This window comes from Trichosurus vulpecula, chromosome 1, assembly GCF_011100635.1.
Source record: "Trichosurus vulpecula isolate mTriVul1 chromosome 1, mTriVul1.pri, whole genome shotgun sequence".
NCBI lineage: Eukaryota > Metazoa > Chordata > Mammalia > Diprotodontia > Phalangeridae > Trichosurus > Trichosurus vulpecula.
Genome location: NC_050573.1, coordinates 467,803,441 through 467,863,954, shown reverse-complemented (window position 1 = coordinate 467,863,954; position 60,514 = coordinate 467,803,441). Strand labels below are relative to the sequence as shown.

General features: G+C 38.8%; 1 protein-coding gene across 1 annotated transcript; it reads left to right on the top strand.

Annotated features, from left to right (window-relative positions):
- Positions 1-22,583: 22,583 nt before the first annotated feature.
- Positions 22,584-58,815, top strand: LOC118839958 (carnitine O-palmitoyltransferase 2, mitochondrial-like). Its single transcript, XM_036747476.1, has 5 exons — positions 22,584-22,810; positions 23,936-24,016; positions 25,666-25,772; positions 39,428-40,729; positions 58,481-58,815. Exons 1-5 carry the CDS (start codon positions 22,584-22,586, stop codon positions 58,813-58,815), a joined length of 2,052 nt encoding a protein of 683 aa, XP_036603371.1.
- Positions 58,816-60,514: the final 1,699 nt, after the last annotated feature.

The following is a 60,514-nucleotide window of genomic DNA, read 5'->3' as shown; positions in this document are numbered from 1 at the left end:
AAAGTATTCTATACAATAGAAATATACAAAATTCTTGTTTATTAAAACCGTCTTAAAACTTACATGATCTTTGTTTTATTGAGTTCCTTTACTCCTAGGGAGAATCAATAAATTGTAAGGCGGACTTCTCACTTCATGTAACTAGAGTGAGAAAAACAAAATTTTGAAAAAAAATTGAATAAATGTACTTTAATAATATTTAACAACTAACTAACCTTAATTACTGAATGGGGTATTGCCTCCGTCAAAGTGAGACCTAGGAGAGACCTTAGCTTAAAAAGCCAAGGTCTCCCACTGCATCTGGGGCCATCTCTAGTCATCCTGATCTGTATTTTGCCACTGGACCCAGAAGGCTCCAGAGGAGAAAGTGAGGCTAGTGATTCTGCACAGCCTCTCTCACTTAAATCCAGTTCAATTGCAAGTCATGACATCACTTTCCTGATATCAGAGTCCTCGAGAATGAAGGACAACTAACAACTTGTTAATAGTAGGAAGATCTTCTTCCTCTTCTTCTCCTTCTCCTTCTTCCTCTTTCTCCTCCTCCTCTTCTCCTTCTTCTCCTCTTCCTCTTCTCCTTCTTCTTCTCCTCCTCCTTCTTCTATTTACCTTTGCAGGTGCTCGCCCAAAGGAATGTAATTTGATTGCTAAAGCCTGTTTAAAGGCTAGATTTCTTTTTTAAGGACCATGCCTTAAACCCATTCACTCTGGCTCTCGCTGATTGGCCAACAATAGGTCCCAGACCAAGCCCCACTTAGTGGTCATGGCTGGAAACTGAAGGTCTTCCCCTCCCAGACTGATTTTTTTTTTGACTAGGTAAAAGAGGCCATTCTTTGCCTCATTTCTTACCTGGGAAAGACCTTAGCTTAAAAAACGTCTCCCACTGCATCTGGGGCCATCTCCAGTCATCCTGATCTATATCTGGCCACTGGACCCAGATGGCTCTGGGGGAGAAAGTGAGGCTGGTGACCTTGCACAGCCTTTCCTCACAAATCCAATTTACTTGTAAATCATGGCATCACCTCCCTGATGTCATGGTCCTCTTTGAGAACAAAGGACAAACAACAACTATTATGAAACCTTGTTTCATCATTTTTGTTCTATTGGAATATTGTAAAGTATGTATTTGTAGTTAGTATCTAACATTATTACCCCACACTATGCTGATTCTCTTCCCACCTCTCTGACTTCAATGATTTCTCTTCCTTTTCTTATCCCTAAACTGTGGGCATTCTCCCAGACTCAGTCCTCTGTTTTTGGCTCGTTTCTTTGGATGTTCACTCTCCCTTATCTTTACATTTATGTTGCTGGTTTGAAAATATGTCTCCTGTCCCACCAAAACCAAAATCTGACAACAATCCAACCCCTCCAGCCAATTTACTTATTTCTTTCAATAGCACATTCTCTCAATTATTGAGGCCAGAAATTCTTGGATGATCCTTGGCTCTTTTCTTTCCTTCCTCTATATCAAATTTTTTTGTGCACTTAGAAAGTATACATCAAGTTCTTGTATATTTTTAAAAATTCAAAATAACTCTATCTGTATCTTTCCATCTCTACCCCATTCCTGATCTGATATTCATATCTTGACTACATATTTATTCATTCAACAACATGTATAGTTAAGTGCCTATTATTATTGTGTGCACACAAAATTCTATGATTTTGGTTTCTTTTTTCAAAAGCTTTCAAGAGGAACTGTTTTTGCCTCTGGTCTTTCTTTATGTCAATTCATCCTGCACATTGATTCATGATTAATCTTTCTAAAATACCATGTTTCATCACCACTTTCATCTTGTTATGAATCAACTATAATGGCTACCCACTGTAACTGATTCAAATCAAAACTCCTCATCCTGTCAAAGTCTTACTTTGCATCATTATTTCTCATTATTCTGTAGCATAAATCATCCTGCCAATAAAGCTGGTGCCCACATGGCCTATGAAATCACTACATGCCCATTCTAGCCTTCCTGAATCTGTTCATGCCAGGCCTGTACAACCTGCAGCCTGCCAAAGGATTTCTTCTACATACAAAGGATGTTCTCCTCTACGTTTTCCAAGGGCTGCCTGAAATCCAGCTGGCCACAGGTTGTACAGGCCTCGTTTATCCTGTCCTCCTCTTGTTGCCCCAATACACATCCTATACTTGAAACTGTAGAATCTAAAGAGATGGAAGGGACCTCAGAGCATCCAGTTCAGTCTATGCCTCCCAAAAAGAGCTTCCTCTATAACTCAGCCAATAAGTGATTAGAAGACTTTCTAGCAAGAGGGAAACCACTAATTCATGATGTAATCTATGCCACTTGAGGATGATTTTAGTTGTTAGGAAAATTTTCCTGTTGTCAGGCTTCTGCACCTTCCACCCATTAATTATAATTCCATTGGCTCCCTCTGGGGCCATACAGAACAAGTCTTTCCTCTTCTATAAAACAGCCTTTCAGGTACTTGAAGACAGCTATCAAATCTTTATTTCTAGTGAGACTGAAAAACAACTTTTCCTTGCAAGAATCACTTCTTTTTTCACTTTATTATTAATAAGCTTAAGTCCTACTTTTTAATGAAGTTTTATTTGAATAATCCCAGTCCACAATTTGACTTGATGACAATCTATTCTGTACTAATTTAACATTTAATTATAGATTGTTGTCTATTGCTCTCCAGTTATTTCACACATTTAAGTCTTATCTCTCCAATGGGATTATAAATTTGTGGGCAGGACCAATATTTCCCATTTTCCTATTCCTATTTCTTTTTGTTCACAGTGCTCGATGCATAGGTGTTCAATAAATATTTACTGAATCTTTTGACTGAGGAGGAAGCTTTTTTCCGCTGACTACTAATTCCATTTATAGTCACACCAGGACGTCACATGATATCATCTTTCATCTTAGAAAACAATTAAAATGCTTCACTCATTAGTGAGCCTGTATTTGTGAATTTCAATTCTGCAGGTGTAAATAAAACATTAACTACAACAATGGTACCCATTAGTTTATAGGAATTACAAATTTGACAGAGCAAATGCACCCATATAAAGAGAAAAGTCTATGTAAAGAGAAAGTTTATTTTGTATGAATCATATGAATATATTTGCATCAAAGATTATTTTTTTAAAAACTTAAGACTTAAAACAATTCATAAACTATATCATAGGTTGCCTTACCTTTCTAAATCCTATTACAAATATGCCTTGGAAATTATTTTGCCATTCATTGATTTGGACTAGAATGGGATTTCATCTGCAGTACTGCAATAAGCACCCAAATTAACTCTGAAAACATTTTGAATTTTTTTTTACTTCTGTTGTTGGGATAACACTTCAAAATTTGCTTTTTAAAAATTAAGGGAAGCTACTGTTTTTTTTTAAAAACTTCTAATAGAAAGGTTCACCTATGTAAAATTTGCATCCTGTTGTAACAATTATTTGAAAGTCATCCATCTTTCACATTTGAGTCTGCTATCCAGTGGATTTGTCTATGATAAACAGAACTGTACTTTTAATGCCACTTCCCTTTGACTTTGCTCAACTGAGAACCTTGTTTCATACTTCGCTGAAAAAATGGGGGCTATTCATCCAGAGCTCTGTTTTTTCCCTCCTCATCTCACATCACTCAATTGTCTCCTCCTCCTTCACCCCTGCCTGTTTCACTCAAAGAAGTGGCTCTTCTCTGGAAAAGAAAATCCTTCTACATTCACAAGTGATCCATTGCATCCTATCTGGAGCCGTGCAGAGTAAGTCTGTTTCCTCTACTTGAAGAAAACTATGAAGTCTTTATTTCTAGTGAGACTAAAAACCAACCCCTCTTCCTCCGCTCCCCACCCCCACCATGAACTACCTTGTCAAGGCAAATTCCTCTACTTCCATCCAATTCCATTCCATCTTCTCTAGCAGATTGCCTTCTCTCTCATCCCCACTCTCTCACTAATCTTCAATCTCTCCCTGTCTACTGGCTGCTTCCCTACTGCCTACAGACATACCTATGTCTTCCCTATCCTTTAAAAATCCTCACTTGATCCAACCATGCCCTCTAGCTATCTGTCCAATACCTCTCCTCCCTTTAGTGGCTAAACTGCTTAAGAAGACTAACTACAAAAACCTGGAAAGACTTACATGAACTGATGCAAAGTGAAGTGAGCAAAACCAGGAGAACACTGTACATAGTAACAGCCATCTCATACAATGAAGACTTGTGAATGACTTAGATAATCTTAGCAAAACAATGATCCAAGACAATCCCAAAGTACTAATGATGAAGCATACTATCTGCCTCCAGAAAAAAGAACTGATATTGTCTGAATAAAGACTGAAGCATGCTATTTTCACTTTCTTTCTTTCATTGTTTTTTTATTCAAGTCTTCTTGTACAAAAAATGACTGAAATGGAAATGTGCTACATGATAGCACATGTAAGACCTATATTTTATTGGTTACAGTCTCAGGGAGGGGGGAGAAGAGGAAGGAAAGGAGAGATAGAATTTGGAACTCAAAATTAAAAAAAAAAGTTTTTAAATTGTTTTAACATGTAATTGGGGAAAAAATAAAATATTATATATATATATATACATATATATATAAAGAAGACTATCTACAATCTGTACATCTACTTCCTCTCTTCCTACTACTCTTTTAAGCCCTCTGCAGTCTGGCTTCCAAAATCAGGATTCATCTGAAACTGCTTTCTCTAAAGTTACCAATGATCTATTAATTGCTAAATTTAGTGGCTTTTTCTCAATCCCCATTCTTCTTGAGCTCTGCAGCCTTTAACATGGTCAATCACTCTCTAATCCTAGATACTCTCTCTTCAGATTTTTGTGACCCCACTCTCTTTCGTTTTTCTCCTTTTAACTGTGTGACTGATCCTTCTCTTCACCTAAGTAATGCCCAATAACTGTGGTAATCCAATACAGTTTTGTCTTGGATCCTCTTCTCCTTCTATAACATTTGGTGATCTCATCAACTCCCATGGACTCAATGATCAATTCCTTGTGTATGATTCTAAAATGCAATCCATATCTAAAATCTCTACTCAACTTTAATCACCCACTGCTTATAGGACATCTCAAACTGAATATCCCATAAACATCTCAAGCTCAACATGTTAAAAGCAGAACTCATTATCTTTTCTCCAAAACTTCCCCTCTCCCAAACTTTCCTATTACTATCTAGGATACTACCTTTCTCCCAATTGCCAAGGCTCACAATCTAGGCATTGTTTTCAACTTCTCACTTTCAGTCAAACCAGATAGCCAATTTGTCATCGATTATTGTCATTTCTAACTTCACAACATCTCTCCCTGCCCTCCATACCCTCTACAACCTAGCTATACTGGCCTTCTTCTTGTGCCCTGGACATGACCATGTCCTTCTTCTGTCTGTGACTTTTCACTGACTGTTCCCAATGAACACTTCTCCCTCCTCACTCCTGAATTCCTTTAAGATTCAGCTTAAATTCTGTAAGAGGATTCATCCCTTGCCTTCTTCCCCTCCCCACCTTGCCACCAGCAGTGCCCTCCCTCCAAGATTACCTTCCATCTACTCTGTATATATCTTTTTTGTGCATAGTGATTTGCATGTTGTCCTCCCTATTAGAATACAAGCTCCTCTAGTATAAGGATATTGTTTTTCCCTGTTTGTATCTCCAGCACCAGGAACATTGTTAAGCACTTAATAAATCTCTGTTGGCAATTATGTGGCGATTATTCAGTAGTTTATATGTCATTATTGCTACTTTAAAAATTTATAGCGAGATGGTAAGGGGTGGGAGTCAGACAACAGGGCAAAAAGAAATTACAGGTGGCCCTTTGCTGGCACTAGATGCTGCTAGCACTGATTAGCAACTCCATTGCCCATAAGCAGTTCTCGGTTGCAACTCCAGGGCAGAGGGGAGAGTTTGTGGCTGGTCACAAGGGAGAGGGGGACCCTGATCACAGTTCCAAGGAAGAGAGGAGCACTAGCACTTGTAGCTCCAGGAGAGCAGGTGACCTGGTCATAGTTTCAGGGCCTTGAGGAATACTAGTGCTTGTGGCTGCAGGAGACCAGGAGCCCTTCCTGGGTAAAGACCAGAGCACAGACAAGGACAGTAATGACCATACCTCTCCCAGGATCACACCACCTTGGAAGCACCAAAAACTTCCCAAAAACTAGCTCTGAGAACAGCATCAGGAAAAAGCCTGAAGCTTGGGACAGTGTCTACTCACCCCAAGGAGAGCAGAGACCCACTTTAGCATAAAGTTCAAAGTCAAAATATCACCTGGAAAAATGAGCAAAACAGAAGCAAAACCAGAAATTGAACATTAAAAAGCTATGATGGTAGCAGGGAAGACTAAGACATAAACTCAAAAAGTGACAATAATGGGAAAACCCAAAAAACCTTAAAGAAAAACACTAATTGCATACAAGTCCAACAAGAATTCCCAGAAGCATTAAAGAGAAAGGGTGGTAGAGGAAAAATTGAGAAAAGAAATGAAAGTGATGTAAGAAAAGTATGAAAAGAGAAATAAGTTTCGCAAAAGAGACACAAAAAATACTGAAAAAATTAACATCTTAAAAAACATAATTGGCAATGCTACAAGAAGCACAAAAATTCACTGAAGAAAAGAACTCCTTAAAAAAAAAGCAGAACTGGCCAAATGGGGTGGGGGGGGGGGAAGGTACTTTTGTACTGAGGATCACTGAGGAAAATAATTCCTTAAAAATTAGAATTGGGCAACTGGAATCTAAGGACTTCACAAGACATCAAGAAACAATCAAGAAAAGTCAAAAGAATGAAAAAAATAGAAGAAAATGTTGAATATCTCATAGGAAAAATAACTGACCTGGAAATTGAGGAGAGATAATTTAAAGAGATTGAGGAGAGATAATTTAAGAATTATTGAACTACCTGAAAACCACAATCAAAAAAAGGGCCAAGACATCAAATTTCAAGAAATTATGAAGGAAAATTGCCCCGATATCTTAGATCCAGAGTGTAAAAAGAAATTGTCAAATCCCCAAATCACCTCCTGAAAGAGTTCCCAAAATGAAAACTCCCAGGAATATTGTAGCCAAATTCCAGAGCTTCCAGGTCAAGGAGAAAATATTGGAAGCAGCCAGAAAGAAGCAATTAAAATATGGAGCCACAATGATCACTCATGGAGTCATGAGCACACAAGATTTAGTGACTTCCACATTAAAAAAATGGAGGGCTTAGAATGTAATATTCTGGAAGGCAAAGGAGCTAGGATTATAACCAAGAATCGCCTACCCAATAAAACAGTATAATCTCTCAAAAGATAAAATAAATATTTAATGAAAGAGAACTTTCAAGCATTCCTGATGAAAAGACCAGAGCTGAATAGAAAATGTGACATTCAAACAAAAGACTTAAGAGAAGCAAAATAAAGTGAACTTGAAAGAAAAATCACAAGGGATTAAAATGTCTAAACTGTTTAGATTCCTATATGGGAAGGTGATACTTGTAACTTCTAAAAACTTTATTATTTATTAGGGGTCTACACAGACAGTGAGTATACGTCAATTATGTTGGGATGATCTCCAAACCAAAAAAAAAATAAAAAGAAAGAATGAGAAAGAAAATTCAGTGAGAGAAGGGGGAAGGGAGAGGTAGAATAGGGGAAATAATCTCACATAAAAGATATGCATAAGGAAAAGCTTTTACAATGCAAAAGAAAAAGGGGGGCAATGCTTGAACCTCACTCTCATTGGAATTGCCTCAAAGAGGGAAGAACATACACACTCAATTGGGTATAGAAATCTATTGACTCAATATGGAAAAAAAGAGGAGAAGTGGATAAGAAATATGGGGTATGACAAAAGGGAAGGTGAATTAAGGGAGGCAGTGATCAGAAGTAAAACACTTTTTGGGAGAGACAGGATAAAAAGAGTAAAAAAAAGAAGAGTAAACATAAGACAATAGGATGGAGGGAAATTCACATTTAGTAATCATAACTGTAAATGTGAATACAATGAGCTCATCCATAAAATAAAAGCAGATAGCAAAATGCATCAGAAACCAAAATCCAACAATATCTTGTTTATAAGAGGCACACTTGAAATGGAAACACATACACAGTTAAAATAAAGGGTTGGAGCAGAATCTGTTAGGCTTCAGCTGGAGTGAAAAAGGCAGAGGTAGTAATCATGATCTCAGACAAAGCAAAAGCAAAAGTAGACCTAATTAAGAGAGATAATCAGGGAAACTACATTTTGCTAAAAGGTACCATAGACAATGAATTAACAAAGTTTTTTACAGAAAGCTTCTCTGATAAAGGCCTCATTTCTCAAATGCATAGGAAAATGGGTCAAATTTATAAAAATAAGAGCTATTCCTCAATTGATAAATGGTCAAAGGATATAAACAGGCAGTTTTCAGAAGAAGAAATCAAAGCTATCTATAGTCATGTGAAAAAATACTCAAAATCACTATTGACTAGAAAAATGGAAATTAAAAGAACTCTGAGGTACCACTTCACACCTATCAGAAACAACAAATGCTGGAGGGGATAAAAAATCGGTACACTAATTAACTGCTGGTGGAGTAGTGAAAATTCTGAAGAATAATCTGGAACTATGCCAAAAGGGCTCTACATGCCATCTGACCCAGCAATACCACTACTAGGTCTTGTCCCAAAGAGATGAAAGGAAAATGATCTATATGTATAAAAATATTTATAGCAGCTCTTTTTGTTGTGATAAAGAATTGGAAATTGAGGGGATACTCATCAATTGGGAATGGCTGAACAAACTGTAGCATATGATTGTGATGAATACTACTGTGCTATATGAAATGACAAGGGGAGTGGTTTCAGAAAAAATGTGAGCAGACCTATACGAAACAATGTAAAGTGAAGTGAGAAGAATGGGGAGGTCATTGTGCACAGTAACCGCAATGTTGTAATGATGATCAACTGTGAAAGACTTGGCTACTCTGATAACACAAGGATCCAAGACAATTTCAAAGGACTTATGATGAATAAATTCTATTCACCTCCAGAAAGAGAACTGAAGAACTCTGAACACAAATTGAGGAATAACTTTCTAGCTTTCTTTTTTTTGTTGTTGTTGCTTTTGGGGGGGGGGGGTCTGATTAATATGGAAATGTTTTGCATGATTTCACATGTATAATATCACTTTATTTGTCTTCTCAGGGGATGGGGGAGGAGCAAGAGGGAGGGAGAGAATGCAGGACACAAAATTTAAAAAGAAAAGAATGTTAAAAATAAATAATAAATTTACCGAAAAATAAATGAAACAAAATAAAAGTCATCTTGAGCTATTCCTAGTCACCCTAGGCCCTGTGCTTTAGAGTTTAGAGATTGCTCTAAATTGGAGGCCACATAGCCAAGGGGGTATGTCTAGCTGATGTTAAAAATACCTTAGACAGTCTGCCCATAATTGCCACCCCTCTTTTCAACATAAGATTTAGTATTTAAAAGACTCTTGGGCATAGTCTAGTTCAGGGGTTCTTAAACATTTTATGTATGTTGTGGACACCTTTGTTAATCTGGTGAGGCCTATGGACCTCTTCCTTAGAATAATGATTTTTTAAAAAATAATTAATAACTGAAGAAACTGCTAAACTTTAAAGTAAAAATAAAGATACACTTCTTCCATCCAATTCAATGACCTCCAGAAATTTATGTATGGATCCTAAATTCTGAACACTTGATCTAATTAAACTTTATAGTTTTACAAAAAAGAAAAGTGAGCCCCAAAGAAGTTAAATGATTTTCCCACTATCATCGAAGTAGATAGAAGTTGAGCCAAGATTGGTGCCCAAATCATCTGACTCTCAATGCAGTGTTTTGTTTATTTATTTATTTTTATAAAGCATACTTCTCTCTCTCACCAAGGCAGAGAGTTTGAATTGCCCTTCCCCCCTTGCATAGCCCCACTTTGGCTTCCTTTTTGTGACTCTTCCTCTCTAAGGCTGCCCTTGACTTCTTGCTATGATTTTATATTTACAAATCTGTATTAAAAATTGGGGGATGTAAGGTAGTGAGCACAGTCCTTAGGGATGCTCCTAAACCCCTCACTTAGGTAAAGGAAGCACTGAGGTATGTTTTCTTCCTTAGATGTTTAAGAAGATTTTAGTAGCAGTCAAAGGAATCCAATTTCTTAAAATTCCTAAGAGAATTTTAATTGAGGAATGAGAGATTCTAAGAGAAATTCTTAATTTCCTAAGAGAAAGAAATAATATAAATACAAAGGTAATGACAATAATAACTTATATTTGTGTAACAACAATCTGTTAGCCGCTTCTGTGGCTGTGTAAGATCAACAACCACTAGCACATAGAGGGCTGCCAACATAGGTTCTTTTGATCTGCTTTACTAGGGAAAGCAATGTTAAGGGGTTAACGGTCTTACTTTAATCAAATATACAAATATCATTCACTTAGTTCAGGAGGAAAAGCAGGCAACCTGAATGTCAGGGCAAATACAAACAAATGACAAACATCAACAGACCGACCTTGTCTGATTCAAATTTTAATTCATAGTTATTAGGAAAGCATCAACATCTGGGTTTACAAGCTGGGAGGCTCTTAATGGCTGCCCCGAGTCTCTTCAGGTCACACACCACTCTTCCAGTGAGTGAGAGCCCCAAGGGAAAATGCCAGCCTCTGGGTTTATATATTCTGTTCATGGTCAAAGGTCGTCACAACATGCAACTCACTCACATGACCTAAAAGCATCACAAACACTTGACTCAAACCCACAGGGCCTAAAAGCCTCAGGTGTCAAAAACATGTGACTCAAACCCATGCAAACCAGGCTTTCCCTTGAGGCAAGGAGGTCATCAAAGACTCCTGATCCAATCAAAGAAACAAAGGCCACTCTCTTCAAGGGCACTTGATTAAATAAGTGCTAAAAGAGAAAACAGTAAAAGAAAATCCCACAGTAATTACTGATACATCTTACTGACTATGCCATTTTGCAACAACAATTTGGCTAGCAGCTGTTGTGGGGGGTAAGACCCAACAAGACTAGCAACAAGAGCTGCCAGCACAGTTTCTTTTGATCTGCTTTACTAAGGAAAGCAACTTTAAGGGGTTAACAATCTCAGTTTAATTAAACATATACATATGTGTGTATATATATATATATATATATATATATATATATATATATATATATATATATATATGTTAATCACTTAGTTCAGGGGGAAAAGATCAGCCCCTTGAACTTTAAGGCAAATACAAACAGAAATTACAAACAGCAACAGACAGACCTTGTTTGATCAAATCACACTACATAGTTACCAGAGAAGAGCCAATGGGTCTGGGTTAGCAAAGCTGAGGGGCAGTTATAGCTTTCCCAGAGTCTCAACACTCCTTCCATGAGTGTGCCCCAAAAGTCAAACGCAAACCTTGGATCTTATATAATCAAGTGCCTTGGGGCACTTGATTACCTCAGTGCTGAGAAGCACTCAAACAAAGAACAGTGAAAAATCCCATTTTGCTGGCCATTACATTTGAAAGGCAAGCCTCATCAAAGGTACTTAATTACCTCAGCATTTCAAAGGAGAAGACAACAAAAAGTCCTGCCCTGATTACCATTACATTGTCTTAGGGCTGAGAAACACTCCAAGACAATAAGATACCATTTTGCCTGCTCCATTCAAACAAAGGCCAGAATCATTAAAGGCACTTAAGAGAAGAACAGCAAAATGACACTGCCCTGATTACCATTACAATTTGCATAAAATTTAAGGTTCATAAAGGAACAAGGGTAAGCCAGTTACTCTGTAGAGAAGATCCAGGAAGCGGAGAAGTCTTACACCAAAACTATAAAGACTAAGCCTTATTCAAGGTCTTCAATGAATTTATGAAAATGATTTTTACATCACAGAGAAGAGCAGATATGATTGAGGAAATAGCCCTGAGCAGTGTAGATTTTTTTTCTTCTTCTTGGCCTATATGTTTTTCTTGTCTCTCAAAGTATTAATTTCATTCTATGCATAGACATGTCTCTGATTAACACAGAAGCTCCTCAAATCCAGGGATTAGGTTTATTCCTATCCCTTTTTGGTTTAATTCATACTGAAGGAACCAACCAGATTCCATATATCTGTTCTGGCTTGTATAGTAGGGGCTGGAATTCACTTTAGAAAGCACCTAAAGCTTTATAGTTGGAAAGAATCAATAGGTAAGATGCAGGCAAATTATGGCAAACATGATTTTAATAGATGAAGAGATCAGAGCAATAATAGTTTCATTAGAAGACTGAGAGAAATTTCTCTTTAGTGTTAATTTTGTATTCAGTTAAGAGATGAATAGGTATGCTGAAGATTAGGAGTAAGACAGTGATATGTTAATAAACTGAGTTTGCATAGTAAAAAAAAATTATAGTATCCATGATTATTTTTCTTTTCCAATAAGTTTATTACAATATGAGGTGAAATACAAAAAATTCAAACTATATAAATGATATGTGTATGGTACATACTTTATATGCACATGTGAGGATACATGTGTATATGTGAACTTACATAAGTAAAATAGCTCATAGTTTTAAAATCTTAAATCACATACATTCCTTACAATAAATTGTGTACCCTGTGGGGAAGGTAATTTAAGCATCTTATGGGAGAGGTAACTTAAAGAGTATTATTCCCAGTTTTCAGATGAGGAAATTGAGACTCAGAGACAGTAGGTTATACTTTCCTAGGGTCAAATATCTATTAAGTGTTAGAGTCAAGACTTAAACCCAGTTTTGATACCAAGACAACTGATCTTTCCAGGATTTTTGTGATTGTCCAGTCATTTTTCAGTTGTGTTCCACTCTTCTTGACCCCACTTGGGGTTTTCTTGGCAAAGACAGTCAAAGTCCAGTACGACAAATAAATTTGCTTTTCATTTTGCTTATATGAGGAAAAGTTAAAAGTTTTTTTATTAACATTTTACTGTCATGCAGTTAAGCTGAAGAAAGATAAAAATGAAAAAATCCAGGTCTCCTATTCTCCCTATTTCCTTCCTTCCTCCCTCCTCTTAAAATCATAAAACCTTAAGATTGGAAGAGATCTTAAAGCATTATCAAGTCCAAGTCCTACCTAAAGAGTGAAACCCCTTTACAACTCCAAAAAATGATCATCCAATTTTCACTTGAAGAATGAGTAACAGAGTGTATAGTTAATGTACTGTTAATACAATGGGAAGATCTTTCCCATCCATTAATAAGCCCACATGATCTGTCTGAGTCACATGAATCTGAGTCACTTGAGTCTGAATCACATGGAGCCTGTGATGGGAGGAGCTTGCTGAATGGGTGGAGCAGGAAGGGGTGGGGCAGGAAGTGAGACAGAGCAGTCAGAGCTGGGAAAGAGAGGGCAGGCAGAGGAACTGGTGTGAGTGAGAGAGGGAGTGGTTTTGCCTAAGGGAGCTGGTTGGTGGAAAGGCCTGACTGAGAGAAGGCTTGGGGATGTCGATGCTCCCTGCATTGGTAATGTATATAGGCTTCTTGGTTACTATGATGAATTTCTTTGTTTCTGTGATGGATTTGGCTTTCCGGTGTTTGAATAAATGTTTTGGTTTCATCTTCCATGGAGAGAGTCTGTTATATTTTGCGATTCAGAACTAAGCCGACATATTCATAGCAGCCACAGTTGCTGCGGGTATTGTGTTGGCGCTACACAGGGAACTCACAAGACAGTTCCTTCAAATTGTGGCTTCTCTGTAGCTTCCACCCATTGGCCCTAATTCTGCCCTTTGGGGCCAAGGAGAACGAGCTGAATCCCTTTAAGACCACTCTAAAAGACATGCAGACAGAGATCAGCTTGTCACTCCCTCAGCCTTGCTTTCTCCAGACTAAAACATCCCTAATTGTGGTTGTTGTTGTCCTTCTCGTCCTCATCCTTTCCTTCCTTCTCCTCTTTATCTTCCTTCTTCTCCTTCTTTTTACCAATTTCCACAAGATCTGGCTGCTCATCACCATGGCTGCTCTCATCTGAACCTCCTCCAACTTTTCACTGTGTCTTTCGTAAAATGAGGAACAGAACCGAACAGTTCTCTAGAAGTGGCTGGACCAGGGCAGAGACCTCTGGACATTCTGAGCTAAGTAATAATAACGAGGTTCTTTTGGTAGCAGGATCCTCTATGGAGGAAGAAGCTGCTTATGCCTTGAAGGATCATGTGGATACACAGGGAGCCCTGGAAAAGAGATCATTCAATTGGGTCAAAGGAAGAAGAGAAAAGGAGTGGTGGTTGATGATTTCCTGTTAAGAAGTCCCAAGGCAGCTATTTATTGACCCTAAATTCACAGTAAAGAGGTCTGCTATCCTGGGGCACATGTAGAAGCCATGATGAATAACCTACCAAGATTTGTCAAAGCTCATAACTACTCCTCATTTCTGATGATTGATTTTAGAACAAACAGTACTGCTGAAGAAAATAGGAAGGCAATACTAGGAATTATGATATCTTAGGCAAGAAATTAAAAGCCTCAGGGGGCACCGATGATGTTTCCATTAGTGCTATAGTTGAAGGCAGATACTTTGGAAGAGAAAAATGGATCTGGAAAGTGAGTGACTTGTTAAGAAGTTGGTATCCGATAATGAAAATATACCTTACTTCTCTTAGCTGAGAGGTCACGGCCAACTGTCATGGAATGAATCCTATGTTGTTAGACATGATCAATATGGTAGATAGTTTAGCTTAACTACACTTCTTTGCTACAAGGAAGGGTTCTGGGATGGAAGGTGCTTAGAAGTGATGGTCACATTTTTGAAAAAACATAATTTTTTAAAAAGGATGATGGTTGAGAATAACCTTTTTATTCTGGACTTACTGTTAAAAATATAGGAATGACAGGCACATGGCAGGAATATACTGAACTTAACAAGGGCTGATAAAAAAGACATATGAAATATAGATATATTTGTCTGGAGTCTTGTAAATTTAATCAAGAATCACACCAACTACAAGAGGAAGGAAAGAGAAAAAAACTTCCTCCCTCTCCTTTTCTCTCCCAATTATCTCCTTCCCCCACTCTCCTCTCCCTACATCCATATATATGTATATTCCGAGATAACTCTCATAGAAAGCAATAAAACCTATGTTCTGAATGCACTAAACAAAAGATGGGCTTAAAACTAAGATTTACTTGAGATCCTAAGACAAGGAGGTATATTTGATCACACAGACATCATTGATATTTGGTAGGAGAGAACTAAATGGGTAGATTCCTTATTAAAAAGGAAAAAATAAAGGGGAGGAATTCATTAACTACTAAGACAATTTACTCATAAGAAGAATTTTTGGAATTAGAAGAGAAAGCATTGCAGAGCTCAAGTGAGGAAGAAATAAAATAATCGTGCCATGGGATTGTACTACAGATGATTTAGATAGGAGGAAACAGAATTTGGGAAACAGGTCAGAAACCTGCCATGATGATATAAAATAGTAGTAATGAAGGCAGACAAGCTGATATATTACTTCTATGGCATGCCAAGGAGTCCAGAAGTTCCCAATGAAAAAAAGATTTGTCTGAAAAAATTCCCAGAAGTGACCACATCTATGTTCCAGCATACAGGTCTCCAGTACTCTCTATCTCCATGGTCTGGCTCAACTCAATGCGTATCATGAAACATGCTGTGCTATTGCTGCTGTTTAGTCAATTTTTTGTTTTGTCCGACTCTTCACGACCCCTTTTAGGGTTTTCTTGGCAAAGATACTGGCGTAGTTTGCCATTTGCTTGTCCAGCTCATTTTATAGATGAAGAAACTGAGGCAAACAGGGTTAAATGATTTGCCTAGGGTCACACAACTAGTCAGCATCTAAGGCCAGATTTGAAATCGGGAAGAGGAGTCTTCCTGACTTTGGGCCCCACACTCTATTCACTGTGCCACCAAACTGTACAGTTTGTTCTAGCCAGGGCATATGAGGGAATGAAAAGTTAATTCCATTACCCCTTGATACACTGTCAGACAAAGGAGTTCATATTTGATCCACTAGACTGGAGCCTGGAGACACTTTCACTCTTCCCTTCCTCCCTCCTCTCCTTCCAACTATCTTCCTTCTCCTGCTTCCTCCAACTATCTCTCCTTGACTGCTATTTCAGAAAAACCCCAGCTGTGACTCAGTTCACTTCCGACTCAGACTCTCAATTCCTTTCTTCTCCTCATCCTTTCCTCCTTTTCTCCTTCCTCATCTTTTCTTCCTCTTTTCCCCTCCTCACTCTTTTCTCCCCTCTTCCCACCTCAGAAGTTCTGGAACTTTGAACCAAGACTAAATCAACTCTGCCACTGTTCCTGCACTGACCATCCCAATAATTTTTTAAACCTGAAAGCCCTCCTTGGTCAGTCCCTTGGGCTTGTAGTCTCTCCCATGAGAATATAAGCTCCCTAAGGGCAGGGACTGCCTTGGCTTCTAGTATCAGTATCCCCACCTCTTAGCCCAATGTTTAACAAATTTAAAATCATTCATTCATAAGGAGCTACTAAGTCTGTTGAGTAGGAGTAGTGGAAAGATCAGACCCAGGCTTTTAGGAAATCACTTTGGCAGCTGTAGATGATGGATGGGAGTGAGGAAAGGCTTGAGGCCAGGACCATAGAGGAGGCTAAGGCAGTACCCCCAGGGAGAAGTGATGAGGGCTTGAAGTAGAGTAGTGGCTATTTGGGTAGAGGGAAGAGGAGGTATAAAAGAAGTATTAGGTAGAGAAAAAGCACCAGATTTGGCACCTGATTAGATATGGGAGTGGGGGGAAGGAAGGATGAAAGTGAGACATTGAAGTTGTGAATCTGTGTGTCTAGAAAAATGGTGATGTTTTTGACAGTAATAGGAAAGTTCAAAGGTTTGAGGGGAAATACAATGAATTCAGCTTTAGAAATGTTGAGCTAGAGATGCCTCTGGGATATTCCGCATGAAATGCCAAACTTTTAAGAGAGAGTCTAGGACTGGATATAATATATCTGATGTAGAGCTAAGAGTCATCTGCAAAGAGATGATAACTGAACTTGTGGGAGATGATGAGGTCACCGCGACAGAGTGTGTGTAGAGAAAAAGAGAGAAGAGGATCCAAGAACCTTGAGATACACCAGTCTAGTAGGTGTGACATGGAAGATGAACCAGCAAAGGAGAGGAAGAAGGAACAGGTGTACAGATAAGAGAACGAAGAGAAAGAAGTGTCCTAAAAGCACAGAGAGCAGAGAAGACAGGAAGGGGTAGTCAACAGTGGCAAATGCAGGGGTGAGGAAACTTTGGCCTTGGGGATTTGTTTTATAAAATTTGGATTCAGTCAAAAGGCTGCACTTAAGGATCTAGAAGGCCACATGTGGCCTCAATGCTGCAGGTTCCCCACCCCTGGTCAAATGCAAGAAAGAGGTCAAAGAGGCTGAGGACTGAGCAAAGACTATTAATATGGCAATCAGAAGATTATTGATAACTCTGGAGAGAGGAATGCCAGTTGGATGGTAAGGTCAGAAGCCAGACTACAGAGAGTACAGAAGAGAGTGAGAGGAGCCAACCCAGTATATATGGCTTTTGCAAGGAGTTTGGAAGAGAAAGGGAGGAGAGACAGAAAGATGATAGTAGTGGGGGCAGCTGGGTGGTGCAGTGGATAGAGTGTCGGGCCTTAAGTCAGAAGGACTCATCTTCCTGAGTTCAAATGTGGCCTCAGACACAGACTAGCCGTGTGACCCTGGGCAAGTCACTTCACCTGTTTGCCTCAGCTTCCTTATCTGCAAAGTGAGCTGGAGAAGGAAGTGACACTAATATCTTTGCCACAAAAACCCCAAAAGGGGTTACAAAGAATTGGACACGACTGAAACAACTGAACAACAAAAAGGGACAGTGGGACCTGGACTGGGCAAGATGGGGAGAGTCTCGAAGGAGGAGAGATTGATGAGCAATGGCGACAGAGGAAGAATCTGAAAGTGGCAATGGGGAGCAACTCCTTACCATGACAAGTGAATCTATTATTAATATACTAAAGTTGCACAAATTTAAGGAAGGCGGCATATGAGCCAATTAGGCCTGCAGTGCTCCAAGCGTCTTATGTTGTGCGTGCTGCAGAATCCACACATAGCTGAAAGTATTACATGTGTACACACACCCACTGGCATCCCATTGGAATTCAATTATCCAAACGTCTGTTGGAGTTCTCACTGTCTAAAGCAGAGCAAACAATAAATATTTGACTTACTATAGTAATCACATTCTCCAAAATGTAGAGAAGTCACTAGAGGAACTGTTGTGCTAGATCTAATTCTGATTAAGAAACAGAAATTGATTAGTAAAGTAGAAATGACAGGAGAATTGGAAGTTATGGAGCAGCTACAACCCTGGGAGGCTGTTACAGTAATTAAGGTGGGACTTTTTTTTTTTTTACTGTTTTCTCTTTTGGAGCACTTATTTAATCAAGTGCCCTTGATGAGTCTGGCCTTTGTTTTTTTTGATTAATCAGGAGTCTTTGACAGCCTGCTTACCTCAAGGGAAAGCCTAGTTTACATGGGTTTGACTCGCATGTTGTGGTGCCCTTTGACCCTGAACAGGGTATATAAACTCAGAGGTTGGCGTCTTGCCTTTGGGGCTCACTCATGGAAGGAGTGTTGAGACTCTGGGCAAGCCATTATAACTGCCCCCAACCCGCCCCTGGCTTTGCTAACCCAGACCCATTGGTTCTTCTCTGGTAACTATTGTGATTTGGTCAGACAGATAAGAGGCCTGTCTGTTGATTTGGGTTTATTTGCTCTGTTTATATAATATATGTTTGTAATTTGTTTGTATTTGCTCTGAAGTCCAGGGTGCTGGCTTTTTTCCCTGAACTAAGTGAATGATATATGTATGTATGATTAAAGTGAGATTGTTAACCCCTTACTGTTGCTTTCCTTAGAAGAGCAGATCAAAGAACCTGTGCTGGCAGCTCTTGTTGCTGGTCTTGTTGGGTCTTACACCCCTACAGCAGCTGCTAGCCACACTGTTGTTACAGAGGTAGGAACTATTATCATCCCCATTTTACAGATGATAAAACAGAGGCTGAGAGAGGTTAAGTGACTTGGCAGGGTTACAAAAGTAGCAAGTATCTGGGGTGGTATCTAAACTCAGGTGTTCCTGACTCTGTCTACTGTGCCTAGCTACTTACCAGCTCTAGATCAATGGGATATGATTGTAGGTGATAAAAATAAAGAATTACTCAACTCTTATATTACTTCTGTTTTTTTTCTACCAAGGAGATTAATCTTTGGACTGGAAAAGACAAAATAAAATCCATGAATAAACAGTTGAAACCCAAGATGAGTAAGAGAACACCTAGCCTACCTTCAATGAATCAGTCACCAGGCCTGGACAACCACATCCTAGGGTGCTGAAATTGCTGTCAGATGAGACTGCTGAGCACAACAGGTTGATGACATTTTAAAAATTTCCTGGGCAGATGGAAGAAGTACCATAGGATAGGTCTGGAGAAGGGCAAATGTTTTCTTCATTTTCAAAACAGGGGAACAGTGGAGAATTTTTCACTACAAACTAGTGAGTTTGATTTTAATGACTGGAAAATTCTGGACCTGATTCTCACCAAAAGTTGCTTGGGTGGAAATTGATGGAATCCTAATAAACCTGCCCCCAGCCCCAATATTCTAACTTTCTTACAAGCCCCAATGAACAGCAGGCCCACTGTTCCTACCTAAACACTCCCCCCGCTACTACATCCTAACTTCTTCATATATGGCTCAGTGCTCAGTAGAACAATAGCTGTGTCCATGAACTTATATTTCTCACAGAAACAGCAGGCATGTCCATGTGATGGGATCCCAGCCACTGCCTCCAGCTAGGCAGGCACTACCCCCAGACCCATTCTCATATTACCCACAGAAAAAGCAGGTGTGTTCATGCACTCAACCACAAACACATTCCTCTATTCTCAGACAGGACCACAATACTCAGCCATCAAAAAGCAGCACCACCAGGATGCCCAAGTAGGATATGGACCCCAAAACAATAGAAGGGATTTTCCCTAAGTAGGCACCTGTGTAGTAATAGTAAAGAACTGACCTAGAATGAACTTGTGATGTAGAGAAGCTTATTATATTATCATTATCATACACACATACCCCACAATGGGTTTTTCTGTATGCATTGTGGGTAATTGCATGAGCAGTTTCACTGTAGATGGGACCCCTCCCCTACTACCAAATTTCTTAACAAATCCCTCCTGCCTTTTAAAAATTCATAATTTCTATTATGTAATTGCATATTTACCTATAAAAATCCATCTTGCTTTCTCTAAAGTTGCTGGTTCCTCTTGGAACTCAGCCCACTTCATGAGAGGTGTCAATCTCAATAAATGCCTATACTTGGATTAGAAGTGGTCTGACTCAATTCTTTGAGACAGTTCCACCTCAACACATCATGAAACCACAAGTTTTTGGCATCCCTGGGTGGGCAGAGCCTAAACTGAAACAGAAATGATGGTAATATTGGAAGGAAGTAATCACTCCCTCCTAGAATTTGTTATAGGGAAGGAGAAGAAAGTCCTAATCGTGTTACATGTACCCTAGATTTTTGAAGAACAGATTTTAGAAAGTTTAGAGAAAGAATAGGTAAGGCTAAGATTGTCCAAGGGAAGTCAGCTCCTGAGATTTGAGAAGCAATTCAGAATGAAAATGTCAGGGCAAAAAAAGAAACAGTATCACTGAAAAGAAAAAAGAAAGTTGTCTAAAGAGATGTGGATAAACAAAGAATTTACATACCTACTTATATTAGATAATCTCTTAAAGTCCCTTCCAGCTCAAAATTTTTAATCCTAAAAAATTCTATGTCCTCAATAGTTCAAGGATTTCTAACTTGTTATGGATCCTGAAATCCTAGCTACTAGTTCCTTCCCCTTGAACCCTAATTACCTTACATTTATTTTGCATATACTCACATACATAAATGTTTTCTCCCCTAGTAGAACAAAAACTGGGAGCAAGAGCTATTTTGTCTTAGTATTCTAACACTCTAAATTTACAGATAGGCAAACAGAAGCCCAAAGAGAGGAAGTGGTTTAACTAAAGTCACACAAACAATATGTGGGCTGAGATGTGAACCTGAGTCCTGGGTCCTAGGTCTCCAATTCCAGCACTTTCTATTGGGCTTATTACTGACTTCTCAAGGTAAGACAAGTGATTAGTTGCAGGATAGGTCCAATTTAGTGCTTTTTTAAAAAAGCTGCCTCACTACACTTTTTGTGGAATTTTCCAAAAACAATGCTGGTAAAATATGACAGAATCCCAGATCTGATATTTCTGTGTGGTGTAGTTGGGGGTGGGGGTGGGGGTGGGGGGGCGGCAGAGAGAAGGGGGTTTTACAGCGAAATTGAGAAATTTGAGATTCTGGGCTAACAAAAGAAAGGTATATTTTCTATTTCTAACTGAAGTCCTAATATCCTATAGACAGGGTCTCAGGGCCTTATTCCTAATCTTTAATTTTTCTGTACAAGGCTGATTTGTTACCATCCTGTCTGTACCCTTAACAGATTTCACTATCCATAAAATGTCCTTATGTTACATCATGTGTTCCCTAGTATTGACACAGTTCCAACTTCCCCAGGCTCTGAGGGGAAGAAGCGGAAAGCTGGCTGGTTATAGTGATATCAGTACTTGAGCAGGTCACACTTTAAATAGAATCGAAGTCTTCACACTTGGAGCTGCATCAGGATGCAAGTATTTGAACCAAAGTGGGGTGGGGGTGGGGTAGGAGAGAAGGGGAGCCTGGTCGTGGGAAGGGGAGGAGAGAAACAATCCTTCAAAATGCAGGTTATAGCATCAATTTTGGAAATAATAATAAGCTATGAACATATTTTAAAAAGAAAATATTTTTAATATAATTGTAACAATGCTTAGTTTGAAATGTTAATTTGATTTAATTATTAAACTAAATTATAAAGTATTATTTCAAAATTTAATTTCAAAATAATTTAATTTAATATTAATAATAATAAATATTTTATATCTGTTCATTAGACTCAGACTGTGAGCTAGAAGGAGGTGGCCTTCCCACAGCCTCTCACTTCTCTCCATGCTCCAACTCTACACACACACGTCACAACAATATTCTAACCATTTCAAGTTATAATTTAATTGTTTGTAGATGACTAAATTCGCAATATTTTTTAAAAAATTGTAAGTATGTCAGTTTTCTGAGTTTCTGAAACGTCACCTGGATCCTAAAAAGAGAATTACCCTTATGCATATTCTGCGCCCGGTCCTCCCTCCCCCCCATCGCCTGGACCCTAAACTGTTCGCATCCCTCTTGCACACTCGGCCCTACACACCTCCCCACGCGCTATGAGCGTGCACGCATACACACCGTGGGCACAGACGCCCCCTGGCGCCCCCTCCACCCCTCGCGCGCTCTCTCTCTCCCTCCCTCCCCTTCCCAACACTTCTTCCCCGCCCCCGCCGTCCCAAGCGCGCCTGCGCGTCCCAAGCACGCGCCGCGGAGCCCGCGAGACCCCCCTACCGAGGAGAGGAGGGACTTGGGTTGTCCAACCGTCCCGCCAGCAGCGGTGTGGCCCGGCGCGGCCTGCCGGGAGCCTGCGTCCATCCCCGGGCTGCGGCCCGCCCCTTCCAAGGTGGGAGCGTCCGGCCGCCGCCGCTGCCGCGGGATGCTCGGTTTGAAAGGCCCGGGGGCGCGCTGGTGGCGGCCCCGACAGCCCCCGAGGGGCTGGTGGAGGGTGTGGTCGCTGGCCAGACAGGGGACCAGGGCGGGCGCGGCGCGTGACTATTGGCGGTCCGCGGATCACGCGCTCTTGGCCTCCACCTGGGACCTGGACCATCACTTCGTGCACCGCAGCATCATCCCTACCCTGCACTTCCAGCAGAGCCTGCCCAGGTGAGGCCCCCGCCCCCCACGAGGGACCGGACGACGACGTCGCGAACCCGAGAGACGCCCAGCCTGGCCCTGGGGCCCTCCGCTGACCCACGGACGGACAGACTGACCGGCCGGGGCTCCGGCCAGGGAGGCGGAGGAGCCTTCTAGTGTGATATTTGAGCAGAGGCGTGCAAGAGCACAGAAAAGAATTGGGCAGCGTCCAAAAGTCAGACCTGAGGATATTAGGGACGGAAGAGAGAGGCAAAATAAGCCAATTGGAAGATCACGTGGAGTCCATTGTAAATTCCTCCTGAGCGGAAAGGCTTTGAGTAGGGGGTGCGGCCTGCAGACTGTGTCTGGCACAAAATTTGCCCCCCAAAGTGAGACTGATGACTTTAGAAAAAGAATCCCAGCAATTCAGGAAGACTGCCACAATTAGGCATACATTTATGTGTAACACTGAGTGGTCTTATATATTGTGGCAGTCTTTATTCATAATCATTGTCATAATGCAGGGAAAGATATTTATTGAGTAACATTAATAGAAAAGCACATTCACAAAACATTGCAAATACGCTAGTATTACAAATAGAACCTTTGGAAGGTCTTCATTGAATTTTTTCAGGATTTCAGATACCAGGGATCATCATTCTCATATTTCTCCCCCCCCCCCAAAAAAAAAGACTGCAAAAAACTTTTCGCCATTATCACACCATTCCTTACCAGCATTACTAATGTCCTTTCTAACGAAACCCCGCTTTCCCATTTCATTGTTCCATCTCAGTATGAACTGTAGTTTCTAATCGTTGCTTGCTTTATGTCTCTTGGTGAAAAGATTTAGAGATTAATACTTGCTGACTAGTTGGATTCCAACCCTTTCTGTAACCTCATTGTTATAGGCATTGATAGGTAATAGAAAGTCTGATTATAAGTAATGAAAATGTTTCCATGTCACTATATGAGAATTAGTTTCCTTACTGAACAGTTATACTTGACTTGTTAGTGTAGCAATACATAGCTGAATATGGAGTGAAATCTGTGAATTCTAAGGGTTTTTTCCCCTAAATATGAACTTATAGACATAAAATTTTGTCTCAATACCTCAGCATACTTAATTTACTTTTCTTAAAAATCACACAATTCCAGATTACCAATTCCAAACTTGGAGGATTCCATCAAGCGATACATGGCTGCTCAGAAACCTCTACTGGGAGATACTGAATACAGGTTGGACCACTGAAATGTGATAGAAAAGTTTCCTGCTGTAATGACAAACTTATAAGTTAGTCATAAATTCTTCAAAGTCTAAAATCAAGTTTAAAGCCAATAAACATAAATCTTTTGTATGGATAATTTTCTTGGTGTGATGTAATGGAACATTTACCCCCAAGTCTGAGTTAAAGCATTCATGAAAGAAACTATCCAGCTAGGGTTCAGAAACAAAGCCTGACTCATCTTCATATCAGAGTTTTATTTAAATTCCTTTCCCATGTTCATTATAATAATAATGTTGACAATTTCCCAAGAATAACCTAATTTTATTTCTGTCTACCCTTCCAATTTTTCTTCCTTCTAATCTAAAGAATTTTCTTTCTAATGTTGGACACACAAGGCTTGAAAAATTAGAACTGTGTGGCAAGATGCTAGAATTGATTCAGAACAGGAATTGACTATCTCTTGCCCCTATCCCTTCCTTCTTCCCATTTCAGTCAGTAATTCCAAGATACCTTGCAGGCTGTGTTTTTTTTCCATCTTTTTCTGCCCCTTTCATGGCTGCAAATAGAACATCTTCCATATCCCTGCTCTTTTAACGGAAGGTGAGATATCATAGAGTCGAATTAATCATTGTTATCTTCAGTTCATAGTTGTATGTCCTCTGCTTTAATGTGCTGTTCTAGCCATTAAGCAGAGATTCACACAATAAAAAGTTCTGACTTTGAGAAACTTGAATGTATGCTAAGGAGAAAGCAGCGTTGACAACCCAAAGAAGCAGGTCTCCAGTGGTACTTTGGTGACCTTGATATTCGAGCCCTGCTAGACCTGAGTATCTACTTAGGCTGCACAGAAAAAGAAATTTGCTTTATGTACACTTGCTTGCTTCAAGAGAAGTTAAACCCTAGAAAGTTTACTTACATAGTTAAGACAAAATAAGAGCTGAATATATTTGTGCCCTTTAACTTAAAAGTAAAAATGCTCATATAATTATAAGGTACCTTCCTCAAGCCAGAATTTAGAGGTGGAAGAAACTTTAGAGACTGTCAAATTAAGCTGTCTCATTTTATGAATGAGAGTTATTTCCAAAGGTTAGTTACATTGTTGGTCAATGGCAGAAGTATTTAGAAGCCAGGTTTCTTGGCTACTAATATAGTGAATGGTTTTTTTTTTTCAAATTAAGTTCTGAGGTAAGCTATTCCTGCAGAGAATGTAACAATTTAGGAGAACAGGATTGTTCAAAAATTAAATAAAACCTTACTCAGGGACAGCTGTAGGAGCTAGATAAAATTATGTGTGGTAGTGACAAAGGGGGTGTTATGCTAGAATTTCTTTTTAGCAGTTGGAGATATTTTAAGGCTATTAGATATCAAACTATCCCTTCATACGACTTCTAGTAAGATCTTAAAGTGATGATATTTTTGTTTCCTTACCTTTCACTTGAGTCTTTAGGCCTTAAATTAATAAAAAAAATCAAAAGCCATGTGAGAATTTTTATTAGATTTTGAATCAAAGGAGAGTTTAAAGAAATGGAAATTCTATAAGTGCAAATGTTGAGATTAATGTATACTGAGTAGATAGAGTTAATTTTTGTTAAATTTTTTTCTGTGACTGGTTAAATTATATTATGGGCTATTAACATTTTTTTTTCTTTTCCAAACTAGAAATACTGAAAAACTTGCAATGGCTTTTAAAAATGGAGTTGGAAAAGATTTACACAAAAATCTCATTGAACTTGATAAAAAGAACATTCATACAAGCTACATAACAGGTTTGCTTGCTTATCCTTTTTTAAAAAATATTAGGCATTTTACATTTAACATATTTAATTTTTAAACTGTGTTATCTGTAGTAGCCATTTCACTTCTAGATACTTCTGGAAAGCTGTATGTTAACTAGCTTATTGCTGGAATGAGAACTCAAAAAAAATGAAATGATGTTTCCTTCCCTCTCTCCCCCTCCCCCTGCATGATTTCTTTTATTCCTTAATTTCCTTGTTTCTGTTACAATTATGCATCATATTCTTTGTAATTATTTGTCTGGAAGATACATTGTTGTTTTTTTCAAATGAGATACTCGCATTGTGGTTTTTTTTTTCCGTTCTTTCTACATCCACCTCCTTTTATCTATCCTAAAATGTAGACATTCCCCAAGTTATGTCCTAGGCTCTCTTTTGTCTTTATACTCCCTTCAGTTATATACATCTCTAGTTGATTTTATCTACTACTTGACACATATTTGTAACACAGTTGATTTGGAAATAGATTATAAATTAATAATAGAAATAAATTAATAACAGAAGTTATTAAATGTAAATTGAGGTGGAAACTTTTCCTAAGATCAAGGGGCTTGATTTTTAACAAATCTTAATTAGGTAAAAGTAAACTTTTGGAAGCAAAGTTGAACTATTGGTATAAGCTAATTCATTACTGAGTGAGAAAAAAATCAGTGTGATTATTTTTAGGTGTTGATTCTTGAAACTCACATTGGTTGAAATTAGGGTTTTGTTCTAGATTATGCAGTTCATTATTCAATAATAAAGTCCTTTAAAAGTTTCATAGAACTTAGAATTGGAAGAGACCTATTTCTCTCAAGAGTTTTCCCATCTTTTCAGTCACTTTGGTTTGCAACCTCCAAATCACTCTCAACTGCTCCCTTTTCCTCAAACCTTATATTGAACCTGTTGCCAAGTCTTCTTGATTCTACGCAACCTCTTACCCATCCTTTCCTGTTCTTTCCCTTCCCTCCACTCTCTTGACTACCTTTCTAGTTCAATCCCTTATCTCCACCTGGACCAGTGTAGGAGACTCCTAATTGGTCTCTCTGCCTTAAATCTCCCTTCCTCCCCCCTTGCCCCAATCTGTCCTTCCCACAGCTGCCAGTGTGACCTTCCTAAAGTACAAGTCTGACTCAAAAAACTCCAGTGGCTCCCTATTTCCTCCAAGTTTAAATATAAACTCTTTTGTTTGACATTTAAAGCCATTCACAACCTGTTTTCAGTCATTCCTTCCATATTTATATGTAACTCCCATTCAGACACTCTAGGGTCTGGCTTAAGTGGCCTTCTTCCTTGCACATGAGCTTTAGTCTCCTCATCATAAAGCACATACTATTCCCTAAATTTAAAATGCCCTTCCTCCTCACTTCTGCCTGAGAGCCCCTAGTTTCCTTTAGAGCTGAGCTTATATACTAGTTGCTGATGAGGCCCTTCCTGATCAGCCCAGCTGCTAGTGCCTTCTTGGCCAAAATTATTTTATATTTATTTTGTATGTATTTTTTTTTAATTTAAATTTATTTATTTAACATATTTGGTTTTCAGCATTGATTTTCACAACAGTTTGAATTACAAATTTTCTCCCCATTTCTACCCTCCCCCCCACTCCAAGATGGCTTATATTCTGGTTGCCCTGTTCCCCAGTCAGCCCTCCCCTCTATCACCCCCCTCCCCTCTCATCCCCTTTTCCCTTCCTTTCTTGTAGGGCAAGATAAATTTCTACGCCCCATTGCCTGTGTATCTTATTTTTTAGTTGCATGAAAAAACTTTTTTTGTTTTTGAACATCTGATTTTAAAACTTTGAGTTCCAAGTTCTCTCCCCTCTTCCCTTCCCACCTACCCTCCCTAAGAAGTCGAGCAATTCAACCTAGGCCACACATGTATCATTATGTATAACCCTTCCACAATACTCATGTTGTGAAAGGCTAACTACATTTTGCTCCTTCCCAACCCATCCCGCTTTATTGAATTTTCTCCCTTGACCCTGTCCCCTTTCCAAAGTGTTTGTTTTGATTACCTCCACCCCTATCTGCCCTCCCCTCCTTCACCCCCCCTTTTATTTTTTTTTATCTTCCTCCCTCTTCTTTTCCTGTGGGGTAAGATACCCAACTGAGTATGTATGGCATTCCCCCTCAGGCCAAATCTGATGAGAGCAAGGTTCACTCGTTCACCCCTCACCTGCCCTCTCCCCTCCTCCCACAGAACTGCTTCTTCTTGCCACCTTTATGTGAGATAATCCACCCCATTCTATCTCTCCCTATCTCCCTCTCTCGGTATGTTGCTCTCTCATCCCTTAATTTCATTTTATTTCTTTTAGATATCTTCCCTTCATCTTCAACTCACCCTGTGTCTGCTCTCTCTCTTTTACATATATATACATATATATAAACACATATATATACACATACATACACATACATACATATACACATAGATATATACATACATACACATTCACTTATATATATACATAAACATATATACATATATGTGCATATTCCCTTCAACTACCCTAATACAGAAGTCTCATGAATCATACACATCATCTTTCCATGTAGGAATGTAAACAGAACAGTTCAACTTTAGTAAGTCCCTTGCAATTTCCGTTTCTTGATTACCTTTTCATGCTTCTCTTGATTCTTGTGTTTGAAAGTCAAATTTTCTATTCAGTTCTGGTCTTTTCACTGAGAAAGCTTGAAAGTCCTCTATTTTATTGAAAATCCATATTTTGCCTTGGAACATGATACTCAGTTTCGCTGGGTAGGTGATTCTAGGTTTTAATCCTAGTTCCATTGACCTCCGGAATATTGCATTCCAAGCCCTTCGATCTCTTAATGTAGAAGCTGCCAGATCTTGGGTTATTCTGATTGGGTTTCCACAATACTCAAATTGTTTCTTTCTGGCTGCTTGCAGTATTTTCTCCTTGATCTGGGAGCTCTGGAATTTGGCGACAATATTCCTAGGAGATTTCTTTTTGGGATCTATTTGAGGAGGGGATCGATGGATTCTTTCAATTTCTATTTTGCCCTGTGGCTCTAGAATATCAGGGCAGTTCTCCTTGATAATTTCTTGAAAGATGATATCTAGGCTCTTTTTTTGATCATGGCTTTCAGGTAGTCCAATAATTTTTAAATTATCTCTCCTGGATCTATTTTCCAGGTCAGTGGTTTTTCCAAGGAGATATTTCACATTGTCTTCCATTTTTTCATTCCTTTGGTTCTGTTTTATAATATCCTGATTTCTCATAAAGTCACTAGCTTCCACTTGCTCCAATCTAATTTTTAAAGTAGTATTTTCTTCAGTGGTCTTTTGGACCTTCTTTTCCATTTGGCTAATTCTGCCTTTCAAGGCATTCTTCTCCTCATTGGCTTTTTGGAGCTCTTTTGCCATTTGAGTTAGTCTATTTTTTAAGGTGTTGTTTTCTTCAGTGTATTTTTCAGTATTTTTTTGGGTCTCCTTTAGCAAGTCATTGACTTGTTTTTCATGGTTTTCTCGCATCCTTCTCATTTCTCTTCCCAATTTTTCCTCTACTTCTCTAACTTGCTTTTCCAAATCCTTTTTGAGTTCTTCTATGGCCTGAGACCAGTTCATGTTTTTCTTGGAGGCTTTTGGTGTAGGCTCTTTGACTTTGTTGTCTTCTTTAGGCTGTATGTTTTGGTCTTCTTTGTCACCAAAGAAAGAATCCAAAGTCTGAGACTGAATCTGGGCGCGTTTTCGCTGCCTGGCCATATTCCCAACCAACTAACTTGACCCTTGAGTTTTTCAGTGGGGTATGACTGCTTGTAGACTGGAGAGTTCTATGTTCCACGTTTGGGGGGGAGGTGCCAGCTCTGTCAGACCCGCACTACTCCTTCCCCAAGAACCCCCAGTCCAGACTGGGCTTAGATCTTCAGCAGGCTGTGCACCCCTGCTCTGATCCGCCACTTAATTCCTCCCACCAGGTGGGCCTGGAGCCGGAAGTAACAACAGCTATAGCTGCCCCACCTCCTCTGCCCCCAGGGCTGGAAGCCGAACAGCGAACTCCTTCCACTCCCCCATCTTCTCCCACTAACCTTCTCCGCAGTCTTTGGTGTTTGTGGGTCGAGGGGTCTGGTAACTGCTGCAGCTCACATATTCAGGGCGCTAGGGCCCCCTCCGCCCAGCTTCTGGTCTGGATGGTCCACGCCGCTCAGGCTGGGCTCTGCTCCACTCCGTTCCCAGCTCCCAGCTCCTAGCTCCGTGTGGAATAGACCTCACCCAGAGACCATCCAGGCTGTCCTGGGCTGGAGCCCTGCTTCCCTCTGCTGTTCTGTGGGTTCTGCCGTTCTGGAATTGGTTCAGAGCCATTTTTTATAGGTTTTTGGAGGGACTCGGGTATGGAGCTCACTCTAGTCCCTGCTTACCAGCTGCCATCTTGGTTCCGCCCCCTTGTATGTATTTTTATAAATACTTAAATACGTACATGCTGTCTCCCTCAGTAGAATAAGGGCAATTTCACTTTTATCTATGCCTAGCGTGTGCCTGGCACATAATGGGTATTTAATAAATTTTTATCTGTTTGACCTTGGAAGTCATCTAGTCCAATAAATGTTTGTTGAATTAAACCTCCTCAATTTTACAAATGAGGAAACTGAGCCCAACAAAGATAAAGATGGTTTACCCACATTCACAGAGAAAGTGCATGTCAGAGACAAGATTCAAACTCAGATCCTATGAACATGAGGCTTTGTGGTATAGGGGGAAAAGTGATAGATTTGGAGCCAGCAACTTTAGTTAGAATCCCAGCTCCTCCATTTACTGTTTGTATGACCTGAGCAAGTCACTTGGGCTTAGGTTTCTCATATGTACAATGAAGGGATTGGCAGTATCATAGGATCATAGATCTCTTAGGGCTGGAAAAGACCTTAGAGGCCATTGCTTCCAACATTTTAAAGAAGAGGAAACTGAGGCACAGAAAGGCTAAGCATCTTGCTCAGGGTCATGTAGGCGAGTGTCTAAAGAAGAGTTTGAACTCAGGTCTTCCTGACCCCAAGTCCCATGGTCAAGATCTAAGGTCCCTTACAACTTGATATCTAGGATCCCATAATGCCAAATTCAATATTCTTTTCATTATATCTAATATAAATAATACTGATTTTTAAAAAAAAATTGTTATAGATTGGCATAAATGTCACGTACTTGTGAAATTAGTTTCTACTTAGTCTACCTAATATTCTGCTCATTTAGTGGGTACACAATAAATGTTTAATAGTGACATTTCATACTTCAAAAGAGCTATAATTTCATCCGTGAAAGGTCGTCCTTCCACTGACGCAGATTGTAACCTTATTGTGCCTTAGGAGACAATATTCATGAACTACTGTGACTGAAAAAATTAATCACCTGGTGGCCAGTCTCCTAGAGATGATCCTTCTCTCTGAATTTCATAGCCAGGATGTTTTTTGCATGGCAAACACAGTCCCAGGTTCCAAGATCAAAACAGCTTGATGTTGGCCAGAACTTATCTCTGTTAGTATTGCTTTGGGATCCCAAAGTCACCTCTGAGCCATGGTGAGGGCTCAGAACAGGACTTTGGTAGAGGGTAATACTTTATGTTAATGCTGTTTTCTCCAAGTATGAATGAGTTTAATGTTTACCTATTAGCTCTTCATTAAATGTCCTACCCCAGTCCTTTATTGTGGTATGGCAGTGACCTTGGGTTTTCAAAGGCTGGTTGTGAAGAGTACAAGCTCTTAAAGGTCCTGTCATACTAGAAGGACTTCATTTAGAGGTTGTAGAATGAGGCCTGTCTGTTGTCTGAGGACCAGCCTTGATTAGTCCAGAGAAGCTTATTCGCAGGCAGGCCTCAAGAAAATGAAAATGTTAGTTCTCAAAGAAGGTTGTGCTTTGTGTCAATGGAGGGAAGTACTCATACCAGTGAAATTACATGTCTTTTATAGATCAGTCTCACTTTGTATATATTTAAGGCAATTTCAAATTCATATAGATAATTAATTATGGAAGGTCTCTAGATTCATGTATCTAAATGGTACAAATAAGTGTTTTTCACATCCCACAAATTCTAGTTTAACAGGAGCCAAAAGCTTTATTTATTAATTTATTTTTAGTTTTCAACATCCACTTCTACAAGATTTCGAGTTCTAAATTTTCTCCCCATATCTCCCCTCCCCTCACCCCAAGATGGCATGTGTTCTGATTACCCCTTTCCCCAGTCTGCCCTCCCTTCTATCATTCCACTCCCCTTGCTATCCCCTCCCCCCTTACTTTCTTGTAGGGCAAGATAGATTTCTGTACCCTATTGCTTGTATATCTTATTTCCCTGTTGCATGTAAAAACAATTTTAACGTTTGTTTTTAGAGCTTTAAATTCCAAATTCTCTCCCTTCTTCCCTACTCACCCACCCTTATTGAGAAGGCAAGCAATTCAGTATAGGTCTATACACGTGTCATTATGCAAAACACTTCCAAAATAGTCATGTTGTGAAAGATTATATTTCCCTCCATCCTATTCTGTCCCCCCATTCATTCAGTTTTCTCCTTTGACCCTTTCCCTTTTCAAAAGTGTTTGCTTCTGACTACCCCTCCCCCAATCTATCCTTTATCATCCCTGTCCCCTCTTATCCCCTTCCCCCCTACTTTCCTATAGGGTAACATAAGTAAAATCTGATGAGAGTAAGGTTCACTCATTCCCTTTCACCTCCCCTCTCTTCTCTTCCATTATAACAGCTTTTTCTTGCCTCTTTTATGTGAAATAATTTACATCATTGTATCTCTCTCTTTCTCCTTCTCCCAATATCATCCTTTCATACTCAATTCACCCTGTGCCTTTTGTCTATATATATATATATATATATATATGTATATTCCCTTCAACTACCATAATACTGAGAAAGGTCTCATGAGTTACAAATAGCATCTTTCCATGTAGGAATGTAAACAGTTCAACTTTAATAAGTGCCATATGATTTCTCTTTCCTATTTACCTTTTCATGCTTCTCTTGATTCTTGTATTCGAAGTCAAATTTTCTATTCAGCTCTGGTCTTTTCATTGAGAAAGCTTGAAAGTCCTCTATTTTATTGAAAATCCATATTTTGCCTTGGAGCATTATACTCAGTTTTGCTAGGTAGATGATTCTTGGTTTTAATCCTAGCTCCACTGACCTGGAATATCATATTCCAAGCCCTTTGATCCCTTAATGTAGAAGCTGCTAGATCTTGTATTATTCTGATTGTGTTTCCACAATATTCAAATTGTTTCTTTCTGGCTGCTTGCAGTATTTTCTCCTTGACCTGGAAACTGGAATTTGGCTACATTATTCCTAGAGGTTTTCCTTTTGGGATCTCTTTCAGGAGGTGATCAGTAGACTCCCTCATTTTCTGTTTTACCCTCTGGTTCTAGAACATCAGGGCAGTTTTCCTTTATAATTTCTTGAAAGATGATGTATAGTATCTTTTTTTGATCATGGCTTTCAGGTAGTCCAATAATTTTTAAATTCTTTCTCCTGGATCTATTATCCAGGTCAGTTGATTTTCCAATGAGATAATTCACATTATCTTCTATTTTTTCATTCTTTTGGTTCTGTTTTATAATTTCTTGATTTCTCATAAAGTCATTAGCTTCCATTTGCTCCATTCTAAATTTTAAGGAATTATTTTCTTCAGTGAGCTTTTGGACCCCCTTTTCCATTTGGCCGATTCTGTTTTTTAAAGCATTCTGCTCCTCATTGACTTTTGGGACCTTGCCTATTAGTCTAATCTGTTGTCTATTTTTTAAGGTATTGTTTTCTTCTGTATTTTGGGGGGTCTCCTTTAGCAACCTGTTGACTCATTTTTCATGATTTTCTTGCATTACTCTCATTTCTTTTCCCAATTTTTCTTCTATTTCTCTTACTTGATTTTCCAAATCCTTTTTGAGCTCTTCCATGGCCTGTGACCAATTCATATTTTTCTTAGGGGCTTTTGATGTAGGATCTTTGACTTTGTTGTCTTCTTCTGACTGTATGTTTTGATCTTCTTTATCACCAAAGGAAGATTCTGTAGTCTGAGTTTTTTACGCTGTCTGCTCATTTTCCCAGCCAACTACTTAATTTTTGAGCTCTTTGTCAAGGTAAGACTCTACTTCCGGAATAGAGAGTACTCTGTCCCAAGCTTCAGGGGTTTTGTGTAGCTGTTTTCTGAGCTACTTGTAGGCACCTGTAAATTTTCAGTTCTTCTGAGGTGGTATGATTCAAGGAGAGGTGTTTACTCCTCTCCTGGTCTGTGCTGTGGTCTGTGAGTGACCTCAAGCACTCTCTTCTGCCTTGGAACTGCTAGGAGGACTCCCTCTCCTAAGCTCTGCCACACCAGTGCTCCTCCTCATCCCAGGACCACTACCTAGGACTGTGACTCAGATCCAAGCAGGGCAAAGCAAGAGAATCCTACCTCACCATCAACAAAGAGATCCCTGTACTCCTGCTCTGATCAGCTGCTCGATTCCCCCCACTGTCTGTGGGCCTGGAGCTCTGGAATCAGCTGCTACTGCTGCCATCACCTCCACTGCCTGGGAGTTGGGCCTGACCATGCCCTTCTCTCACCTAGGTTGAACAGAGTTTTCCCACTGAACTGCTAAGTTGTCTTTGGCATTTGTTGAGAAGTCTGGAAACTGCACACAGCTGCCAGTGATTCAGTGCCCTGAGGCCTGCTCCAGCCCTGTCTCTGCCAGCATGGGCCACTCAATGTGGGCCACACTGGGCTGTGCTCTGCTCTCATCTTGGTGCAATAGACCCTTCCTGTCGACCTTCTAGGCTGTCTTGGGTGGAGACTTGTTTCACTCTGTCATTTTGTGGGTTCTATAGCTCTAGAATTTGTTTAGAGTCATTTTTTACAGGGTTCTGTAGCTCTAGAATTTATTTAGAGTCATTTTTACAGGTGTTTGGGGGGATTTGGGGGAGACCTCAAGCAAGTCCCTGCTTTTATTCTACCATCTTGGCTCAGCCCCCTCCTGCATAGGTGATTCTTGATTTTAATCCTAGATCCTTTGACCTCTGGAATATCATATTCTAAGCCCTCCAGTCCCTTAATGTAGAACCTCCTAAATCTTGTGTTATCATGATTGTGTTTCCACAATACTTGAATTGTTTCTCTCTGGCTGCTTGTAATATTTTCTCCTTGACCTGGGAACTCTGGAATTTGGCTACATTATTCCTAGGAGTTTTCCGTTTGGGGTCTCTTTCAGGAGGCGATTGGTGAACTCCCTCATTTTCTATTTTATCCTCTGGTTCCAGAATATCAGGGCAGTTTTCCTTGATAATTTCTTGAAAAATGATGTCCAGGCTCTTTTTTTGATCATGACTTTCAGGTAGTCAAATAATTTGTAAATTATCTCTCCTCGAACTATTTTCCAGGTCAGTTGTTTTTCCAATGAGATAATTCACATTGTGTTCTATTTTTTCATTCTTTTGGTTTTGTTTTATAATTTTTTGATTTCTCATGGAGTCATTAGCTTCCATTTGCTCTATTCTAATTTTTAAGGAATTATTTTCTTCAGTGGTCTTTTGGACCTCCTTTTCCATTTGGCCAGTTCTGCTTTTTAAGGCATTCTTCTTATTGGCTTTTTGGGCCTCTTTTGCCATTTGAGTTAGTCTATTTTTTTAAGGTGTTATTTTCTTTAGTATTTTTTGGTCTCCTTTAGCAAGCTGTTGACTCATTTTTCATGATTTTCTTGCATCACTCTCATTTCTTTTCCAGTTTTTCCTCTACTTCTCTTACTTGATTTTCAAAATTCTTTTTGAGCTCTTCCAGCCTGAGACCAATTTATGTTTTTCTTGGAGGCTTTGGATGTAGGAGCTTTGACTTTGTTGTCTTCTGGTTGTATGTTTTGATCTTCTTTGTCACCAAAGTAAGTTTTTATAGTCTGAGTTTTTTTTCTGCTGTTTTTCCCAGCCAATTACTTGACTATTTAACTTTTGTTAAGGTAGGGCTCTGCTTCTAGTGTGGAGGGTGTACTGTCCCAAGTTTCAGGAGTTTTGTGCCACTGTTTTCAGAGACACTTCTAGGGAACTGTACATGTACATTTTCAGTCTTTCCAAGTTGGTATGATCAAAGGAGAGGTGTTTACTGTTCTCCTGGCCTGTGCTCTGGTCTGTGAGTAACCACAAGCATTTTTCTGCCTTGAAACTGTGAGAAGGATTCCCTCTCCACCACGACACTAGCGCTCCTCCTTTCCCCATGACCACCACCCAGGACTACAACCCAGATCCAAGTACAGGCAAAGCAAGCGAAGCCTTCCTCAGTGCCAGCGAAGAGATCCTTGTAATGCCCCTCTGCTCAGCCACGTGATCCCCCCACTGTTTGTGGGCCAAGAGCTCCAGAAGAAGCTGCTACAGCTTCTGCCACCACTGCCCACACCACCCTGGAGCTGGGGCCCGACTGTGTTCCTCTCTCACCCAGGTCTGACAGACCTTTCCTACTGACCTTCTAAGTTGTGTTTGGCATTTCTGGGTTGAGAAGTCTGGAAACTGCCACAGCTACCAGTGATTCAGTTCCCTGAGGCCTGCTCCAGGTTTGCTAGGGGCTGGGCTGTGCCACTGTCCCAGCCCAGTGGAACAGACCTTTCCTGTCAATCTTCTACATTGTCTCGGGCTGGAAATTTGTTTCATTTTGTCATTTTTGGGGTTCTGCTGCTCTAGAATTTATTTAGAGTCATTTTTAACATGTATTTGCAGGAGTTCGGGGGAGAGTTCAAGCAAATCCCTGCTTTTACCTTCACCCTGGCTCAGCCCCCAGAACTCAGAAATTTATAGAAATTTCCTAATTCCGTATTTAACTGCTATCAGGGATTTTATTAGAGTACCTGGTAAATAAATAGGTTGTTTTCAAAATAGAAATATTTATTGCTTTTCTTGACTGCCTGCTATTTTTCTTGTTTCCAGTGAGTGAGTAGAAATTCAGTTTATTTCATAGGAAAGGCCTATTTATTTTGTCTGAACATAATTTTAATAAAGTTGGTAATATGATTTCCCAGCTGACAAAATTAGAAGCATGTTAGCAAGAGCATGATAGACATTGTGACATAGAGAGTTGGCCCCAAAGCCAGGAAGACCTGGGTTCAAGTCCCAGCTCTGCCATTTTTACTTGTGTAACCTTTGGTCCCACTTTACCTTCTGTAAGTCTCATTTTCTTTTTTTTAAATTTATTTTTTATTTTAGTTTACAACACAGTTCCACAAGTTTTTGAGTTCCAAATTTCCTCGCCCTCCCTCTCCTCCCCTCTCCCCCTCCAAGATAGCATGTAATCTGATATAGGTTCTACATATACCTTTGCATTAAACTTATTTACACAATAGTCGAGTTGTAAAGAAGCATTATAACCAATGGAATGAATCATGAGAAAGAAGAAACAAAACCAAAAAAGAAGGAAAAGAAAAAAAAAAGAGAGCAAATAGTTTGCCTCAATCTGCATTCAGACTCCATAATTCTTTGTCTGGATGTGGACAGCTTTTTCCATCATGAGTCTTTTGACTCATGTGTCTTTGAATCTTGCTGAGAAGAGCCAAGTCTATCAAAGTTGGTCATCACAGATACCATGTGTCTGTAATCATGTATAATGTTCTCCTGGTTCTGCTCCCTTCACTCAGCATCAGTTCACATAAGTCTTTCCAGGTTATTATGAAGTCCTTCTGCTGCTCATTTCTTATAGCACAATAGTATTCCATTACATTCATATACCATAACTTGTTTAGCCATTCCCCAATTAATACATCTCCTTGATTTCCAATTCTTTGCCACCACAAAAAGAGCCGCTATAAATATTTTTGTACATATGGGTCCCTTTCCCACTTGTGTGATCTTTTTGGGATACAGCCCTAGAAATGGTATTGCTGGGTCAAAGGGTATGTACTTTTTTTATAGCCCTTTGGGCATAGTTCCAAATTGCTCTCCAGAATGGCTGGATCAGTTCACAACTCCACCAGCAATGTAGCAGTGTTCCAATTTTCCCACATCCTCTCCAGCATTTATCATTTTCCTGTTTTGTCATGTTGGCCAATCTGACAGGAGAGATATGGTACCTAAGAGTTGTTTTGATTTGCATTTCTCTAATCAATAATGATTTAGAGCATTTTTTCATATGACTATAGGTATCTTTAATTTCTTCCTCTGAAAACTGCTTGGTCGTATCTTTTGACCATATACCAATTGGGGAATGACTTGTATTCTTATAAATTTGTCTCAGTTCCTTGTATGTTTTAGAGATGAGGCCTTTATTAGGACATTGATTGTAAAAATTCTTTCCCAATTTTCTGCTTCCCTCCTAATCTTTGTTGCATTGGCTTTGTTTGTACAAAACCTTTTTAATTTAACACAATCAAAATTATCCATTTTGCATTTTGTAATGCTTTATGTTTCTTGTTTAGTCATAAATTCTTCCCTTCTCCATAAATCTGACAGGTAAACTATTCCTTGCTCTCCCAAATTGCTTATAGTATCAGCATTTATACCTAAATCATGAACCCATTTTGACTTTATTTTGATATACAATGTAAGATATTGATCTGTGCCCAGTTTCTGCCATACTATTTTCCAGTTTTCCCAGCAGTTTTTGTGAAATAGTGAGTTTTTAGCCCAGAAGCTGGATTCTTTGGGTTTATCAAAGAGTAGATTGCTATAGTCATTGAGTACTGCGTCTTATGTACCTAACCTATTCCACTTATCCCCCACTCTATTTCTTAGCCAGTACCAAGTAGTTTTGATGACTGATGCTTTATAATACAGTTTAATATCTGATATGGCTAGGCCACCTTCACTAGCATTTGTTTTCATTAATTCCCTTGATATTCTGGACCTTTTGTTCTCTCCAGATGAATATTGTTATTATTTTATCCAGCTCTGTAAAGTAACTTTTTGGTAGTTTGATTGGTATGGCACTGAATAAGTAAATTAATTTAGATAAGATTGTCATTTTTATTATATTAGCTTGGCCTAACCATGAGCAACTGATGTTTTCCATTTATTTAAATCTGACTTTATTTTTGTGAAAAAGTGTTTTGTAATTGTGTTCATATAGGTCCTGGGTTTGTCTTGGCAGGTAGACTCCCAAATATTTTATGATGGCTACAGTAACTTTAAATGGAATTTCTCTTTCTATCTCTTGCTTTGGGCTTTGTTAGTAATATAGGAATGCTGAGGATTTATGTGGGTTTATTTTATATCCTGCAACTTTGCTAAAGTTATTTATTATTTCAAGTAGGTTTTTACTTGATTCTCTAGGATTCTCTAATTCTCATCATATCATCTGCAAAGAGTGATAACTTAGTTTCTTCTTTGCCCATTCTAATTCCTTCAATTTCTTTTTCTTCTCTTATTGCTAAATTTAACATTGTCTCATTTTCCTTATTTGTAAAATGGCAATATTTATGCACTACCTTCCTCCGAACTTTTTTGGAAGGCTCAAATGAAGTTACACATATAAAGTACTTTGCAAACTTTAAAACACTACATAAATACATTCTTTTATTATTATTGGAGAATTCCTGCTTCCCCATTAATGCCAAATAGATAAGAATTTACTGCAACTGAATTTTTCTTTGACATAATAGTTACTTTATGCAAATATACCATAGCTATAATAATTATGCCTTCTTATAAAAAACTATTTCACTGACTTTTATTTGTGTGGTGGTGTTTTTTGTTTTTACAGGTCCATGGCTTGATATGTATCTTTCTTCAAGAGACCCTATTGTTTTAAACTTTAATCCTTTCATCACACTTAAACGAGATCCACAAGAATCATATAATAACCAACTTGTGAGAGCAACAAATCTGACCGTATCAGCAATAAAATTTCTTAACTCTCTGAGGAGTCGTATCTTAGAGCCAGACATTTATTATGTCAACCCTCAATGGAGTAACAGTAAGGCCTTTAAAAGGTTTCTCAGCCTTCTCCCAACTTCGGTGTCTTGGTATGGAGCTTATTTTGCGGAAGCTTATCCTTTAGATATGTCACAATATGTTCATCTCTTTAACAGTTCCAGAGTTCCTAAACAAGGTAAAGACAAACTGTTTTCAGATCATAGTGCACGCCATTTGCTGGTGATGAGAAATGGACATTTTTATGTATTTAACATATTGGATCCTATTGGAAATATTCTACATCCGTATGAAATACAAGCACATTTAATTAATATTCTACAGGATGGGGAAACAATAGCTGAGTATCCTCTGGGCTACCTAACCACTGAAAACAGAAATACCTGGGCAGCAGTAAGAGAACAGCTTCTGCAAGCTGGGAATGAAGAAAGCATATACAAAATTGATAGCGCAATATTCTGTTTGTGTTTAGATAGTTTTACAGTACAAGACAGTTCCCACCTATCACACTGTATGCTTCATGGATATGGTTATAATCGCTGGTTTGACAAGTCTTTCAGTTTAATTATCACTGTTGATGGGAGTGCAGGGATAAATTTTGAACACTCTTGGGGAGATGGAGTTGCAGTTCTCCGTTTTCTTAATGAAGTATATGCAGACAGCACAAAGCATCCTGCAGTTGTACCAAGAAGCACTGCCACTGTATTAGGTCCTACAAATGTGGAAAAGCTGCACTTTCATTTGAATGAATCAATTCAGTCAGCTGTGACTGTTGCACGTCAAAAATTTGACACGCAAAGGCATAAAATGACAGTGAAACCATTTGAGTTTAGAAAGTTTGGGAAACGATACGTCATTCAAGAAAGAATGAGTCCAGATGCTGTATTTCAGCTTGCATGTCAGATTGCTGCTTATCGTCACTTTGGGAAAATCGTTCCTACATATGAAGCATGTAGTACTGCTGGTTTTAAACATGGTCGCACAGAAACTATTCGATCTGCAACAGTTTACACAAAACGATGTGCTCAGGCATTTATCAGAGACCGGAAAAAATACAGTGTGCAAGAGCTAAGAAAGCTAATTGATAGCTGTTCAAAATACCACAAGTTTTTACAGATGGAAGCCGCACTAGGTTAGTTTCATGCCACTTTCTAATGTTCAGAATTAGAACAGATCTTGTTAATATTTTTAGTAGCCCAAAATTAGTCATTTCTTGAAACTTTGTGGGCTGTGTTCATTAGAATTATTTTATGCTATTGATTCAGGGTGAAATTTTAATGTATTGTTGTTCTAACAAAAAAAAACTTCCTAAAATTTATATAGGACTTAATATTTACAAAGGATTTATTTGTGGCAATCCAGTTATATAGATAGTGTAAGTAGTATCATATCCATTTTACAGATGAAGAAACTAAAGCTCGAAATCATGGGTACTTGCCCATGCTTACTGGCTAGTAAATGCAAGAGCCAGGACACAGTCCTAAGTTTCCTAACACGAAGGCTATTGCTCTTTCCATTACTCCAGCTTAGTAAGGAAAAAGGTGGCAGTTCTTCCTCCTTGAAGTTCAGAGCTCTGAATTTAGAAAATCTAGATGCCCAAAATAGTTTGAGGTATTTATTCCCAAAGTGGTGATACCATAAACAAGGATTCCTGGTACAAAACAAATGGATAAGATGCAGGATTCTAGCCGGATCCATGGGGTAACATGAACAGATTGAGGATTTTCCTGGTATTTTTAGATACATCTTCAAACTCTATAGAAGTGATAAGTCCATGCTACATGTTTTACAGTCTGAATAACCAACTGAAACTCTTGAATATGACAGCAATTTGGTCCATTTCACAATAGCTCTATGACTATAGCCAAGTTATTTGATTTCCATGTGATGTTTCCTCATCTGTAAAACAAGGGAAATAATATTTCAACTTTATAACTTGAACTTCTGAGAACTCAAGAAATTAAAGAATATGTAAACATGCTTATTTAACTATCATTTCAAGCATAGTTTTAAAAAATTAGTACAATACAATATTTAATTTTACCCAAAAAAGTCATTGAAAAAATGTAAACTACTTACTTTACAAGATTGATGTGAAGAAAATACATTTTGAAACAAAGCACTATACAAATCATAGTGTCTGACACTGTGAGTAGGATAAGAAGAAAGAAGTGGAGAAATAGTTATTTTTCTACTACATTTAAACATTTGGAAAGAAATGGATTTGGGAAGAATAGGATAGGTATATGGTCTTCATCTTATTTAGTTTGAGGATGTACTATAACTTCAAATTTAAAGTATTTGTTAATACTGAAAGTCTTGTCATTGTTCTACTTCCATGATCAAGAATTCTGAAATTCCATTATGCAATCATAGCATCCTATCACTCTTATCTCCCCGTGTCCCACTCTTCCTAACCCTATTCTACATCCTCTCTGTGACCTTCAGTTCATGTATTCCTCAGTATTTTCCCTGGCACTGATCCTGCCTCTGACTTCACTTCCCAGACTTAACTCATTTGACTCAACATGATCCTTTACTCCTGAGTCTTTTGTTCCCTTTTTCATATTATCGCTTGTGCCTTTCCTGTCACCAACTCTGAATTACTCCTACTGTTCATCTCCTCTACTTCCATTCAGTTAATAGAAGTGAAGCTGGAAAAATCTCTACTATGTTGATTGGTTGCATTACAAATGCACTGCAGCAAGCACTAGTTTTACTCTTCCAGAATTGATTCTCTCTTGCACTGTACACAGTGGCTGTTTAAAACTTCCATCTTCCTCAAGTCTCTTGCGCCATCTTTCACACCTCACAGCTAAGAACTACCCTTCATACTTCACCAAAAACATACGTCATTCGTTGTGAGCTCTTTCTTCCCTTTTCTGCATCTTGGGACTCTCGTCCCTCTTTCTCTCCTTTACTCCAAGGCTAAATCCTCCATATGTACCCTTGATCATTTCCTCTCCTGGCTCCACCAGATTGCCCTCAGTCATCCCTTCTCTCTATTCTTATGTCACTTCCTACCCACATGCTTCTCACTACTGCCTACCATTGCCCAAATCTCCCTCATCTTTTTTAAAAGTTAATTTCAATGTTCTTTTAAAAAATTTGAGTTCCAAATTCTCTCCGTCCTATACCCACTGAGAAGGCAAGTTACATTTTAACTGAGTGTGTATATATTTCCCTCTTTGAACCAATTCCGAAGAGAGTGAGATTCAAGTATTTCTCCCCACTCCCACCCTCCCATTTTCTCCTCCATTGTAGAAGCTCTTTCTTGTGCGCTTTTTTATGTGAGAAAAATTTCCCCATTCTACTCCTCCCTTCCCCCTTCTCCCAGTGCATCCCTCTTTTGCACCCCCCTTTTTTGGGCAGATTATTGCATCATAATTTATTCATACTCTCTCTGTTTAGACCCCTAATAACAATAAAGTTCTTAGGAGTTACAAGTATCATCTTCCCATATAGGAATGTAAACAATTTTAATCTTTTTTTTTCATTTGATTACATATTTATTTAAAAAAAACTCTATAGTTATCATGGAACAAATATGGGCTCCTCTACTCTTTTCTCTGTTCACTAATGACCTTTAATAATTCATAATATTTGAGCCCTGTGTGCCACAGCCCTGGTGGTGTATCACAGCTTTGATTCAAAATTTTTAGTTCGTTCTTCTTAAGCATTTGGCCTATAGAATATTGGTTGCTCAGTATACTGATCCATCAACATTTTCTTGTCTTTTAAAAGTTTTCAACAGACCTGAGTTTGTCCTTCTTTTTGATACTTCTCTTTAACCCTGGAACTGTTGTCATTGTGGTCTTGCTCTCAACCACATCCTTCAGAAATCCAGAGTCACACAAGCAACATAGACCCACCCAGAACACTTAGCGATAGCAAACAGCTATGGGAATGAACTTGCTGAGGAGAATACAGCAGTATATCACAAGTATCTATACTATGAACAGGTAGGATTTGTACCAGGAATAAAGGGCTGGTTCAATATTAGGAAAACTATCAGCATAATTGATCATATCAATAACAAAGACAACAGAAATTATATGGTAATCTCAATAGATGCAGAAAAAGCTTTTGACAAGATACAACACTCTTTCCTATATAAAACACTAAAAAGCATAGAAGTAAGTGGAGCTTTCCTTAAAATTAAGAGTAATATCTATCTAAAATCATCAGCAAGCATTATCTCTAATGAGGATAAGCTAGAAGTAATTTTAATCTTTTAAGCCCCTTTGATTGCTCTTTCATGTTTACCTTTTTATGTTTCTTTTGAGTCTTGTGTTTGAATGTCATATTTTCTATTCAGCTCTGGTCTTTTCATCAGGAATGCTTGAAAGTCTTCTGTTTCATAAAATATCCATTTTTCCTTTGAAGGGATTATACTCAGTTTTGCCGGTAGGTGATTTTTGGTTGTAATTTTAACTCCTTTGCCTTCTAGAATATCATATTGTAAGCCCCCTGCTCTTTTAATCTTGAAGCTGCTAAATCTTGTGTGATCCTGACTGTTGCTCCATGGTATTTGAATTCTTTCTTTCTGGATGCTTGAAGTGTTTCCTCTTTTATATGGGAGCTCTGGAATTTGGCTCTAATATTTCTGGAGTTTTCATTTTGGGTTCTTTTTTAGAAGGTGATTCATGGAGTCTTTCAATGTCTATTTTACCCTCTAGATCTAAGATATTGGGCCAGTTTTCTTTGATAATTTCTTGAAATATGGTATCTAGGTTCTTTCTGTTACCATGGCTTTCAGGTAGTCCAAATTATTTTTCTTGGATCTATTTTCCAAGTTATTTGGTTTTTCCTATGAGATGTTTCACATTTTCTTCTTTTTTTCATTCTTTTGAATTTGTTTTATTGTTTCTTGATGTCTCATGGAGTCCTTAGCTTCCAGTTGCCCAATTCTAATTTTTAAGGATTTAGTTTTTAAAAAATATTTTTTAATTTAGTTTTAGTTTTCAGCATTTGCTTTTATAAGATTATGAGTTTAAAATTTTCTTTCCCCTCCTTCCCCTTCCCGTCTTGGGTAAATGGCATGCACGTACAATCATACTAACATATTTCCAAATTAGTCATGTTGTAAAGAAGAATTGTAACCAAAGGAAAAAACCATGAAAAAGAAAAAAAATTTAAAAAGGAAAATAGTATGATTCTATCTGCATTCAGTCTCCATAGTTCTTTCTCTGGATGTAGATAGTATTTTCCATCACGAGTCTTTTGGAATTGTCTTAGGTCATTGCATTGCTAATGTTGTTGTTATTGTGTACAATGTTTTCTTAGTTCTGCTCACTTCACTCAGCATCAGTTCATTCAGGTCTTTTCAGGTTTTTCTGAAGTCCACCTGCTCATCCTTTCTTATGTAACAACAGTATTCTATTGCACTCATATACTACTTGTTCAGCAATTCCCCAATTGATGGGCATCCCCTCAATTTCCAATTCTTGGCCGCCACAAAAGGAGCTGCTATCAATGTTTTTGTACATGTTGGTCCTTTTCGCATTTTTATGATCTCTTTGGAATACAGACCTAGAAGTGGTATTGCTGGATCAAAGAGAATGCATAGTTTTATAGCCCTTTGGGCATAGTTCCAAATTTCTCAAAGAATTATTTTCTTCAGTGAGATTTTGTACCCCCTTTTCTGTTTGGCTAATTCTGCTTTTTAAGGAATTTTTCTCTTAGGTGAATTTTTGTGCCTCTTTTTACCTTTTGGCCAATTCTGTTATTTAAGGAGTCATTTTGTTCACTATTTTTTGTGCCTCTTTTACCAAGCTGTTAATTCTGTGTTCATTTATATTTTACATCACTCTCATTTCTTTTCCCATTTTTTCTTCTACTACTCTTATCTCTTTCTTTAACTTTTCCAGAAATTCTTGTTGGGTTTGGGTCCAGTTAGCATTTTTCTTTGAAGCTTTTTTTGGTAGCTGTTTTCACATTGTAGCTGTCTTCTGAATTGTGTCTTGTCTCTTCTCTCTCACTGTAGTAGCTTTTTATGGTCAGTTTCTGTTTTTGCTGTTTGCTCATTTTTCAAGCTTATTTTTTGACTTTGAATTTTATGCTAAAGTTGGGCTCTGCTCACCTTGGGGTGAGTAGGCACTGTCCCAGCGTTCAGGCTTTTTTCTGCTACTCTTTTTACAGCCAGTTTTGGAAGTTTGCAAGTTTTTGATGCTTCCAGGGTGGTGGGATCCTGAGAGAGATATGGTCACTGCTATCCTAGTCTGTGCTCTAGTCTTTACCCAGAAAGGGCCCCTGGTCCTATGCAGCCACAAGTGCTAGAATTCCTCTTTGCCATGGAATTGTGACCAGAGTCCCTGCTTCCTTGTGATTGACCACCAGCACCCCTCTCTGCCCTGGAACCATGTATGGACAGTAGAGTTGCCAACCAGTGCCAGCTGTACCCAGTGCCAGCAAAGGGTCCTTCTCTGTGATCTCTTTCTGACTAGTTTGACTGCCTTACCATCTCTGGTCTGAGAGGTCCCAGAGCTGTTGCAGTTGCTGTTGCCATTCGTGTGTGTGTGCGTGTGTGCATGCACGTGTGCATTCCAGTTCCAGACAGGCCTCTGCCCTGGTGTCACAGACTTCTGCCAACTTCCTAAGTTTCTTTAGATTAGAAAAATGTCACCCTGATCTTTTGGTGACTCTGCCCTTCCAAAATTGGATTTGAAGCAGTATTTTAAAGTTGTTTGGAGGAGAATGCTGAGAGAGTTCAGCTGAATGGCTGCCCCCGATCTACCATCTTGGCTCAGGTCCCTCTCTCATCTTTAAAAAACTATTAGTAGACCCTATTATTCCTTCAAGCTCTTGTCCTCTCCTCCCATTCTCATCCAAAACCCTAGTCAAAGCTGTCCAGTTTCATTGTCTCATTTTTCTCATTTCTCAACGCTTTGCAATCTGCCTTCCAACTTCTTCAGATGAGATATTTGTAAAGCACTTAGTCCAGTGCCTGCCTCATAGTAAGTGCTCAATAAATGCTTATTCCCTTCCCTTTCATTATTCAATAAATGTAGTTTTCCAAAATCACCAAGGATTTCGTAATTGCCATGTCCAGTGGACTTCTCTCAGTCCTTATTCTTTGACATTGTTGACCTTGTCCTCCTCTCGGTTTCCCTCTGATATGTCTAGCCACTCTTTATTTACTAAATCATTGTTTATATCACACCCCCTAATGGTGTATGTTCCACGAGGCCTGTTATGGGCCTTCTTCCTTCTATTTTCTTGATAATCTCATCAACTCATACGTATTTATGTCTATAAGGATGAATCCAACATCTGTACATCCAGCTATAGTCTGTTGAGCCATAGTCCCATATTACCAACTGCTTATTGGAACTTCATATTAAAAATGGAGGCATTGCAAACTCATCATGTCCAAAATTATATAAGCTCAGTATCATCCTCAATTCCTTACACTCAAGCCAAGTATCTAATCCTTTTCCAAATATTGTCATTTCTACCTCTATGATATCTCTTGGATCTAGCCTCTTCTCTCTACCCACATGGCCATCATTCTTATTTGGGCGCTCTTTACCCCTTACCTGGACTATTAGACTGTCTTCTTCTAGTCTCTCCCACACCTGAATCCATCTTCCAAAAAGTTGCTGAAGTAGTTTTTCCTAAATACGAATCTAGCCATTTCCTTCCTTAAACTCCAGTGGCTCTCTTTTACTTCCTCTCTCCTTTAAAGCCCTTCATCACAATCTAACTCCATCTTGTCTTTCCATCCATATAAGACTTTATGTCAGACGTTATGAACAGCCAAGATGGCTTTCTGACTATTCCTATATGTACATGCTATCTCCCCTGATAGAATGTAAATTCCTCTTGAGCAAGAATTTTCACTTTTGTATTTGTACCCTGCCACTTAGAATCCTTCATTATCTTGTATTTATTGCATGTGTATAAAATATATATAAAATAGTCCGTCTTGTATGAGAAGATACAAGTTCCTGAAGAGCAAAGACTTTTACTTTTGTATTTACATCCCTACTGCTTAGTATAGTATCTGGCACGCAGTAGATGTTTAATTAGTGTTTATTGATTGATGCAGATTTATAAAGTTATTTTTATCTATGTTCCCCCATAGATTCTCCAGTGAGGATTCTAGAAGCCTTCTGTAGGTCTTTTAGGCTCTCTAGCTGTCATCCCTTGCTTTCCGTATGTGACCAAGGTACTTCTTATATATATTGGATAATATATCCATCATTTCATTATTGGTGTACACTGTATACAAATATACTATAATCTACTTCATCCATCAACTTTCAATTGCCCTTTGTGTCGCCTTCAACTTATTTGGAGATTGTGGTATTCTAAGATTCACAAGCATAGAATATCACTAGATCACTGGGAGAACATTGGTATTGAAAAAATGTGTTTTTGTGTTCAGTAACTTATCATTAAGAGGACTGCATAGTTTACAAAATGACACTCTAGCAGCATCCCTTTCTCCTATTGAATTCTGGATCCATCTCCCTGTCTATCTGCAATGTCTGTCATAGATAGATACTGGTTCGATGAATTAGCCATTCACTTGTGTGTTATAGTCTGCACAATAGACATTTTCATCCAGTTATCTTTTCCTGCCTAGATTTTTAAGTCATTGTTCTGAGTAATCAGATATTTCATCTCCAGAGGCCTCATTCCTTTTGTTAATTTTAAAATACAAGCAAGAGGGAGAGACTTTCCTTAATGTTTGCTTTTTATAAAGCATACAAAAGTTGATAAAATGATCAACTGGTACAGTAAGGAATGATGAAGAAAATAATCTATTATATCATCATAAAGAAAAATCGGAAGTTAATGAATGATGTACCAGGAGATGAGAATAAAGGCTGAGAAAAGGTAGAACTTTGGAGGTGCATATAAACATCAACTTTGCAGAGGGAGAAAGCACAAACTTTTGCAGAAAATAGATCTGGAAAAATACAGTGGAAGAATTAATTGTCAATATGATAGCTTAAGGTTTAGGTCACTATATATTTGTCTTTTTTTTTCCTCCATCAGAATATTTTTAGGCCCTATAGAGAGTCCATTTTAAGAGAGTGAATGGTGTTGCAGAGGAACCAAAAAAACCTGCCAGATTGAGCCATAAAGAATGAAAATAGTATAGAACGTCTGTACAGTCAAGCACCAATAAGGTGTTGGCAAGGATAAGACAGTCTTTAAAGGACAGTAAAACATAGAGAAGGGGCAGCTAGGTGGTGCAGTGAGTAGAGCACCGGCCCTGGAGTCAGGAGGACCTGAGTTCAAATCTGGCCTCAGACACTTGACATGCTTACTAGCTGTGTGACCTTGGGCAAGTCACTTAACCCCAATTGCCCTGCCTTCCCCCTCTAAAAAAAACATAGAGGAAGTATTATCAACTGAAGCAAGCTACTGAGAGGCAAAGGCAAATTTAGTGAAAATTTCAGTGAATTATATTATAAAGCAAAGGCCATTTCAATAACTCCCTTTTTGCTTACTAAACAAAATTTATTTTGGTTTTTAGGTTCCACCTTCTCAATTAAGCATTTCCAAACCCCCCAAGTTGTAGAAGAGCTCTGCCTCTTCATACTTGTTATAGTCTTTTGCCTCTCTCCTTTGCACTCATTGCATTCTCTTCTTGTTTTGTAATTACTTGTATACTTGTTATGTGTCTCCTATTGGAATGAGATTCTGAGATCAATGACTATGTCATATTTTGTCAAATCATTTGGTCTTTTCTCAATCCCCATCTTCCCTGAGTTCTTGTAATGTTAATGGGATATGAAGATCTTCCCTGCCCATTAATAGGCTCCACATGGAGCCCATTAAGGGAAGCTTGCTTAGGGGAGGTTTGCTTGTAGTAAGGCTTTCACACCTTTTGGTACGAAGTTGATTAGGCACTGAGTCATGAGGGTTGTGATGCCTTCTGGCTCTGAGAAGTGTATATATACTCTGAGTTGGTATTTTGCTTTGGGGATTCACTCATGAAAAAAGATCTTTTGATTTCCTGGTCGAGACTCTGAGTACCCATATGTTCAGAGCTCACCAACTGCTCAGATATAAAGGCTCTCTCAATCCAGTGGTGTATGTAAAGTATATAGCAGTATTACTTTGGTTCAGGCAGTCAGAGCCCTGTCTGTTGGTCTTTATGCTAATTTCTCTGCTTGTATTTTCTCTGACATTCAGGGGGCTGACTTTTCCCCTGAACTAGTGAATGTAATTAAAGAAGACTGCTGACTCCCTTTAAAATTGCTTTCCTTTAAAATCAGATTAAAGAACTTGTGATAACAGCCATCATGGGTATGTCAGTATGGTTGTTGTTACAGTTCTCTACAGTTTTTGATACTTGACTACTCCTTCCTACTTGAGTATCTTTGCTCCTACAGCCTCAGAGGGACTGCATTGTTTCTTCCTCTTTTTGAATGGTTCATCCATTAATCTCACTTGCTGGATATTTATCTTCTTCCTGACCCTTTAATCTGAGTCTTCTTTAATAACCCATGTTTAACTCTTTTCTGTCTCTGCATCCTTTTCCTTAACATCTCATTTACTCCACTAACTTCAGCTACTATCTGTATCCAAATATCTCCCCAATCTATATCAAGTGCTGACATCTCTTCTGAGCTCCAGAGCTTCATCATATTTCTCATAGGACATTTCTACCTATCTGTATCAAGCACTGACATATTCCTCAAACTCATGCCCCAAATCAAGGATGGTATCTTTCTCCCCAAAACTTATTTATATTTATAAATTATTTCTACCTGTCCTACCACCATTTATCCTGTCTTTCATGTTTGAAATCTTAGGGCCAGTTTTCACTCTTCTCCCTCCCTCATCTCTCATATCTAATCCATTTCAAAGCCCTGTCAATTCCACAACTGCAGCATTTGTCATATCCATCTTTTATGCCCATTGCCACCATCCTAATATAGGTTCTTGTTACTACCACTACCTTGGTCTACTGCACTACTTACTACATTTCTAAAATGTCTTCCTGAGAATGATTTTCTACCCTTCAGACTTTTGCAGTAGTAATCTTTTACAAGATTCATGGTATTTAGGGCTGGAAGAATTTAGATATCATGTAATCCAAGCCTTTAATTTTATAATCAAACTGAGTCTTTTACTCGCTGGTCACATTCCAGTTGCCTACTGAATAAAGTTCAAACTCTTTGGCATTCAAGGTCTTCTACAGTCTGGCACCATACTTTTCTAGCCTTACTATCCAGTCTAACGACTCCTGTGTGTTTCCCAAATATACTTTGCCTCAGTGTTTTTTGTCATATTATTTCTTTTGCCTGGAATGCCATCTTTTATTTCTCTTTAACTACTGAATTCCTACCCATCCTTTTAGGTTCGGACACTCAAGTACAATCTCCATGAAGCCTTTCTTGATCTCCTAGTTGCTAACAACTCTTGCTTTTTGACCTCAAATAGTTCTTAAATTTTGTAACACTGAAGCACTTTTCATGCGATGCTGCGTATTACAGTTATTTGTTTGTATTTCATACCTCTCCCTTTCCATTAGATTGTAATGCCTATCAGAACAGGAACCATGTCTTTTATAAATTTTATGTTTCTACTAGCAGTGTGCTTTGAACACAGTAAGAGCTTAAATGTTGAGTGAATGTTGTTATGAATTATTTCACTTGTGGATGTTCAGTGCCTAATAAGATGTTTTTCAAATAAATGTTTGCTGATTTGAAAAACATAATTCAGTCATAGTTTTACTTCAATTTAGGCTAATTTGATATGTAAACATTAGGATTTACAGAAAAAAATTAGAAGATTATTTTTAAGTGTTGTCATTTCCTGTCAGAAATCTTGGAGAGTCACATTTCAGGTGGTTGGTAGACTGTTGTCCTTTATTCTCGAAGAGGACCAAAATGACATTATTATGTTGGGGTCAAGGTACAGTGTGTCTAACTGTGGCTGGTCAGACCAATATGAGCTTGGAAGGCTTTACCACAGCACAAATCATCCACATGAACATTTGGAGAGGAGATTTCTCTAAATTTGCACATCTCATGTTTCTTTTGAGCCACAGCTCAAAGCAACTGCTTTGCTTTTACAACACAGTGCCTTCTTTAATATGGGCACATCATGCTGGGGATTCCTTTGTCAATGTCTCCCATGTCACACAATTCCAGAGTTCTTCAGAGAAACCTTGAGAGTGTCCTTATATCACTTTTTCTGATCTCCATATGAGTGCTTATCTTGTGTCCATAAAATAGTCTTTTAGGCAAATATACATTTAGCATTCGAACAACATGGTCGGCTCATTGGAGTTGCACTCTCTGTAGTAGAGTTTGAATGCTTGGCAGTTTAACTTGAGAAAGGACCTCAGTGTCCAGTACCTTACCCTGCCAGGTGATCTTTAGAATCTTCCTAAGTTCAAATGGAAGCAATTCAGTTTCCTGGCATGGCTCTGGTAGACTGTCCAGGTTTCACAGGTACACAACAATGAGGTCAGCACAGTGGCTCTATAGACCTTCAGTTTGGTAGGCAGTCTAATGCCTCTTCTCTCCCACACTTTTTTTTGGAGATTCCCAAACACTAACCTCATCGTCTATATGTAAGTCCCTGGAAAGTATACTGCCAAAGTTAGTGAACTAACCCGCAATATTCAAAATTTGCTGTAATCAACGGTTCAACGTGTGGATGGTGTGGTGTTGCCTAGTGGAGAGTCTGTGTTTTCTTGGTGTTAATTCTTAGGCCAAAATTAGCACAAGCAGCAGAGAATCAGTCCATATTTTGTTTCATCTTAGCTTCAGAGGCTGCATTGAGCGCACAGTCGTCTCTGAACAGCCGCAACAGCAACAACAAAGCCGTGTTCCAACTCTCCCTCCACTTTAGTCTTGGCTTGTAGCTTTTTCAAATTAAATAATTTATCATCAATGCAATAGCTGACCTTGATGCTGTTTTTGCCCCTGTTGAAGGAGTCTAACAACACTGTGGAAACCATCATGCTAAAAATGAGCATGAGAGCAAGCACGCAGCCTTCATTAGTGCCTGGGAAAATCCGAGAGCATGGTCCGTTACGCAGAACCTGGGCAAGCAGGCCATCATGAAATTGACATACAGTGCTGATTAACTTCTCCAGGCAACCAAATTTTGACATAATTTTCCAGAAGCCTTCATGACTGACAGTATCAAAGGCTTTGGTCAGATCAATGAATACTGTATACAGACCTCTGTTCTGCTCCTGACATTTCTCCTAGAGTTGTTGGGCAGCAAACACCATATCGACCATTCCTTTGAAGCCACACTGAGAGAGGACTCCCCTTCCCCCCAATGACTGTCACAGGACAATCTATTTCCTTTACCTTTAAAGAGATGGACAGTAGAGGCATCCTTGAACTCCTGAGAGATAACCTCCTCTTTCTTTATAACCTGGAAAATTTCAGTCAGCTTTTATATGAGCAGTGGACCCCCTCCCTTGTAAATCTCAGCTGGAATAGAATCGGCACCAGGTGCTTTGCCACACAAGAGGAGTCCACTGGCATTCAAAACCTCTTTTTCATTTGGAAGTTATGCTAGAGAGGGATTGACTTTAATCTGAGGTAAAAAATCATTGACTTCAGCATTGATTGATGATGGTCTGTTGAGAATACTATGGAAGTATTCAGCCTATCTCTCCAGGATCATGTCCTTATCACTAATCAATGTGGCTCCATCAGCACTGAGTGCTGGTGATGCACCATAGGTCTTTCGCCCTTAAATATCCTTCAGGGCATCAAAAAAACTGCTTTGGGTTATTACTATCAGCATAAAACTGAATTTCATCTACTTTCTTACTGAGCCAAGAATCCTGCATCTCTCTGAGCTTCACTTGCATTTTACTTTTGATGGAGTTAAACACTGCCTGCTTAGAGATGGATGAAATATCCTGCTGATAAACCCTGTAGAGTTTTCAGGTTTCTGAATTTCCCTATCATTTTCATCAGACCAATCTTGATGTTTGCCAGTGTTCTGGCCCAGATTAGTAAATGTGGTGCTGTGCACCAAATGGCTGAAAGCTGCCCACTCCTTTTCTGCACCACTGTTGCCAGTTGTGTGTTGGCTCAACTTTCCATCCAAGTTAGCAACAAACTGTTCCCACTCAGAGAAGTGCTTTAATCTATTGACATTGTGTCTTCTGGTAGTTGTCTTCCCTTGGGGCCACCACTTTTGTCAAATGTGAATATTTGCTTTGACTTCATAAGTTTCGTCATAGTGGGAGCATACGCACTCATGGCGTGGCACTTTCCTACATGTGGCAATCACATTGTCATGAGCCTGTCCTTTTGGCAGGCAAACAAGCTTATAGACTAGATTAGTTTTGATTGCAAGACCTATTTGAGCTTCACCGTACTCCCCTTCACTGAGGCCACCCCAGAAAAAAAAAACACATATCCAGCAGCTCTGACATTGGTAAGCTGGCCTTCGTTTGCTAGCCTTACTCCACTCAGGGCTGCTATTTGAACATGATAACTGCTGAGTTCTCTTGCAACAAGAGCTGTTCGTCTTTCACATCTACTGGATTTCATGTTGTTCTTAAGCATACATACATTTCATGTACTGATGGTGAGGGAAATGATCTTTGCAAAAGTTTTTGCACACTTTTTTGTGTGTGTTTTGACCTTAGGCTGGGATCCCTACCCGTTGCAGTAAGCAAGTCAGGGTTGGGTGAAGCAGACAATTTTTAGGACACATTTTCTAGCCCCTTTTTCATACCAGAAGGGGAGCAGCATGGTTCTTTAAAGAGGCTGCTCAGACACCAAGGGGGCTGCCAAATCTCATTGCTGCTTCAGTCTAGTGAGAAGATGACTGTATGGCCTGGACTCCCTGTGTGCAAGGTTTGCAACTATAGTTTACAGGGTATCCACACCTGCTGTTTCATCTCTTGCCTGTCACCACAGGATTCTGAGATAGGTAAAAATGGTAAAATGGTATGGATGATGTCTTCTGATTCATGCATAAATTGGATTTAAGCGAAGTAGAGTTGCATGAAATCATTGGACTCACTCTCTGTTCCAGAATCATCCAAGTCTAGTGGCAAGTCAAAGTCAAGCTAACTGGTGATGGCTCAGGATGCAATAGATGACCTCGGCATCTTAGATGTCTAACCAATCTCTAAGTGCTCCACAGGGCATGCTTCATCCGCCTTCATGGCCATTGGAACAGATTGTTCTCATCCACCAGGGAAAGTCTTCGCATGTTTGGCATAGATACCCCCTAACTCACCAAAGGGTTTGAGACCCCTTAGTTACCCTCAATCTCGTTTAGCCCATCTGCCAAAATGGCTTACCAGGGTGTGACCACTGTGCATGCTGCGGCTTCTTGGAGCCACAGGCGGTGGATGCCAAAGGTGGAAAGCAGTCCTCACACCAGAAATACTAGTCTTCCCTGAACACACCTTATAGCCAAGACATTTCAGGTAGGGGTGAGCTAGATGGCTCCTGAGATTCATTTTAGCTTTAAAGATAAGATTCTAAGTCACAGTCCTTGCCATCTTGGAGTTTACAATTTAGGAGAGTAGATGATGATACAAATGTGTAATATATATAGTGCAGAGAAGACAACATAGAATAGGTGTTGTATTATTTAAGGTCACAAGAAGAAATCATTTCCAAGGGTTGATCAAGGAAGACTTTCTTGAGGGGATAGCATTTGAGCTGGTTCTTGAAGGATGGGCAGGATTCTAGAAGTCAGAGCTGGGGGAAGGGAAAAGCATTCTAGTCATAAGGATTGGCATGAGACCAAAGGCATAAAAATGAGAAGAACTTAAATATGACAAGGGAAAAGCAAGTAAGACAGTTTGACAAGAGTGATAGTATCCAAACTTATTTGATCATGAACCCTATTAAACCTATTAACCCTATTAAAAATTTTTGAAATTTTGAGCAACACCCTCACTATGTATATATCATTTTTATATATACACACACATATGTTTTTCAATCAGCAAAGATCCACCTTCTCCCTCCCATTTCACCCCAACTCTCACCCCCAATTGAAAATGAAAAAAAGAAATCCCTGTTTCAGACATGTATAGTTAAGCAAAACAAATTTCTGCATTGGATATGTCAAACGTATTACACACCCAGATGTGTGTGTGTGTATGTGTGTGTCTCATTCTGCACTCTGAGTACTTCACCTCTCTATTAGGAGGCAGGGAGCATGTCTTATTATTAGTCCTCTAGTATTGTGGTTAGTTATTACACTGATCAGAGTTCTTATTTCTTAAAAAGTTGTTTGTTTTTACAATATTGCCATAAAAGTGTTCTCTTGTTTTTGTTCACTCTGCATCAATTCATATATGTCTTCTCAGGTTTCTCTGAAACATTTCCTTCATCATTTCCTACAACTTAATAGTATTCCATACCTTTTACATACCATAACTTGTTCAGCCATTTCCAAATTTATGGGTACCCCTCCTCAGATTCTCATTCTTTTCCACCTCAAAAAAGGGCTATAAATAGTTTTGTACATCCTTAGTCAATTTTAAGACTAATCCTGCCCTTAATTTATTCTTCTAATTCCCTCTTCTCTCCTTTCATTCATATTGCCCTATTGAGTAAAATATATTTCTGCACCCAATGTGCTGCCCTGCCCCCTGCCATCTTCCTCTTTGTTTGTATAGCTGTTTATTTATTTGTATAGTTTATTTGTGTGTGCTGATTATCTGAAATAATTTTCCCTAACCTTTCTTTCTTTTCCCACTTCCTTTCCCCATCCACCCCCATTTTGCTCTCATTCCAGTGTTAAAGACATCAAGACACTTCCAGGCTTTGTTTAATTAGATTCCCTCTTTGCCCCTAATGATAGAGTTCAGAGGAGACATGTATCAGCTCTCCATCTTTGAATGTAAGCAGTTAATCCTTGTTTAGTGCATTATAATTATTCCTTCATGTTTACCTTTTTATGTTTCTCTTAACTTTTTGTGTTTGAACTTCGAAGTTTTTGTGCAGATCTGGTTTTCCATCAAGAATGCTTAGAAGTCCTCTATTTCATTAAAGATCCATGTTTCCTCTATAGGATAATACTCAATTTGTCTGGATAAGTTATTCTTGTTTGGAAGCCTTTGCCTTCTGGAATATGTGATTCTAAGCTCTTCACTTCTTTATAGTGGTGGCTGCTAAATCATGTGTGATTCTAACTGTGGCTCCTTGGAATTTGAATTCTTTCTTTCTGGCTGCTTGCAGTATTTCTTTTTTTCTTCGACCTAGAAGCTCTAGATTTTGACTATGATGTTCCTGGGAGTTTTTATTTGGGCATTTCTTTTAGGAGGTGACTAGTGGATTCTTTCTTTATCTACTTTCTCCTCTGGTTCTAAGCAGCACTAGTTTCCTTTTAAAATTTCTTGAAATACAATGTCTAGGCACTTTTTTTGATCATAGCATTTAGATAGTCCAATGATTATTATTTTTTTTGTCCTTAATCTGTTTTCCAGGTAAGTTTTTTTGCTAGGAGATACCTTACATTTTCTTATATATTTTCAGTCTTTTGTTTTTAATTTTTCTTGTTATTTCATGGAATATTGACTTCTACCTGGTCCATCACGATTTTCAGAGTTTGTTGCTTAGACAAGGTTTTTTACTTCTTTTGCCAAACTGTTAATTCCCTTTCCAGTTCTTTCTTCCATAGCTTTCATTTCTTTTCCCATTTTTTTCTTAAGAGTTTTCATTCATTGGTTAAAGAATATTAAAACTTATAAAAAAAACCTCTTGTCTTTCAGGAATTCTATTTGAGTTTGTGCCTGAGCTGTATTTTCCTTTGAGGCTTTACTTGTAAATATTTTAAAGTCATTTTCTTCTTCTTGGTTTGTGTCTTAACATCCCTGTCACCATAATAATTGGAACTGAGATCCCACTCTGCTTCTGGGGTCTGAGCCACTGCTACTTGCTTCTGAAATTTCCTTCTTTCTCTGTACACTGCCTAGGGCCTGCAACAGCTCCTTACCTCTTCTGAGTCCACTCTGGATCTGTGATCTAGAAATGGGTAGAAGGCAACAAAGCCACCACTTGTCACCTCTTCTTGTTGTAGTGCCCTGGTCTGGGGCTGGACCTCTTCTTGCCCGGCTGCAGAGCCTCTGTTTGGGTGCTAGTGTTGACTCCTGGCCAAACCCCATGTCCAGTATGCACAGACTTCTCTGTTAATCTCTTGAAGCCAACCTGGGCTGGGAAAATGACTCACTGTGACTTTTTCTTGCATTTCCCCATCAGGATTCTAGCTAGTGCATTTTCCTGATCTCTTTGAAGGATTTTTGAGGGGGAGTCTGCTGTACTTCTTCCTGCTACTCTGCCATCTTGGCTCTATCTCCATGTGTATACATTTGCTACTCAATAATGCGTATTATAAAGCAGAAGCTAAAATAGGATGGGATAAAGATAAAATAACATTTGAGTCCAAGGTCAGTAGGGAGCCACTGGGGTTTATTGAATAGGGAGGTGGCCTATGTTTTAGGATGATCACTTTGGCAATTATGGAGGATGGTTTGGAGAGGGGAAAGACTTCAGACAGGTGGGCTTAGGAGACAATCCAGGTGATAGGTGACGAGGGCCCAAGGTGGTGACTGTGTGAGTGAAGAAAAGGCCTCACATGTGATAAATGTTGTGGAGGCAGAAATGGCAAGATTTGCCAACTTAATGGATATGTGGGGAGAGTGGAGTTGAGGTTGTAAACCTGGATGATTGAGAAGATGGTAAACTCTTCAACAGATATAAGGAGGTTTAGAGTACAGGTTGACTTGGAAGGCAAGATGACTTCTCTATTAGACTTCAAAGTTGATAATTATTACTAAGTCAAGGACTATCTATAGATACTTTTGTTTGCATCCTTAAGTTGACCAAGTAATTACTCATTTTAAAAACAAGTGATTTATCTTAAATGTGACATTGCTTATTTAAATGTGTTTTGTTTTCTAATTTAGGACAAGGATTTGATCGACATTTATTTGCATTGAGGTATCTTGCAGAATCCAGAGGTGACCCTATGCCTGAATTTTACCAGGACCCAGCCTACCAATACATTAACTATAACATCCTTTCAACTAGTACATTAAATAGTCCTTCAGTTTTCCTTGGTGGGTTTGGACCAGTTGTACCAGATGGCTTTGGAATTGGATATAATATCTATGACTACTGGTTAGGGTGTAACATTACTTCATATATGGAAAGAGATTTGGATGAGTTTCTATTAGATCTTGAAAGTAGTTTAAATGATTTTTTTGAAGTTTTTGAAGGGAGGTCACTTAAACAACACTGACTATTTAAGGGAACAATTAGTGTACACTTTTAAAGTATTTTCTTGGTCCATAAATAGAGATATAAAAATAGCTAAAGTGGTATTTTTACCCTAGAGTTATCTTACATAGTATATTCTTCCCTTCAGTTTATGTAGCATTATCTAGTGTGAGAATATGGCTTTCCTTGAATGCTGATTACTGAAAACATTCACTGTGTAGAAAGCAACAAGTAAAATTCTTGGAACCAAGAATTAATAATCCTATGTATAAGAAAAGACTTGGAGAGTTTTAATCAGTGAAATAAAATGTCAATAATATCTTGTCCTAGATTGTCCTTGTTCTGTTAACTTTGTCATAATTCCATAGAAGTCTATAGTTCTTCTAAACAAACATTCCTGTGCTGAAATCTATTTTTAGTGTGGATGTGCATTTATTTTTAAATGCTCTATTTTACCTTCACATTACTTTTTCTCTAAGATATATTCTTTGAACATATGACAGTTTTAAAAAATTGAATTGAAAAAGTTTTAACTGCTGTCTCCAAAATTGATAGGGAATCACTAGCAAAAATAAATGCCTAAGAAATATTTTTTTAAATGATCTCACTTCTCAGTTTGGTTTAGCATGCTCAATTTGGATTTGGTGGTATGCACATTTACTTTTATCACCTCTCAGTTACCTATACCTTGATCTGTTATTTCCTGTATCATTAGCAGACATATATAGATAATTGAAAGAAATGAAGAAGGAAAGGCAGAATGTAATTTTATTTAGCTGCCCGATTCTCATCAATCTCATAAGTTTTTCAAAGTTCAAGTCATATGAGTCAGTGTTTATTTTAGATTAATCACATTTAGTGCATTAAAATGATGTGTGCAAGTGAGAAGTAGCCTATTGCTGCATGACAGAGAGTTCTATTTCACCCACATACAGAAATGAAATATTCTTCACAGACTTGGGTCTGCACAGTAACCATGGCATGCTAGGATGTCTGGGTTTAAGTTGTGTGTGTGTGTGTGTGTGTGTGAACCTCAATTATTAATTTGTTTTTTTAGCTTTTTCTACTTTACCAGTTACATTCCTATTTTCATACCCCTCCCTCTTCTTTTCTTCCCCAGCCTTCCATAACTTCTCTATTTCTTTTTCCTCCTCTCTCTGCTTTAACCCTCTGATCCATTCCCCTTTGCCTCCAATTTCCAACCCCCTTCCCTTCTCCCCTCTGCCTTGCCTTCTCTCCTGTATTTTCATCTATATTGTACTTCTCTCCCATTTGTGTGCTTTTTCATTTTTCCTCTCTTCTGCTTCTCGTGCTCCAGTCCTTACTCTAATTCCTTACCTCTTAAATATGTCCAACTCTGTTTCTCACATTCTAATTGTTCTTACTAATCAGCAGCAAGACAAAAATTACAGCAAGATTGGGAAGGAGCAAAATAACTCTACACATGTTTGTGCGTATCGTTTAATAAGCAAGGTCGTAGTAAGTGTTTACTGTCTGTCTAGCTCTGTCTATGTAAATATGTTCTGATGATTCAAGGATCTTATTTCATCAGCATAGGCATTCCCACTGTTACAGATTTCAGCATTTCTATGACTTAGTAGATAGACTTCAAAAGTTATTGTACCTGACAAATTCATTTCCCTTTGGTCAACCTGGTGATGAACCTCTTGAAAGTTAATTTCATATGTCCTTAGCAACAAGTGGGCTGTCTGTCACTGAGC

Bases quoted from the DNA above. Each gene is read 5' to 3' on its own strand.
- LOC118839958 (XM_036747476.1), top strand. From the start codon at position 22,584: ATGCTCGGTTTGAAAGGCCCGGGGGCGCGCTGGTGGCGGCCCCGACAG. The intron at 22,811-23,935 runs GTGAGGCCCCCG...ACACAATTCCAG, and splicing joins TTCCAGCAGAGCCTGCCCAG to ATTACCAATTCCAAACTTGG. The intron at 24,017-25,665 runs GTTGGACCACTG...TTTCCAAACTAG, and splicing joins CTGGGAGATACTGAATACAG to AAATACTGAAAAACTTGCAA.